The sequence below is a fragment of the Salmo salar genome, chromosome 06, assembly GCF_965601325.2.
Source record: "Salmo salar chromosome 06, fSalSal1, whole genome shotgun sequence".
In the NCBI taxonomy this organism is placed as follows: domain Eukaryota; kingdom Metazoa; phylum Chordata; class Actinopteri; order Salmoniformes; family Salmonidae; genus Salmo; species Salmo salar.
In genome coordinates, this window is record NC_138296.1 from 13,097,900 (window position 1) to 13,169,988 (window position 72,089).

Here is a 72,089-nt window from a genome sequence, read left to right on the forward strand (position 1 = left end):
GACAATGGTAGAACAGACTCCCATGAACCTCCCTACAACCTAGCAGAAGAGACAAGGGTAGAACAGACTCCCATGAACCTCCTTACAAACTAGCAGAAGAGACAAGGGTAGAACAGACTCCCAAGAACCTCCTTACAATCTAGCAGAAGAGACAAGGGTAGAACAGACTCCCATGAACCGCCTTACAACCTAGCAGAAGAGACAAGGGTAGAACAGACTCCCATGAACCTCCCTACAACCTAGCAGAAGAGACAAGGGTAGAACAGACTCCCATGAACCTCCTTACAAACTAGCAGAAGAGACAAGGGTAGAACAGACTCCCATGAACCTCCTTACAAACTAGCAGAAGAGACAAGGGTAGAACAGACTCCCATGAACCTCCCTACAACCTAGCAGAAGAGAAAAGAGTAGAACAGACTCCCATGAACCTCCTTACAACCTAGCATAAGAGACAAGAGTAGAACAGACTCCCATGAACCTCCTTACAATCTAGCAGAAGAGACAAGGGTAGAACAGACTCCCATGAACCTCCTTACAATCTAGCAGAAGAGACAAGGGTAGAACAGACTCCCATGAACCTCCTTACAAACTAGCAGAAGAGACAAGGGTAGAACAGACTCCCATGAACCTCCCTACAACCTAGCAGAAGAAACAAGAGTAGAACAGACTCCCATGAACCTCCTTACAATCTAGCAGAAGAGACAAGGTTAGAACAGACTCCCATGAACCTCCTTACAACCTAGCAGAAGAGACAAGAGTAGAACAGACTCCCATGAACCTCCTTACAACCTAGCAGAAGAGACAAGAGTAGAACAGACTCCCATGAACCTCCTTTCAATCTAGCAGAAGAGACAAGGGTAGAACAGACTCCCTTGAACCTCCTTACAACCTAGCAGAAGAGACAAGAGTAGAACAGACTCCCATGAAACTCCTTACAACCTAGCAGAAGAGACAAGGGTAGAACAGACTCCCATGAACCGCCTTACAACCTAGCAGAAGAGACAATGGTAGAACAGACTCCCATGAACCTCCCTACAACCTAGCAGAAGAGACAAGGGTAGAACAGACTCCCATGAACCTCCTTACAAACTAGCAGAAGAGACAAGGGTAGAACAGACTCCCATGAACCTCCTTACAATCTAGCAGAAGAGACAAGGGTAGAACAGACTCCCATGAACCGCCTTACAACCTAGCAGAAGAGACAAGGGTAGAACAGACTCCCATGAACCTCCCTACAACCTAGCAGAAGAGACAAGGGTAGAACAGACTCCCATGAACCTCCTTACAAACTAGCAGAAGAGACAAGGGTAGAACAGACTCCCATGAACCTCCTTACAAACTAGCAGAAGAGACAAGGGTAGAACAGACTCCCATGAACCTCCCTACAACCTAGCAGAAGAGAAAAGAGTAGAACAGACTCCCATGAACCTCCTTACAACCTAGCATAAGAGACAAGAGTAGAACAGACTCCCATGAACCTCCTTACAATCTAGCAGAAGAGACAAGGGTAGAACAGACTCCCATGAACCTCCTTACAATCTAGCAGAAGAGACAAGGGTAGAACAGACTCCCATGAACCTCCTTACAAACTAGCAGAAGAGACAAGGGTAGAACAGACTCCCATGAACCTCCCTACAACCTAGCAGAAGAAACAAGAGTAGAACAGACTCCCATGAACCTCCTTACAATCTAGCAGAAGAGACAAGGTTAGAACAGACTCCCATGAACCTCCTTACAACCTAGCAGAAGAGACAAGAGTAGAACAGACTCCCATGAACCTCCTTACAACCTAGCAGAAGAGACAAGAGTAGAACAGACTCCCATGAACCTCCTTTCAATCTAGCAGAAGAGACAAGGTTAGAACAGACTCCCATGAACCTCCTTACAACCTAGCAGAAGAGACAAGAGTAGAACAGACTCCCATGCACCTCCTTTCAATCTAGCAGAAGAGACAAGGGTAGAACAGACTCCCATGAACCTCCTTACAACCTAGCAGAAGAGACAAGGGTAGAACAGACTCCCATGAACCTCCTTACAAACTAGCAGAAGAGACAAGGGTAGAACAGAATCCCATGAACCTCCTTACAACCTAGCAGAAGAGACAAGGGTAGAACAGACTCCCATGAACCTCCTTTCAATCTAGCAGAAGAGACAAGGGTAGAACAGACTCCCATGAACCTCCTTACAAACTAGCAGAAGAGAAAAGGGTAGAACAGACTCCCATGAACCTCCTTACAAACTAGCAGAAGAGACAAGGGTAGAACAGACTCCCATGAAACTCCTTACAAACTAGCAGAAGAGACAAGGGTAGAACAGACTCCCATGAACCTCCCTACAACCTAGCAGAAGAGACAAGAGTAGAACAGACTCCCATGAACCTCCTTACAACCTAGCATAAGAGACAAGAGTAGAACAGACTCCCATGAACCTCCTTACAATCTAGCAGAAGAGACAAGGGTAGAACAGACTCCCATGAACCTCCTTACAAACTAGCAGAAGAGACAAGGGTAGAACAGACTCCCATGAACCGCCTTACAACCTAGCATAAGAGACAAGAGTACAACAGACTCCCATGAACCTCCTTACAATCTAGCAGAAGAGACAAGGTTAGAACAGACTCCCATGAACCTCCTTACAACCTAGCAGAAGAGACAAGAGTTTAACAGACTCCCATGAACCTCCTTACAACCTAGCAGAAGAGACAAGAGTAGAACAGACTCCCATGAACCTCCTTTCAATCTAGCAGAAGAGACAAGGGTAGAACAGACTCCCATGAACCTCCTTACAAACTAGCAGAAGAGACAAGAGTAGAACAGACTCCCATGAACCTCCTTACAACCTAGCAGAAGAGACAAGGGTAGAACAGACTCCCATGAACCGCCTTACAACCTAGCAGAAGAGACAAGGGTAGAACAGACTCCCATGAACCTCCCTACAACCTAGCAGAAGAGACAAGGGTAGAACAGACTCCCATGAACCTCCTTACAAACTAGCAGAAGAGACAAGGGTAGAACAGACTCCCATGAACCTCCTTACAAACTAGCAGAAGAGACAAGGGTAGAACAGACTCCCATGAACCTCCCTACAACCTAGCAGAAGAGAAAAGAGTAGAACAGACTCCCATGAACCTCCTTACAACCTAGCATAAGAGACAAGAGTAGAACAGACTCCCATGAACCTCCTTACAATCTAGCAGAAGAGACAAGGGTAGAACAGACTCCCATGAACCTCCTTACAATCTAGCAGAAGAGACAAGGGTAGAACAGACTCCCATGAACCTCCTTACAAACTAGCAGAAGAGACAAGGGTAGAACAGACTCCCATGAACCTCCCTACAACCTAGCAGAAGAAACAAGAGTAGAACAGACTCCCATGAACCTCCTTACAATCTAGCAGAAGAGACAAGGTTAGAACAGACTCCCATGAACCTCCTTACAACCTAGCAGAAGAGACAAGAGTAGAACAGACTCCCATGAACCTCCTTTCAATCTAGCAGAAGAGACAAGGGTAGAACAGACTCCCATGAACCTCCTTACAACCTAGCAGAAGAGACAAGAGTAGAACAGACTCCCATGAACCTCCTTACAACCTAGCAGAAGAGACAAGGGTAGAACAGACTCCCATGAACCGCCTTACAACCTAGCAGAAGAGACAATGGTAGAACAGACTCCCATGAACCTCCCTACAACCTAGCAGAAGAGACAAGGGTAGAACAGACTCCCATGAACCTCCTTACAAACTAGCAGAAGAGACAAGGGTAGAACAGACTCCCATGAACCTCCTTACAATCTAGCAGAAGAGACAAGGGTAGAACAGACTCCCATGAACCGCCTTACAACCTAGCAGAAGAGACAAGGGTAGAACAGACTCCCATGAACCTCCTTACAAACTAGCAGAAGAGACAAGGGTAGAACAGACTCCCATGAACCTCCTTACAAACTAGCAGAAGAGACAAGGGTAGAACAGACTCCCATGAACCTCCCTACAACCTAGCAGAAGAGAAAAGAGTAGAACAGACTCCCATGAACCTCCTTACAACCTAGCATAAGAGACAAGAGTAGAACAGACTCCCATGAACCTCCTTACAATCTAGCAGAAGAGACAAGGGTAGAACAGACTCCCATGAACCTCCTTACAATCTAGCAGAAGAGACAAGGGTAGAACAGACTCCCATGAACCTCCTTACAAACTAGCAGAAGAGACAAGGGTAGAACAGACTCCCATGAACCTCCCTACAACCTAGCAGAAGAAACAAGAGTAGAACAGACTCCCATGAACCTCCTTACAATCTAGCAGAAGAGACAAGGTTAGAACAGACTCCCATGAACCTCCTTACAACCTAGCAGAAGAGACAAGAGTAGAACAGACTCCCATGAACCTCCTTACAACCTAGCAGAAGAGACAAGAGTAGAATAGACTCCCATGAACCTCCTTTCAATCTAGCAGAAGAGACAAGGTTAGAACAGACTCCCATGAACCTCCTTACAACCTAGCAGAAGAGACAAGAGTAGACAGACTCCCATGAACCTCCTTACAACCTAGCAGAAGAGACAAGAGTAGAACAGACTCCCATGCACCTCCTTTCAATCTAGCAGAAGAGACAAGGGTAGAACAGACTCCCATGAACCTCCTTACAACCTAGCAGAAGAGACAAGGGTATAACAGACTCCCATGAACCTCCCTACAACCTAGCAGAAGAGACAAGGGTAGAACAGACTCCCATGAACCTCCTTACAAACTAGCAGAAGAGACAAGGGTAGAACAGACTCCCATGAACCTCCTTACAAACTAGCAGAAGAGACAAGGGTAGAACAGACTCCCATGAACCTCCCTACAACCTAGCAGAAGAGACAAGAGTAGAACAGACTCCCATGAACCTCCTTACAAACTAGCATAAGAGACAAGAGTAGAACAGACTCCCATAAACCTCCCTACAACCTAGCAGAAGAGACAAGGGTAGAACAGACTCCCATGAACCTCCTTTCAATCTAGCAGAAGAGACAAGGTTAGAACAGACTCCCATGAACCTCCTTACAACCTAGCAGAAGAGACAAGAGTAGAACAGACTCCCATGAACCTCCTTACAACCTAGCAGAAGAGACAAGAGTAGAACACTCCCATGCACCTCCTTTCAATCTAGCAGAAGAGACAAGGGTAGAACAGACTCCCATGAACCTCCTTACAACCTAGCAGAAGAGACAAGGGTAGAACAGACTCCCATGAACCTCCTTACAAACTAGCAGAAGAGACAAGGGTAGAACAGACTCCCATGAACCTCCTTACAACCTAGCAGAAGAGACAAGGGTAGAACAGACTCCCATGAACCTCCTTTCAATCTAGCAGAAGAGACAAGGGTAGAACAGACTCCCATGAACCTCCTTACAAACTAGCAGAAGAGAAAAGGGTAGAACAGACTCCCATGAACCTCCTTACAAACTAGCAGAAGAGACAAGGGTAGAACAGACTCCCATGAACCTCCTTACAAACTAGCAGAAGAGACAAGGGTAGAACAGACTCCCATGAACCTCCCTAACCTAGCAGAAGAGACAAGAGTAGAACAGACTCCCATGAACCTCCTTACAACCTAGCATAAGAGACAAGAGTAGAACAGACTCCCATGAACCTCCTTACAATCTAGCAGAAGAGACAAGGGTAGAACAGACTCCCATGAACCTCCTTACAAACTAGCAGAAGAGACAAGGGTAGAACAGACTCCCATGAACCGCCTTACAACCTAGCATAAGAGACAAGAGTAGAACAGACTCCCATGAACCTCCTTACAATCTAGCAGAAGAGACAAGGTTAGAACAGACTCCCATGAACCTCCTTACAACCTAGCAGAAGAGACAAGAGTTTAACAGACTCCCATGAACCTCCTTACAACCTAGCAGAAGAGACAAGAGTAGAACAGACTCCCATGAACCTCCTTTCAATCTAGCAGAATAGACAAGGGTAGAACAGACTCCCATGAACCTCCTTACAATCTAGCAGAAGAGACAAGGGTAGAACAGACTCCCATGAACCTCCTTACAATCTAGCAGAAGAGACAAGGGTAGAACAGACTCCCATGAACCTCCTTACAATCTAGCAGAAGAGACAAGGGTAGAACAGACTCCCATGAACCTCCTTACAAACTAGCAGAAGAGACAAGGGTAGAACAGACTCCCATGAACCTCCCTACAACCTAGCAGAAGAAACAAGAGTAGAACAGACTCCCATGAACCTCCTTACAATCTAGCAGAAGAGACAAGGTTAGAACAGACTCCCATGAACCTCCTTACAACCTAGCAGAAGAGACAAGAGTAGAACAGACTCCCATGAACCTCCTTACAACCTAGCAGAAGAGACAAGAGTAGAACAGACTCCCATGAACCTCCTTTCAATCTAGCAGAAGAGACAAGGTTAGAACAGACTCCCATGAACCTCCTTACAACCTAGCAGAAGAGACAAGAGTAGAACAGACTCCCATGAACCTCCTTACAACCTAGCAGAAGAGACAAGAGTAGAACAGACTCCCATGCACCTCCTTTCAATCTAGCAGAAGAGACAAGGGTAGAACAGACTCCCATTAACCTCCTTACAACCTAGCAGAAGAGACAAGGGTAGAACAGACTCCCATGAACCTCCCTACAACCTAGCAGAAGAGACAAGGGTAGAACAGACTCCCATGAACCTCCTTACAAACTAGCAGAAGAGACAAGGGTAGAACAGACTCCCATGAACCTCCTTACAAACTAGCAGAAGAGACAAGGGTAGAACAGACTCCCATGAACCTCCCTACAACCTAGCAGAAGAGACAAGAGTAGAACAGACTCCCATGAACCTCCTTACAAACTAGCAGAAGAGACAAGGGTAGAACAGACTCCCATGAACCTCCTTACAACCTAGCAGAAGAGACAAGGGTAGAACAGACTCCCATGAACCTCCTTTCAATCTAGCAGAAGAGACAAGGGTAGAACAGACTCCCATGAACCTCCTTACAAACTAGCAGAAGAGAAAAGGGTAGAACAGACTCCCATGAACCTCCTTACAAACTAGCAGAAGAGACAAGGGTAGAACAGACTCCCATGAACCTCCTTACAAACTAGCAGAAGAGACAAGGGTAGAACAGACTCCCATGAACCTCCCTACAACCTAGCAGAAGAGACAAGAGTAGAACAGACTCCCATGAACCTCCTTACAACCTAGCATAAGAGACAAGAGTATAACAGACTCCCATGAACCTCCTTACAATCTAGCAGAAGAGACAAGGGTAGAACAGACTCCCATGAACCTCCTTACAAACTAGCAGAAGAGACAAGAGTAGAACAGACTCCCATGAACCGCCTTACAACCTAGCAGAAGAGACAAGGGTAGAACAGACTCCCATGAACCGCCTTACAACCTAGCAGAAGAGACAAGGGTAGAACAGACTCCCATGAACCTCCTTACAACCTAGCAGAAGAGACAAGGGTAGAACAGACTCCCATGAACCTCCTTACAAACTAGCAGAAGAGACAAGGGTAGAACAGACTCCCATGAACCTCCTTACAAACTAGCAGAAGAGACAAGGGTAGAACAGACTCCCATGAACCTCCCTACAACCTAGCAGAAGAGAAAAGAGTAGAACAGACTCCCATGAACCTCCTTACAACCTAGCATAAGAGACAAGAGTAGAACAGACTCCCATGAACCTCCTTACAATCTAGCAGAAGAGACAAGGGTAGAACAGACTCCCATGAACCTACTTACAATCTAGCAGAAGAGACAAGGGTAGAACAGACTCCCATGAACCTCCCTACAACCTAGCAGAAGAGAAAAGAGTAGAACAGACTCCCATGAACCTCCTTACAACCTAGCATAAGAGACAAGAGTAGAACAGACTCCCATGAACCTCCTTACAATCTAGCAGAAGAGACAAGGGTAGAACAGACTCCCATGAACCTACTTACAATCTAGCAGAAGAGACAAGGGTAGAACAGACTCCCATGAACCTCCTTACAAACTAGCAGAAGAGACAAGGGTAGAACAGACTCCCATGAACCTCCCTACAACCTAGCAGAAGAAACAAGAGTAGAACAGACTCCCATGAACCTCCTTACAATCTAGCAGAAGAGACAAGGTTAGAACAGACTCCCATGAACCTCCTTACAACCTAGCAGAAGAGACAAGAGTAGAACAGACTCCCATGAACCTCCTTACAACCTAGCAGAAGAGACAAGAGTAGAACAGACTCCCATGAACCTCCTTTCAATCTAGCAGAAGAGACAAGGGTAGAACAGACTCCCATGAACCTCCTTACAACCTAGCAGAAGAGACAAGAGTAGAACAGACTCCCATGAACCTCCTTACAACCTAGCAGAAGAGACAAGGGTAGAACAGACTCCCATGAACCGCCTTACAACCTAGCAGAAGAGACAATGGTAGAACAGACTCCCATGAACCTCCCTACAACCTAGCAGAAGAGACAAGGGTAGAACAGACTCCCATGAACCTCCTTACAAACTAGCAGAAGAGACAAGGGTAGAACAGACTCCCATGAACCTCCTTACAATCTAGCAGAAGAGACAAGGGTAGAACAGACTCCCATGAACCTCCTTACAAACTAGCAGAAGAGACAAGGGTAGAACAGACTCCCATGAACCTCCTTACAAACTAGCAGAAGAGACAAGGGTAGAACAGACTCCCATGAACCTCCCTACAACCTAGCAGAAGAGAAAAGAGTAGAACAGACTCCCATGAACCTCCTTACAACCTAGCATAAGAGACAAGAGTAGAACAGACTCCCATGAACCTCCTTACAATCTAGCAGAAGAGACAAGGGTAGAACAGACTCCCATGAACCTACTTACAATCTAGCAGAAGAGACAAGGGTAGAACAGACTCCCATGAACCTCCCTACAACCTAGCAGAAGAGAAAAGAGTAGAACAGACTCCCATGAACCTCCTTACAACCTAGCATAAGAGACAAGAGTAGAACAGACTCCCATGAACCTCCTTACAATCTAGCAGAAGAGACAAGGGTAGAACAGACTCCCATGAACCTACTTACAATCTAGCAGAAGAGACAAGGGTAGAACAGACTCCCATGAACCTCCTTACAAACTAGCAGAAGAGACAAGGGTAGAACAGACTCCCATGAACCTCCCTACAACCTAGCAGAAGAAACAAGAGTAGAACAGACTCCCATGAACCTCCTTACAATCTAGCAGAAGAGACAAGGTTAGAACAGACTCCCATGAACCTCCTTACAACCTAGCAGAAGAGACAAGAGTAGAACAGACTCCCATGAACCTCCTTACAACCTAGCAGAAGAGACAAGAGTAGAACAGACTCCCATGAACCTCCTTTCAATCTAGCAGAAGAGACAAGGGTAGAACAGACTCCCATGAACCTCCTTACAACCTAGCAGAAGAGACAAGAGTAGAACAGACTCCCATGAACCTCCTTACAACCTAGCAGAAGAGACAAGGGTAGAACAGACTCCCATGAACCGCCTTACAACCTAGCAGAAGAGACAATGGTAGAACAGACTCCCATGAACCTCCCTACAACCTAGCAGAAGAGACAAGGGTAGAACAGACTCCCATGAACCTCCTTACAAACTAGCAGAAGAGACAAGGGTAGAACAGACTCCCATGAACCTCCTTACAATCTAGCAGAAGAGACAAGGGTAGAACAGACTCCCATGAACCGCCTTACAACCTAGCAGAAGAGACAAGGGTAGAACAGACTCCCATGAACCTCCTTACAAACTAGCAGAAGAGACAAGGGTAGAACAGACTCCCATGAACCTCCTTACAAACTAGCAGAAGAGACAAGGGTAGAACAGACTCCCATGAACCTCCCTACAACCTAGCAGAAGAGAAAAGAGTAGAACAGACTCCCATGAACCTCCTTACAACCTAGCATAAGAGACAAGAGTAGAACAGACTCCCATGAACCTCCTTACAATCTAGCAGAAGAGACAAGGGTAGAACAGACTCCCATGAACCTCCTTACAATCTTGCAGAAGAGACAAGGGTAGAACAGACTCCCATGAACCTCCTTACAAACTAGCAGAAGAGACAAGGGTAGAACAGACTCCCATGAACCTCCCTACAACCTAGCAGAAGAAACAAGAGTAGAACAGACTCCCATGAACCGCCTTACAACCTAGCAGAAGAGACAAGGGTAGAACAGACTCCCATGAACCTCCTTACAAACTAGCAGAAGAGACAAGGGTAGAACAGACTCCCATGAACCTCCTTACAAACTAGCAGAAGAGACAAGGGTAGAACAGACTCCCATGAACCTCCCTACAACCTAGCAGAAGAGAAAAGAGTAGAACAGACTCCCATGAACCTCCTTACAACCTAGCATAAGAGACAAGAGTAGAACAGACTCCCATGAACCTCCTTACAATCTAGCAGAAGAGACAAGGGTAGAACAGACTCCCATGAACCTCCTTACAATCTTGCAGAAGAGACAAGGGTAGAACAGACTCCCATGAACCTCCTTACAAACTAGCAGAAGAGACAAGGGTAGAACAGACTCCCATGAACCTCCCTACAACCTAGCAGAAGAAACAAGAGTAGAACAGACTCCCATGAACCTCCTTACAATCTAGCAGAAGAGACAAGGTTAGAACAGACTCCCATGAACCTCCTTACAACCTAGCAGAAGAGACAAGAGTAGAACAGACTCCCATGAACCTCCTTACAACCTAGCAGAAGAGACAAGAGTAGAACAGACTCCCATGAACCTCCTTTCAATCTAGCAGAAGAGACAAGGTTAGAACAGACTCCCATGAACCTCCTTACAACCTAGCAGAAGAGACAAGAGTAGAACAGACTCCCATGAACCTCCTTACAACCTAGCAGAAGAGACAAGAGTAGAACAGACTCCCATGCACCTCCTTTCAATCTAGCAGAAGAGACAAGGGTAGAACAGACTCCCATGAACCTCCTTACAACCTAGCAGAAGAGACAAGGGTAGAACAGACTCCCATGAACCTCCCTACAACCTAGCAGAAGAGACAAGGGTAGAACAGACTCCCATGAACCTCCTTACAAACTAGCAGAAGAGACAAGGGTAGAACAGACTCCCATGAACCTCCTTACAAACTAGCAGAAGAGACAAGGGTAGAACAGACTCCCATGAACCTCCCTACAACCTAGCAGAAGAGACAAGAGTAGAACAGACTCCCATGAACCTCCTTACAAACTAGCATAAGAGACAAGAGTAGAACAGACTCCCATAAACCTCCCTACAACCTAGCAGAAGAGACAAGGGTAGAACAGACTCCCATGAACCTCCTTACAACCTAGCAGAAGAGAGAAGAGTAGAACAGACTCCCATAAACCTCCCTACAACGTAGCAGAAGAGACAAGAGTAGAACAGACTCCCATGAACCTCCTTACAAACTAGCAGAAGAGACAAGGGTAGAACAGACTCCCATGAACCTCCCTACAACCTAGCAGAAGAAACAAGAGTAGAACAGACTCCCATGAACCTCCTTACAATCTAGCAGAAGAGACAAGGTTAGAACAGACTCCCATGAACCTCCTTACAACCTAGCAGAAGAGACAAGAGTAGAACAGACTCCCATGAACCTCCTTACAACCTAGCAGAAGAGACAAGAGTAGAACAGACTCCCATGAACCTCCTTACAACCTAGCAGAAGAGACAAGAGTAGAACAGACTCCCATGAACCTCCTTACAACCTAGCAGAAGAGACAAGAGTAGAACAGACTCCCATGCACCTCCTTTCAATCTAGCAGAAGAGACAAGGGTAGAACAGACTCCCATGAACCTCCTTACAACCTAGCAGAAGAGACAAGGGTAGAACAGACTCCCATGAACCTCCCTACAACCTAGCAGAAGAGACAAGGGTAGAACAGACTCCCATGAACCTCCTTACAAACTAGCAGAAGAGACAAGGGTAGAACAGACTCCCATGAACCTCCTTACAAACTAGCAGAAGAGACAAGGGTAGAACAGACTCCCATGAACCTCCCTACAACCTAGCAGAAGAGACAAGAGTAGAACAGACTCCCATGAACCTCCTTACAAACTAGCATAAGAGACAAGAGTAGAACAGACTCCCATAAACCTCCCTACAACCTAGCAGAAGAGACAAGGGTAGAACAGACTCCCATGAACCTCCTTACAACCTAGCAGAAGAGAGAAGAGTAGAACAGACTCCCATAAACCTCCCTACAACGTAGCAGAAGAGACAAGAGTAGAACAGACTCCCATGAACCTCCTTACAACCTAGCAGAAGAGACAAGAGTAGAACAGACTCCCATGAACCTCCTTACAACCTAGCAGAAGAGACATGGGTAGAACAGACTCCCATGAACCTCCTTACAATCTAGCAGAAGAGACAAGAGTAGAACAGACTCCCATGAACCTCCCTACAACGTAGCAGAAGAGACAAGAGTAGAACAGAGTCCCATGAACCTCCTTACAACCTAGCAGAAGAGACAAGAGTAGAACAGACTCCCATGAACCTCCTTACAACCTAGCAGAAGAGACAAGGGTAGAACAGAATCCCATGAACCTCCTTTCAATCGAGCAGAAGAGACAAGGGTAGAACAGACTCCCATGAACCTCCTTACAAACTAGCAGAAGAGACAAGGGTAGAACAGACTCCCATGAACCTCCTTACAAACTAGCAGAAGAGACAAGGGCAGAACAGACTCTGATGAAACTCCCTACAACCTAGCAGACGAGACATGGGTAGAACAGACTCGCATGAACCTCCTTACAATCTAGCAGAAGAGACAAGAGTAGAACAGACTCCCATGAACCTCCTTACAACCTAGCAGAAGAGACAAGAGTAGAACAGACTCCCATGAACCTCCTTTCAATCTAGCAGAAGAGACAAGGTTAGAACAGACTCCCATGAACCTCCTTACAACCTAGCAGAAGAGACAAGAGTAGAACAGACTCCCATGAACCTCCTTACAACCTAGCAGAAGAGACAAGAGTAGAACAGACTCCCATGCACCTCCTTTCAATCTAGCAGAAGAGACAAGGGTAGAACAGACTCCCATGAACCTCCTTACAACCTAGCAGAAGAGACAAGGGTAGAACAGACTCCCATGAACCTCCCTACAACCTAGCAGAAGAGACAAGGGTAGAACAGACTCCCATGAACCTCCTTACAAACTAGCAGAAGAGACAAGGGTAGAACAGACTCCCATGAACCTCCTTACAAACTAGCAGAAGAGACAAGGGTAGAACAGACTCCCATGAACCTCCCTACAACCTAGCAGAAGAGACAAGAGTAGAACAGACTCCCATGAACCTCCTTACAAACTAGCATAAGAGACAAGAGTAGAACAGACTCCCATAAACCTCCGTACAACCTAGCAGAAGAGACAAGGGTAGAACAGACTCCCATGAACCTCCTTACAACCTAGCAGAAGAGAGAAGAGTAGAACAGACTCCCATAAACCTCCCTACAACGTAGCAGAAGAGACAAGAGTAGAACAGACTCCCATGAACCTCCCTACAACGTAGCAGAAGAGACAAGAGTAGAACAGAGTCCCATGAACCTCCTTACAACCTAGCAGAAGAGACAAGAGTAGAACAGACTCCCATGAACCTCCTTACAACCTAGCAGAAGAGACAAGGGTAGAACAGAATCCCATGAACCTCCTTTCAATCGAGCAGAAGAGACAAGGGTAGAACAGACTCCCATGTACCTCCTTACAAACTAGCAGAAGAGACAAGGGTAGAACAGACTCCCATGAACCTGCTTACAAACTAGCAGAAGAGACAAGGGCAGAACAGACTCTGATGAAACTCCCTACAACCTAGCAGACGAGACATGGGTAGAACAGACTCGCATGAACCTCCTTACAATCTAGCAGAAGAGACAAGAGTAGAACAGACTCCCATGAACCTCCTTACAACCTAGCAGAAGAGACAAGAGTAGAACAGACTCCCATGAACCTCCTTTCAATCTAGCAGAAGAGACAAGGGTAGAACAGACTCCCATGAACCTCCTTACAAAGTAGCAGAAGAGACAAGAGTAGAACTGACTCCCACGAACCTCCTTACAAACTAGCAGAAGAGACAAGGGTAGAACAGACTCCCATGAAACTCCCTACAACCTAGCAGAAGAGACAAGAGTAGAACAGACTCCCATGAACCTCCTTACAACCTAGCATAAGAGACAAGAGTAGAACAGACTCCCATGAACCTCCTTACAATCTAGCAGAAGAGACAAGGGTAGAACAGACTCCCATGAACCTCCTTACAACCTAGCAGAAGAGACAAGAGTAGAACAGACTCCCATGAACCTCCTTACAACCTAGCAGAAGAGACAAGAGTAGAACAGACTCCCATGAACCTCCTTTCAATCTAGCAGAAGAGACAAGGGTAGAACAGACTCCCATGAACCTCCTTACAACCTAGCAGAAGAGACAAGGGTAGAACAGACTCCCATGAACCTCCTTACAACCTAGCAGAAGAGACAGGGGTAGAACAGACTCCCATGAACCTCCTTACAACCTAGCAGAAGAGACAAGGGTAGAACAGACTCCCATGAACCTCCTTACAAACTAGCAGAAGAGACAAGGGTAGAAAAGACTCCCATGAACCTCCTTACAACCTAGCAGAAGAGACAAGGGTAGAACAGACTCCCATGAACCTCCTTTCAATCTAGCAGAAGAGACAAGGGCAGAACAGACTCCCATGAACCTCCTTACAAACTAGCATAAGAGACAAGAGTAGAACAGACTCCCATGAACCTCCTTACAATCTAGCAGAAGAGACAAGGGTAGAACAGACTCCCATGAACCTCCTTACAATCTAGCAGAAGAGACAAGAGTAGAACAGACTCCCATAAACCTCCCTACAACCTAGCAGAAGAGACAAGGGTAGAACAGACTCCCATGAACCTCCTTACAACCTAGCAGAAGAGACAAGAGTAGAACAGACTCCCATAAACCTCCCTACAACGTAGCAGAAGAGACAAGAGTAGAACAGAGTCCCATGAACCTCCTTACAACCTAGCAAAAGAGACAAGAGTAGAACAGACTCCCATGAACCTCCTTACAACCTAGCAGAAGAGACAAGGGTAGAACAGACTCCCATGAACCTCCTTACAATCTAGCAGAAGAGACAAGAGTAGAACAGACTCCCATGAACCTCCCTACAACGTAGCAGAAGAGACAAGAGTAGAACAGAGTCCCATGAACCTCCTTACAACCTATCAGAAGAGACAAGAGTAGAACAGACTCCCATGAACCTCCTTACAACCTAGCAGAAGAGACAAGAGTAGAACAGACTCCCATGAACCTCCTTTCAATCTAGCAGAAGAGACAAGGGTAGAACAGACTCCCATGAACCTCCTTACAACCTAGCAGAAGAGACAAGGGCAGAACAGACTCCGATGAACCTCCCTACAACCTAGCAGACGAGAAATGGGTAGAACAGACTCCCATGAACCTCCTTACAATCTAGCAGAAGAGACAAGAGTAGAACAGACTCCCATGAACCTCCTTACAACCTAGCAGAAGAGACAAGAGTAGAACAGACTCCCATGAACCTCCTTTCAATCTAGCAGAAGAGACAAGGGTAGAACAGACTCCCATGAACCTCCTTACAAACTAGCAGAAGAGACAAGGGTAGAACAGACTCCCATGAAACTCCCTACAACCTAGCAGAAGAGACAAGAGTAGAACAGACTCCCATGAACCTCCTTACAACCTAGCATAAGAGACAAGAGTAGAACAGACTCCCATGAACCTCAATACAATCTAGCAGAAGAGACAAGGGTAGAACAGACTCCCATGAACCTCCTTACAACCTAGCAGAAGAGACAAGAGTAGAACAGACTCCCATGAACCTCCTTACAACATAGCAGAAGAGACAAGAGTAGAACAGACTCCCATGAACCTCCTTTCAATCTAGCAGAAGAGACAAGGGTAGAACAGACTCCCATGGACCTCCTTACAAACTAGCAGAAGAGACAAGGGTAGAACAGACTCCCATGAACCTCCTTACAAACTAGCAGAAGAGACAAGGGCAGAACAGACTCCGATGAACCTCCCTACAACCTAGCAGACGAGACATGGGTAGAACAGACTCCCATGAACCTCCTTACAACCTAGCAGAAGAGACAAGAGTAGAACAGACTCCCATGAACCTCCTTTCAATCTAGCAGAAGAGACAAGGGTAGAACAGACTCCCATGAACCTCCTTACAAACTAGCAGAAGAGACAAGGGTAGAACAGACTCCCATGAAACTCCCTACAACCTAGCAGAAGAGACAAGAGTAGAACAGACTCCCATGAACCTCCTTACAACCTAGCATATGAGACAAGAGTAGAACAGACTCCCATGAACCTCAATACAATCTAGCAGAAGAGACAAGGGTAGAACAGACTCCCATGAACCTCCTTACAACCTAGCAGAAGAGACAAGAGTAGAACAGACTCCCATGAACCTCCTTACAACATAGCAGAAGAGACAAGAGTAGAACAGACTCCCATGAACCTCCTTTCAATCTAGCAGAAGAGACAAGGGTAGAACAGACTCCCATGGACCTCCTTACAAACTAGCAGAAGAGACAAGGGTAGAACAGACTCCCATGAACCTCCTTACAAACTAGCAGAAGAGACAAGGGCAGAACAGACTCCGATGAACCTCCCTACAACCTAGCAGACGAGACATGGGTAGAACAGACTCCCATGAACCTCCTTACAATCTAGCAGAAGAGACAAGAGTAGAACAGACTCCCATGAACCTCCTTACAACCTAGCAGAAGAGACAAGAGTAGAACAGACTCCCATGAACCTCCTTTCAATCTAGCAGAAGAGACAAGGGTAGACCAGACTCCCATGAACCTCCTTACAAACTAGCAGAAGAGACAAGGGTAGAACTGACTCCCATGAACCTCCTTACAAACTAGCAGAAGAGACAAGGGTAGAACAGACTCCCATGAAACTCCCTACAACCTAGCAGAAGAGACAAGAGTAGAACAGACTCCCATGAACCTCCTTACAACCTAGCATAAGAGACAAGAGTAGAACAGACTCCCATGAACCTCAATACAATCTAGCAGAAGAGACAAGGGTAGAACAGACTCCCATGAACCTCCTTACAACCTAGCAGAAGAGACAAGAGTAGAACAGACTCCCATGAACCTAATTACAACCTAGCAGAAGAGACAAGAGTAGAACAGACTCCCATGAACCTCCTTTCAATCTAGCAGAAGAGACAAGGGTAGAACAGACTCCCATGAACCTCCTTACAACCTAGCAGAAGAGACAAGAGTAGAACAGACTCCCATGAACCTCCTTACAAACTAGCAGAAGAGACAGGGGTAGAACAGACTCCCATGAACCTCCTTACAACCTAGCAGAAGAGACAAGGGTAGAACAGACTCCCATGAACCTTCTTACAAACTAGCAGAAGAGACAAGGGTAGAAAAGACTCCCATGAACCTCCTTACAACCTAGCAGAAGAGACAAGGGTAGAACAGACTCCCATGAACCTCCTTTCAATCTAGCAGAAGAGACAAGGGTAGAACAAACTCCCATGAACCTCCTTACAAACTAGCAGAAGAGACAAGGGTAGAACAGACTCCCATGAACCTCCTTACAAACTAGCAGAAGAGACAAGGGTAGAACAGACTCCCATGAACCTCCCTACAACCTAGCAGAAGAGACAAGAGTAGAACAGACTCCCATGAAACTCCCTACAACCTAGCAGAAGAGACAAGAGTAGAACAGACTCCCATGAACCTCCTTACAACCTAGCATAAGAGACAAGAGTAGAACAGACTCCCATGAACCTCCTTAGAATCTAGCAGAAGAGACAAGGGTAGAACAGACTCCCATGAACCTCCTTACAACCTAGCAGAAGAGACAAGAGTAGAACAGACTCCCATGAACCTCCTTACAACCTAGCAGAAGAGACAAGAGTAGAACAGACTCCCATGAACCTCCTTTCAATCTAGCAGAAGAGACAAGGGTAGAACAGACTCCCATGAACCTCCTTTCAATCTAGCAGAAGAGACAAGGGTAGAACAGACTCCCATGAACCTCCTTACAAACTAGCAGAAGAGACAAGGGTAGAACAGACTCCCATGAACCTCCTTACAAACTAGCAGAAGAGACAAGGGTAGAACAGACTCCGATGAACCTCCCTACAACCTAGCAGAAGAGACAAGGGTAGAACAGACTCCCATGAACCTCCTTACAATCTAGCAGAAGAGACAAGAGTAGAACAGACTCACATGAACCTCCTTACAACCTAGCAGAAGAGACAAGAGTAGAACAGACTCCCATGAAACTCCCTACAACCTAGCAGAGGAGACAAGAGTAGAACAGACTCCCATGAACCTCCTTACAACCTAGCATAAGAGACAAGAGTAGAACAGACTCCCATGAACCTCCTTAGAATCTAGCAGAAGAGACAAGGGTAGAACAGACTCCCATGAACCTCCTTACAACCTATCAGAAGAGACATGAGTAGAACAGACTCCCATGAACCTCCTTACAACCTAGCAGAAGAGACAAGAGTAGAACAGACTCCCATGAACCTCCTTTCAATCTAGCAGAAGAGACAAGGGTAGAACAGACTCCCATGAACCTCCTTACAACCTAGCAGAAGAGACAAGGGTAGAACAGACTCCCATGAACCTCCTTACAACCTAGCAGAAGAGACAAGGGCAGAACAGACTCCGATGAACCTCCCTACAACCTAGCAGACGAGAAATGGGTAGAACAGACTCCCATGAACCTCCTTACAATCTAGCAGAAGAGACAAGAGTAGAACAGACTCCCATGAACCTCCTTACAACCTAGCAGAAGAGACAAGAGTAGAACAGACTCCCATGAACCTCCTTTCAATCTAGCAGAAGAGACAAGGGTAGAACAGACTCCCATGAACCTCCTTACAAACTAGCAGAAGAGACAAGGGTAGAACTGACTACCATGAACCTCCTTACAAACTAGCAGAAGAGACAAGGGTAGAACAGACTCCCATGAAACTCCCTACAACCTAGCAGAAGAGACAAGAGTAGAACAGACTCCCATGAACCTCCTTACAACCTAGCATAAGAGACAAGAGTAGAACAGACTCCCATGAACCTCAATACAATCTAGCAGAAGAGACAAGGGTAGAACAGACTCCCATGAACCTCCTTACAACCTAGCAGAAGAGACAAGAGTAGAACAGACTCCCATGAACCTCCTTACAACATAGCAGAAGAGACAAGAGTAGAACAGACTCCCATGAACCTCCTTTCAATCTAGCAGAAGAGACAACGGTAGAACAGACTCCCATGAACCTCCTTACAACCTAGAAGAAGAGACAAGAGTAGAACAGACTCCCATGAACCTCCTTACAACCTAGCAGAAGAGACAGGGGTAGAACAGACTCCCATGAACCTCCTTACAACCTAGCAGAAGAGACAAGGGTAGAACAGACTCCCATGAACCTCCTTACAAACTAGCAGAAGAGACAAGGGTAGAAAAGACTCCCATGAACCTCCTTACAACCTAGCAGAAGAGACAAGGGTAGAACAGACTCCCATGAACCTCCTTTCAATCTAGCAGAAGAGACAAGGGTAGAACAGACTCCCATGAACCTCCTTACAAACTAGCAGAAGAGACAAGGGTAGAACAGACTCCCATGAACCTCCTTACAAACTAGCAGAAGAGACAAGGGTAGAACAGACTCCGATGAACCTCCCTACAACCTAGCAGAAGAGACAAGGGTAGAACAGACTCCCATGAACCTCCTTACAAACTAGCAGAAGAGACAAGGGTAGAACTGACTACCATGAACCTCCTTACAAACTAGCAGAAGAGACAAGGGTAGAACAGACTCCCATGAAACTCCCTACAACCTAGCAGAAGAGACAAGAGTAGAACAGACTCCCATGAACCTCCTTACAACCTAGCATAAGAGACAAGAGTAGAACAGACTCCCATGAACCTCAATACAATCTAGCAGAAGAGACAAGGGTAGAACAGACTCCCATGAACCTCCTTACAACCTAGCAGAAGAGACAAGAGTAGAACAGACTCCCATGAACCTCCTTACAACATAGCAGAAGAGACAAGAGTAGAACAGACTCCCATGAACCTCCTTTCAATCTAGCAGAAGAGACAAGGGTAGAACAGACTCCCATGAACCTCCTTACAACCTAGAAGAAGAGACAAGAGTAGAACAGACTCCCATGAACCTCCTTACAACCTAGCAGAAGAGACAGGGGTAGAACAGACTCCCATGAACCTCCTTACAACCTAGCAGAAGAGACAAGGGTAGAACAGACTCCCATGAACCTCCTTACAAACTAGCAGAAGAGACAAGGGTAGAAAAGACTCCCATGAACCTCCTTTCAATCTAGCAGAAGAGACAAGGGTAGAACAGACTCCCATGAACCTCCTTACAAACTAGCAGAAGAGACAAGGGTAGAACAGACTCCCATGAACCTCCTTACAAACTAGCAGAAGAGACAAGGGTAGAACAGACTCCGATGAACCTCCCTACAACCTAGCAGAAGAGACAAGGGTAGAACAGACTCCCATGAACCTCCTTACAATCTAGCAGAAGAGACAAGGGTAGAACAGACTCCCATGAACCTCCTTTCAATCTAGCAGAAGAGACAAGGGTAGAACAGACTCCCATGAACCTCCTTACAAACTAGCAGAAGAGACAAGGGTAGAACAGACTCCCATGAACCTCCTTACAAACTAGCAGAAGAGACAAGGGTAGAACAGACTCCGATGAACCTCCCTACAACCTAGCAGAAGAGACATGGGTAGAACAGACTCCCATGAACCTCCTTACAATCTAGCAGAAGAGACAAGAGTAGAACAGACTCACATGAACCTCCTTACAACCTAGCAGAAGAGACAAGAGTAGAACAGACTCACATGAACCTCCTTACAACCTAGCAGAAGAGACAAGAGTAGAACAGACTCCCATGAAACTCCCTACAACCTAGCATAAGAGACAAGAGTAGAACAGACTCCCATGAACCTCCTTAGAATCTAGCAGAAGAGACAAGGGTAGAACAGACTCCCATAAACCTCCCTACAACGTAGCAGAAGAGACAAGAGTAGAACAGAGTCCCATGAACCTCCTTACAACCTAGCAGAAGAGACAAGAGTAGAACAGACTCCCATGAAACTCCCTACAACCTAGCATAAGAGACAAGAGTAGAACAGACTCCCATGAACCTCCTTACAATCTAGCAGAAGAGACAAGAGTAGAACAGACTCCCATAAACCTCCCTACAACCTAGCAGAAGAGACAAGGGTAGAACAGACTCCCATGAACCTCCTTACAACCTAGCAGAAGAGACAAGAGTAGAACAGACTCCCATAAACCTCCCTACAACGTCGCAGAAGAGACAAGAGTAGAACAGAGTCCCATGAACCTCCTTACAACCTAGCAGAAGAGACAAGAGTAGAACAGACTCCCATGAACCTCCTTACAACCTAGCAGAAGAGACAAGGGTAGAACAGACTCCCATGAACCTCCTTACAATCTAGCAGAAGAGACAAGAGTAGAACAGACTCCCATGAACCTCCCTACATCGTAGCAGAAGAGACAAGAGTAGAACAGAGTCCCATGAACCTCCTTACAACCTAGCAGAAGAGACAAGAGTAGAACAGACTCCCATGAACCTCCTTACAACCTAGCAGAAGAGACAAGGGTAGAACAGAATCCCATGAACCTCCTTTCAATCTAGCAGAAGAGACAAGGGTAGAACAGACTCCCATGAACCTCCTTACAAACTAGCAGAAGAGACAAGGGTAGAACAGACTCCCATGAACCTCCTTACAAACTAGCAGAAGAGACAAGGGTAGAACAGACTCCCATGAACCTCCTTACAATCTAGCAGAAGAGACAAGAGTAGAACAGACTCCCATGAACCTCCTTACAACGTAGCAGAAGAGACAAGAGTAGAACAGACTCCCATAAACCTCCCTACAACGTAGCAGAAGAGACAACAGTAGAACAGAGTCCCATGAACCTCCTTACAACATAGCAGAAGAGACAAGAGTAGAACAGACTCCCATGAACCTCCTTACAACCTAGCAGAAGAGACAAGGGTAGAACAGACTCCCATGAACCTCCTTACAATCTAGCAGAAGAGACAAGAGTAGAACAGACTCCCATGAACCTCCTTACAACGTAGCAGAAGAGACAAGAGTAGAACAGAGTCCCATGAACCTCCTTACAACCTAGCAGAAGAGACAAGAGTAGAACAGACTCCCATGAACCTCCCTACAACCTAGCAGAAGAGACAAGAGTAGAACAGACTCCCATGAACCTCCTTACAAACTAGCATAAGAGACAAGAGTAGAACAGACTCCCATAAACCTCCGTACAACCTAGCAGAAGAGACAAGGGTAGAACAGACTCCCATGAACCTCCTTACAACCTAGCAGAAGAGAGAAGAGTAGAACAGACTCCCATAAACCTCCCTACAACGTAGCAGAAGAGACAAGAGTAGAACAGACTCCCATGAACCTCCTTACAACCTAGCAGAAGAGACAAGAGTAGAACAGACTCCCATGAACCTCCTTACAACCTAGCAGAAGAGACAAGGGTAGAACAGACTCCCATGAACCTCCTTACAATCTAGCAGAAGAGACAAGAGTAGAACAGACTCCCATGAACCTCCCTACAACGTAGCAGAAGAGACAAGAGTAGAACAGAGTCCCATGAACCTCCTTACAACCTAGCAGAAGAGACAAGAGTAGAACAGACTCCCATGAACCTCCTTACAACCTAGCAGAAGAGACAAGGGTAGAACAGAATCCCATGAACCTCCTTTCAATCGAGCAGAAGAGACAAGGGTAGAACAGACTCCCATGAACCTCCTTACAAACTAGCAGAAGAGACAAGGGTAGAACAGACTCCCATGAACCTGCTTACAAACTAGCAGAAGAGACAAGGGCAGAACAGACTCTGATGAAACTCCCTACAACCTAGCATAAGAGACAAGAGTAGAACAGACTCCCATGAACCTCCTTAGAATCTAGCAGAAGAGACAAGGGTAGAACAGACTCCCATAAACCTCCCTACAACGTAGCAGAAGAGACAAGAGTAGAACAGAGTCCCATGAACCTCCTTACAACCTAGCAGAAGAGACAAGAGTAGAACAGACTCCCATGAAACTCCCTACAACCTAGCATAAGAGACAAGAGTAGAACAGACTCCCATGAACCTCCTTAGAATCTAGCAGAAGAGACAAGGGTAGAACAGACTCCCATAAACCTCCCTACAACGTAGCAGAAGAGACAAGAGTAGAACAGAGTCCCATGAACCTCCTTACAACCTAGCAGAAGAGACAAGAGTAGAACAGACTCCCATGAAACTCCCTACAACCTAGCATAAGAGACAAGAGTAGAACAGACTCCCATGAACCTCCTTACAATCTAGCAGAAGAGACAAGAGTAGAACAGACTCCCATAAACCTCCCTACAACCTAGCAGAAGAGACAAGGGTAGAACAGACTCCCATGAACCTCCTTACAACCTAGCAGAAGAGACAAGAGTAGAACAGACTCCCATAAACCTCCCTACAACGTCGCAGAAGAGACAAGAGTAGAACAGAGTCCCATGAACCTCCTTACAACCTAGCAGAAGAGACAAGAGTAGAACAGACTCCCATGAACCTCCTTACAACCTAGCAGAAGAGACAAGGGTAGAACAGACTCCCATGAACCTCCTTACAATCTAGCAGAAGAGACAAGAGTAGAACAGACTCCCATGAACCTCCCTACATCGTAGCAGAAGAGACAAGAGTAGAACAGAGTCCCATGAACCTCCTTACAACCTAGCAGAAGAGACAAGAGTAGAACAGACTCCCATGAACCTCCTTACAACCTAGCAGAAGAGACAAGGGTAGAACAGAATCCCATGAACCTCCTTTCAATCTAGCAGAAGAGACAAGGGTAGAACAGACTCCCATGAACCTCCTTACAAACTAGCAGAAGAGACAAGGGTAGAACAGACTCCCATGAACCTCCTTACAAACTAGCAGAAGAGACAAGGGTAGAACAGACTCCCATGAACCTCCTTACAATCTAGCAGAAGAGACAAGAGTAGAACAGACTCCCATGAACCTCCTTACAACGTAGCAGAAGAGACAAGAGTAGAACAGACTCCCATAAACCTCCCTACAACGTAGCAGAAGAGACAACAGTAGAACAGAGTCCCATGAACCTCCTTACAACATAGCAGAAGAGACAAGAGTAGAACAGACTCCCATGAACCTCCTTACAACCTAGCAGAAGAGACAAGGGTAGAACAGACTCCCATGAACCTCCTTACAATCTAGCAGAAGAGACAAGAGTAGAACAGACTCCCATGAACCTCCTTACAACGTAGCAGAAGAGACAAGAGTAGAACAGAGTCCCATGAACCTCCTTACAACCTAGCAGAAGAGACAAGAGTAGAACAGACTCCCATGAACCTCCCTACAACCTAGCAGAAGAGACAAGAGTAGAACAGACTCCCATGAACCTCCTTACAAACTAGCATAAGAGACAAGAGTAGAACAGACTCCCATAAACCTCCGTACAACCTAGCAGAAGAGACAAGGGTAGAACAGACTCCCATGAACCTCCTTACAACCTAGCAGAAGAGAGAAGAGTAGAACAGACTCCCATAAACCTCCCTACAACGTAGCAGAAGAGACAAGAGTAGAACAGACTCCCATGAACCTCCTTACAACCTAGCAGAAGAGACAAGAGTAGAACAGACTCCCATGAACCTCCTTACAACCTAGCAGAAGAGACAAGGGTAGAACAGACTCCCATGAACCTCCTTACAATCTAGCAGAAGAGACAAGAGTAGAACAGACTCCCATGAACCTCCCTACAACGTAGCAGAAGAGACAAGAGTAGAACAGAGTCCCATGAACCTCCTTACAACCTAGCAGAAGAGACAAGAGTAGAACAGACTCCCATGAACCTCCTTACAACCTAGCAGAAGAGACAAGGGTAGAACAGAATCCCATGAACCTCCTTTCAATCGAGCAGAAGAGACAAGGGTAGAACAGACTCCCATGAACCTCCTTACAAACTAGCAGAAGAGACAAGGGTAGAACAGACTCCCATGAACCTGCTTACAAACTAGCAGAAGAGACAAGGGCAGAACAGACTCTGATGAAACTCCCTACAACCTAGCAGACGAGACATGGGTAGAACAGACTCGCATGAACCTCCTTACAATCTAGCAGAAGAGACAAGGGTAGAACAGACTCCCATGAACCTCCTTACAACCTAGCAGAAGAGACAAGAGTAGAACAGACTCCCATGAACCTCCTTACAACCTAGCAGAAGAGACAAGAGTAGAACAGACTCCCATGAACCTCCTTTCAATCTAGCAGAAGAGACAAGGGTAGGTCAGACTCCCATGAACCTCCTTACAACCTAGCAGAAGAGACAAGGGTAGAACAGACTCCCATGAACCTCCTTACAACCTAGCAGAAGAGACAGGGGTAGAACAGACTCCCATGAACCTCCTTACAACCTAGCAGAAGAGACAAGGGTAGAACAGACTCCCATGAACCTCCTTACAAACTAGCAGAAGAGACAAGGGTAGAAAAGACTCCCATGAACCTCCTTACAACCTAGCAGAAGAGACAAGGGTAGAACAGACTCCCATGAACCTCCTTTCAATCTAGCAGAAGAGACAAGGGCAGAACAGACTCCCATGAACCTCCTTACAAACTAGCATTAGAGACAAGAGTAGAACAGACTCCCATGAACCTACTTACAATCTAGCAGAAGAGACAAGGGTAGAACAGACTCCCATGAACCTCCTTACAATCTAGCAGAAGAGACAAGAGTAGAACAGACTCCCATAAACCTCCCTACAACCTAGCAGAAGAGACAAGGGTAGAACAGACTCCCATGAACCTCCTTACAACCTAGCAGAAGAGACAAGAGTAGAACAGACTCCCATAAACCTCCCTACAACGTAGCAGAAGAGACAAGAGTAGAACAGAGTCCCATGAACCTCCTTACAACCTAGCAAAAGAGACAAGAGTAGAACAGACTCCCATGAACCTCCTTACAACCTAGCAGAAGAGACAAGGGTAGAACAGACTCCCATGAACCTCCTTACAATCTAGCAGAAGAGACAAGAGTAGAACAGACTCCCATGAACCTCCCTACAACGTAGCAGAAGAGACAAGAGTAGAACAGAGTCCCATGAACCTCCTTACAACCTATCAGAAGAGACAAGAGTAGAACAGACTCCCATGAACCTCCTTACAAACTAGCAGAAGAGACAAGGGTAGAACAGACTCCCATGAAACTCCCTACAACCTAGCAGAAGAGACAAGAGTAGAACAGACTCCCATGAACCTCCTTACAACCTAGCATAAGAGACAAGAGTAGAACAGACTCCCATGAACCTCCTTACAATCTAGCAGAAGAGACAAGGGTAGAACAGACTCCCATGAACCTCCTTACAACCTAGCAGAAGAGACAAGAGTAGAACAGACTCCCATGAACCTCCTTACAACCTAGCAGAAGAGACAAGAGTAGAACAGACTCCCATGAACCTCCTTTCAATCTAGCAGAAGAGACAAGGGTAGGTCAGACTCCCATGAACCTCCTTACAACCTAGCAGAAGAGACAAGGGTAGAACAGACTCCCATGAACCTCCTTACAACCTAGCAGAAGAGACAGGGGTAGAACAGACTCCCATGAACCTCCTTACAACCTAGCAGAAGAGACAAGGGTAGAACAGACTCCCATGAACCTCCTTACAAACTAGCAGAAGAGACAAGGGTAGAAAAGACTCCCATGAACCTCCTTACAACCTAGCAGAAGAGACAAGGGTAGAACAGACTCCCATGAACCTCCTTTCAATCTAGCAGAAGAGACAAGGGCAGAACAGACTCCCATGAACCTCCTTACAAACTAGCATTAGAGACAAGAGTAGAACAGACTCCCATGAACCTACTTACAATCTAGCAGAAGAGACAAGGGTAGAACAGACTCCCATGAACCTCCTTACAATCTAGCAGAAGAGACAAGAGTAGAACAGACTCCCATAAACCTCCCTACAACCTAGCAGAAGAGACAAGGGTAGAACAGACTCCCATGAACCTCCTTACAACCTAGCAGAAGAGACAAGAGTAGAACAGACTCCCATAAACCTCCCTACAACGTAGCAGAAGAGACAAGAGTAGAACAGAGTCCCATGAACCTCCTTACAACCTAGCAAAAGAGACAAGAGTAGAACAGACTCCCATGAACCTCCTTACAACCTAGCAGAAGAGACAAGGGTAGAACAGACTCCCATGAACCTCCTTACAATCTAGCAGAAGAGACAAGAGTAGAACAGACTCCCATGAACCTCCCTACAACGTAGCAGAAGAGACAAGAGTAGAACGGAGTCCCATGAACCTCCTTACAACCTATCAGAAGAGACAAGAGTAGAACAGACTCCCATGAACCTCCTTACAACCTAGCAGAAGAGACAAGAGTAGAACAGACTCCCATGAACCTCCTTTCAATCTAGCAGAAGAGACAAGGGTAGAACAGACTCCCATGAACCTCCTTACAACCTAGCAGAAGAGACAAGGGCAGAACAGACTCCGATGAACCTCCCTACAACCTAGCAGACGAGAAATGGGTAGAACAGACTCCCATGAACCTCCTTACAATCTAGCAGAAGAGACAAGAGTAGAACAGACTCCCATGAACCTCCTTACAACCTAGCAGAAGAGACAAGAGTAGAACAGACTCCCATGAACCTCCTTTCAATCTAGCAGAAGAGACAAGGGTAGAACAGACTCCCATGAACCTCCTTACAAACTAGCAGAAGAGACAAGGGTAGAACAGACTCCCATGAAACTCCCTACAACCTAGCAGAAGAGACAAGAGTAGAACAGACTCCCATGAACCTCAATACAATCTAGCAGAAGAGACAAGGGTAGAACAGACTCCCATGAACCTCCTTACAACCTAGCAGAAGAGACAAGAGTAGAACAGACTCCCATGAACCTCCTTACAACATAGCAGAAGAGACAAGAGTAGAACAGACTCCCATGAACCTCCTTTCAATCTAGCAGAAGAGACAAGGGTAGAACAGACTCCCATGAACCTCCTTACAAACTAGCAGAAGAGACAAGGGTAGAACAGACTCCCATGAACCTCCTTACAAACTAGCAGAAGAGACAAGGGCAGAACAGACTCCGATGAACCTCCCTACAACCTAGCAGACGAGACATGGGTAGAACAGACTCCCATGAACCTCCTTACAATCTAGCAGAAGAGACAAGAGTAGAACAGACTCCCATGAACCTCCTTACAACCTAGCAGAAGAGACAAGAGTAGAACAGACTCCCATGAACCTCCTTTCAATCTAGCAGAAGAGACAAGGGTAGACCAGACTCCCATGAACCTCCTTACAAACTAGCAGAAGAGACAAGGGTAGAACTGACTCCCATGAACCTCCTTACAAACTAGCAGAAGAGACAAGGGTAGAACAGACTCCCATGACACTCCCTACAACCTAGCAGAAGAGACAAGAGTAGAACAGACTCCCATGAACCTCAATACAATCTAGCAGAAGAGACAAGGGTAGAACAGACTCCCATGAACCTCCTTACAACCTAGCAGAAGAGACAAGAGTAGAACAGACTCCCATGAACCTCCTTACAACCTAGCAGAAGAGACAAGAGTAGAACAGACTCCCATGAACCTCCTTTCAATCTAGCAGAAGAGACAAGGGTAGAACAGACTCCCATGAACCTCCTTACAACCTAGCAGAAGAGACAAGGGTAGAACAGACTCCCATGAACCTCCTTACAAACTAGCAGAAGAGACAGGGGTAGAACAGACTCCCATGAACCTCCTTACAACCTAGCAGAAGAGACAAGGGTAGAACAGACTCCCATGAACCTTCTTACAAACTAGCAGAAGAGACAAGGGTAGAAAAGACTCCCATGAACCTCCTTACAACCTAGCAGAAGAGACAAGGGTAGAACAGACTCCCATGAACCTCCTTTCAATCTAGCAGAAGAGACAAGGGTAGAACAAACTCCCATGAACCTCCTTACAAACTAGCAGAAGAGACAAGGGTAGAACAGACTCCCATGAACCTCCTTACAAACTAGCAGAAGAGACAAGGGTAGAACAGACTCCCATGAACCTCCCTACAACCTAGCAGAAGAGACAAGAGTAGAACAGACTCCCATGAAACTCCCTACAACCTAGCAGAAGAGACAAGAGTAGAACAGACTCCCATGAACCTCCTTACAACCTAGCATAAGAGACAAGAGTAGAACAGACTCCCATGAACATCCTTAGAATCTAGCAGAAGAGACAAGGGTAAAACAGACTCCCATGAACCTCCTTACAACCTAGCAGAAGAGACAAGAGTAGAACAGACTCCCATGAACCTCCTTACAACCTAGCAGAAGAGACAAGAGTAGAACAGACTCCCATGAACCTCCTTTCAATCTAGCAGAAGAGACAAGGGTAGAACAGACTCCCATGAACCTCATTTCAATCTAGCAGAAGAGACAAGGGTAGAACAGACTCCCATGAACCTCCTTACAAACTAGCAGAAGAGACAAGGGTAGAACAGACTCCCATGAACCTCCTTACAAACTAGCAGAAGAGACAAGGGTAGAACAGACTCCGATGAACCTCCCTACAACCTAGCAGAAGAGACATGGGTAGAACAGACTCCCATGAACCTCCTTACAATCTAGCAGAAGAGACAAGAGTAGAACAGACTCACATGAACCTCCTTACAACCTAGCAGAAGAGACAAGAGTAGAACAGACTCCCATGAAACTCCCTACAACCTAGCAGAGGAGACAAGAGTAGAACAGACTCCCATGAACCTCCTTACAACCTAGCATAAGAGACAAGAGTAGAACAGACTCCCATGAACCTCCTTAGAATCTAGCAGAAGAGACAAGGGTAGAACAGACTCCCATGAACCTCCTTACAACCTATCAGAAGAGACAAGAGTAGAACAGACTCCCATGAACCTCCTTACAACCTAGCAGAAGAGACAAGAGTAGAACAGACTCCCATGAACCTCCTTTCAATCTAGCAGAAGAGACAAGGGTAGAACAGACTCCCATGAACCTCCTTACAACCTAGCAGAAGAGACAAGGGTAGAACAGACTCCCATGAACCTCCTTACAACCTAGCAGAAGAGACAAGGGCAGAACAGACTCCGATGAACCTCCCTACAACCTAGCAGACGAGAAATGGGTAGAACAGACTCCCATGAACCTCCTTACAATCTAGCAGAAGAGACAAGAGTAGAACAGACTCCCATGAACCTCCTTACAACCTAGCAGAAGAGACAAGAGTAGAACAGACTCCCATGAACCTCCTTTCAATCTAGCAGAAGAGACAAGGGTAGAACAGACTCCCATGAACCTCCTTACAAACTAGCAGAAGAGACAAGGGTAGAACTGACTACCATGAACCTCCTTACAAACTAGCAGAAGAGACAAGGGTAGAACAGACTCCCATGAAACTCCCTACAACCTAGCAGAAGAGACAAGAGTAGAACAGACTCCCATGAACCTCCTTACAACCTAGCATAAGAGACAAGAGTAGAACAGACTCCCATGAACCTCAATACAATCTAGCAGAAGAGACAAGGGTAGAACAGACTCCCATGAACCTCCTTACAACCTAGCAGAAGAGACAAGAGTAGAACAGACTCCCATGAACCTCCTTACAACATAGCAGAAGAGACAAGAGTAGAACAGACTCCCATGAACCTCCTTTCAATCTAGCAGAAGAGACAAGGGTAGAACAGACTCCCATGAACCTCCTTACAACCTAGAAGAAGAGACAAGAGTAGAACAGACTCCCATGAACCTCCTTACAACCTAGCAGAAGAGACAGGGGTAGAACAGACTCCCATGAACCTCCTTACAACCTAGCAGAAGAGACAAGGGTAGAACAGACTCCCATGAACCTCCTTACAAACTAGCAGAAGAGACAAGGGTAGAAAAGACTCCCATGAACCTCCTTAGAACCTAGCATAAGAGACAAGGGTAGAACAGACTCCCATGAACCTCCTTTCAATCTAGCAGAAGAGACAAGGGTAGAACAGACTCCCATGAACCTCCTTACAAACTAGCAGAAGAGACAAGGGTAGAACAGACTCCCATGAACCTCCTTACAAACTAGCAGAAGAGACAAGGGTAGAACAGACTCCCATGAACCTCCTTACAACCTATCAGAAGAGACAAGGGTAGAACTGACTCCCATGAACCTCCTTACAAACTAGCAGAAGAGACAAGGGTAGAACAGACTCCCATGACACTCCCTACAACCTAGCAGAAGAGACAAGAGTAGAACAGACTCCCATGAACCTCCTTACAACCTAGCATAAGAGACAAGAGTAGAACAGACTCCCATGAACCTCAATACAATCTAGCAGAAGAGACAAGGGTAGAACAGACTCCCATGAACCTCCTTACAACCTAGCAGAAGAGACAAGAGTAGAACAGACTCCCATGAACCTCCTTACAACCTAGCAGAAGAGACAAGAGTAGAACAGACTCCCATGAACCTCCTTTCAATCTAGCAGAAGAGACAAGGGTAGAACAGACTCCCATGAACCTCCTTACAACCTAGCAGAAGAGACAAGAGTAGAACAGACTCCCATGAACCTCCTTACAAACTAGCAGAAGAGACAGGGGTAGAACAGACTCCCATGAACCTCCTTAGAACCTAGCAGAAGAGACAAGGGTAGAACAGACTCCCATGAACCTTCTTACAAACTAGCAGAAGAGACAAGGGTAGAAAAGACTCCCATGAACCTCCTTACAACCTAGCAGAAGAGACAAGGGTAGAACAGACTCCCATGAACCTCCTTTCAATCTAGCATAAGAGACAAGGGTAGAACAAACTCCCATGAACCTCCTTACAAACTAGCAGAAGAGACAAGGGTAGAACAGACTCCCATGAACACCCTTACAACCTAGCAGAAGAGACAAGAGTAGAACAGACTCCCATGAACCTCCTTTCAATCTAGCAGAAGAGACAAGGGTAGAACAGACTCCCATGAACCTCATTTCAATCTAGCAGAAGAGACAAGGGTAGAACAGACTCCCATGAACCTCCTTACAAACTAGCAGAAGAGACAAGGGTAGAACAGACTCCCATGAACCTCCTTACAAACTAGCAGAAGAGACAAGGGTAGAACAGACTCCGATGAACCTCCCTACAACCTAGCAGAAGAGACATGGGTAGAACAGACTCCCATGAACCTCCTTACAATCTAGCAGAAGAGACAAGAGTAGAACAGACTCACATGAACCTCCTTACAACCTAGCAGAAGAGACAAGAGTAGAACAGACTCCCATGAAACTCCCTACAACCTAGCAGAGGAGACAAGAGTAGAACAGACTCCCATGAACCTCCTTACAACCTAGCATAAGAGACAAGAGTAGAACAGACTCCCATGAACCTCCTTAGAATCTAGCAGAAGAGACAAGGGTAGAACAGACTCCCATGAACCTCCTTACAACCTATCAGAAGAGACAAGAGTAGAACAGACTCCCATGAACCTCCTTACAACCTAGCAGAAGAGACAAGAGTAGAACAGACTCCCATGAACCTCCTTTCAATCTAGCAGAAGAGACAAGGGTAGAACAGACTCCCATGAACCTCCTTACAACCTAGCAGAAGAGACAAGGGTAGAACAGACTCCCATGAACCTCCTTACAACCTAGCAGAAGAGACAAGGGCAGAACAGACTCCGATGAACCTCCCTACAACCTAGCAGACGAGAAATGGGTAGAACAGACTCCCATGAACCTCCTTACAATCTAGCAGAAGAGACAAGAGTAGAACAGACTCCCATGAACCTCCTTACAACCTAGCAGAAGAGACAAGAGTAGAACAGACTCCCATGAACCTCCTTTCAATCTAGCAGAAGAGACAAGGGTAGAACAGACTCCCATGAACCTCCTTACAAACTAGCAGAAGAGACAAGGGTAGAACTGACTACCATGAACCTCCTTACAAACTAGCAGAAGAGACAAGGGTAGAACAGACTCCCATGAAACTCCCTACAACCTAGCAGAAGAGACAAGAGTAGAACAGACTCCCATGAACCTCCTTACAACCTAGCATAAGAGACAAGAGTAGAACAGACTCCCATGAACCTCAATACAATCTAGCAGAAGAGACAAGGGTAGAACAGACTCCCATGAACCTCCTTACAACCTAGCAGAAGAGACAAGAGTAGAACAGACTCCCATGAACCTCCTTACAACATAGCAGAAGAGACAAGAGTAGAACAGACTCCCATGAACCTCCTTTCAATCTAGCAGAAGAGACAAGGGTAGAACAGACTCCCATGAACGTCCTTACAACCTAGAAGAAGAGACAAGAGTAGAACAGACTCCCATGAACCTCCTTACAACCTAGCAGAAGAGACAGGGGTAGAACAGACTCCCATGAACCTCCTTACAACCTAGCAGAAGAGACAAGGGTAGAACAGACTCCCATGAACCTCCTTACAAACTAGCAGAAGAGACAAGGGTAGAAAAGACTCCCATGAACCTCCTTAGAACCTAGCATAAGAGACAAGGGTAGAACAGACTCCCATGAACCTCCTTTCAATCTAGCAGAAGAGACAAGGGTAGAACAGACTCCCATGAACCTCCTTACAAACTAGCAGAAGAGACAAGGGTAGAACAGACTCCCATGAACCTCCTTACAAACTAGCAGAAGAGACAAGGGTAGAACAGACTCCCATGAACCTCCTTACAACCTATCAGAAGAGACAAGGGTAGAACTGACTCCCATGAACCTCCTTACAAACTAGCAGAAGAGACAAGGGTAGAACAGACTCCCATGACACTCCCTACAACCTAGCAGAAGAGACAAGAGTAGAACAGACTCCCATGAACCTCCTTACAACCTAGCATAAGAGACAAGAGTAGAACAGACTCCCATGAACCTCAATACAATCTAGCAGAAGAGACAAGGGTAGAACAGACTCCCATGAACCTCCTTACAACCTAGCAGAAGAGACAAGAGTAGAACAGACTCCCATGAACCTCCTTACAACCTAGCAGAAGAGACAAGAGTAGAACAGACTCCCATGAACCTCCTTTCAATCTAGCAGAAGAGACAAGGGTAGAACAGACTCCCATGAACCTCCTTACAACCTAGCAGAAGAGACAAGAGTAGAACAGACTCCCATGAACCTCCTTACAAACTAGCAGAAGAGACAGGGGTAGAACAGACTCCCATGAACCTCCTTACAACCTAGCAGAAGAGACAAGGGTAGAACAGACTCCCATGAACCTTCTTACAAACTAGCAGAAGAGACAAGGGTAGAAAAGACTCCCATGAACCTCCTTACAACCTAGCAGAAGAGACAAGGGTAGAACAGACTCCCATGAACCTCCTTTCAATCTAGCATAAGAGACAAGGGTAGAACAAACTCCCATGAACCTCCTTACAAACTAGCAGAAGAGACAAGGGTAGAACAGACTCCCATGAACACCCTTACAAACTAGCAGAAGAGACAAGGGTAGAACAGACTCCCATGAACCTCCCTACAACCTAGCAGAAGAGACAAGAGTAGAACAGACTCCCATGAAACTCCCTACAACCTAGCAGAAGAGACAAGAGTAGAACAGACTCCCATGAACCTCCTTACAACCTAGCATAAGAGACAAGAGTAGAACAGACTCCCATGAACCTCCTTAGAATCTAGCAGAAGAGACAAGGGTAGAACAGACTCCCATGAACCTCCTTACAACCTAGCAGAAGAGACAAGAGTAGAACAGACTCCCATGAACCTCCTTACAACCTAGCAGAAGAGACAAGAGTAGAACAGACTCCCATGAACCTCCTTTCAATCTAGCAGAAGAGACAAGGGTAGAACAGACTCCCATGAACCTCCTTTCAATCTAGCAGAAGAGACAAGGGTAGAACAGACTCCCATGAACCTCCTTACAAACTAGCAGAAGAGACAAGGGTAGAACAGACTCCCATGAACCTCCTTACAAACTAGCAGAAGAGACAAGGGTAGAACAGACTCCGATGAACCTCCCTACAACCTAGCAGAAGAGACATGGGTAGAACAGACTCCCATGAACCTCCTTACAATCTAGCAGAAGAGACAAGAGTAGAACAGACTCACATGAACCTCCTTACAACCTAGCAGAAGAGACAAGAGTAGAACAGACTCCCATGAAACTCCCTACAACCTAGCAGAGGAGACAAGAGTAGAACAGACTCCCATGAACCTCCTTACAACCTAGCATAAGAGACAAGAGTAGAACAGACTCCCATGAACCTCCTTAGAATCTAGCAGAAGAGACAAGGGTAGAACAGACTCCCATGAACCTCCTTACAACCTATCAGAAGAGACAAGAGTAGAACAGACTCCCATGAACCTCCTTACAACCTAGCAGAAGAGACAAGAGTAGAACAGACTCCCATGAACCTCCTTTCAATCTAGCAGAAGAGACAAGGGTAGAACAGACTCCCATGAACCTCCTTACAACCTAGCAGAAGAGACAAGGGTAGAACAGACTCCCATGAACCTCCTTACAACCTAGCAGAAGAGACAAGGGCAGAACAGACTCCGATGAACCTCCCTACAACCTAGCAGACGAGAAATGGGTAGAACAGACTCCCATGAACCTCCTTACAATCTAGCAGAAGAGACAAGAGTAGAACAGACTCCCATGAACCTCCTTACAACCTAGCAGAAGAGACAAGAGTAGAACAGACTCCCATGAACCTCCTTTCAATCTAGCAGAAGAGACAAGGGTAGAACAGACTCCCATGAACCTCCTTACAAACTAGCAGAAGAGACAAGGGTAGAACTGACTACCATGAACCTCCTTACAAACTAGCAGAAGAGACAAGGGTAGAACAGACTCCCATGAAACTCCCTACAACCTAGCAGAAGAGACAAGAGTAGAACAGACTCCCATGAACCTCCTTACAACCTAGCATAAGAGACAAGAGTAGAACAGACTCCCATGAACCTCAATACAATCTAGCAGAAGAGACAAGGGTAGAACAGACTCCCATGAACCTCCTTACAACGTAGCAGAAGAGACAAGAGTAGAACAGACTCCCATGAACCTCCTTACAACATAGCAGAAGAGACAAGAGTAGAACAGACTCCCATGAACCTCCTTTCAATCTAGCAGAAGAGACAAGGGTAGAACAGACTCCCATGATCCTCCTTACAACCTAGAAGAAGAGACAAGAGTAGAACAGACTCCCATGAACCTCCTTACAACCTAGCAGAAGAGACAGGGGTAGAACAGACTCCCATGAACCTCCTTACAACCTAGCAGAAGAGACAAGGGTAGAACAGACTCCCATGAACCTCCTTACAAACTAGCAGAAGAGACAAGGGTAGAAAAGACTCCCATGAACCTCCTTACAACCTAGCATAAGAGACAAGGGTAGAACAGACTCCCATGAACCTCCTTTCAATCTAGCAGAAGAGACAAGGGTAGAACAGACTCCCATGAACCTCCTTACAAACTAGCAGAAGAGACAAGGGTAGAACAGACTCCCATGAACCTCCTTACAAACTAGCAGAAGAGACAAGGGTAGAACAGACTCCGATGAACCTCCCTACAACCTAGCAGAAGAGACAAGGGTAGAACAGACTCCCATGAACCTCCTTACAATCTAGCAGAAGAGACAAGGGTAGAACAGACTCCCATGAACCTCCTTTCAATCTAGCAGAAGAGACAAGGGTAGAACAGACTCCCATGAACCTCCTTACAAACTAGCAGAAGAGACAAGGGTAGAACAGACTCCCATGAACCTCCTTACAAACTAGCAGAAGAGACAAGGGTAGAACAGACTCCGATGAACCTCCCTACAACCTAGCAGAAGAGACATGGGTAGAACAGACTCCCATGAACCTCCTTACAATCTAGCAGAAGAGACAGGAGTAGAACAGACTCACATGAACCTCCTTACAACCTAGCAGAAGAGACAAGAGTAGAACAGACTCACATGAACCTCCTTACAACCTAGCAGAAGAGACAAGAGTAGAACAGACTCCCATGAAACTCCCTACAACCTAGCATAAGAGACAAGAGTAGAACAGACTCCCATGAACCTCCTTAGAATCTAGCAGAAGAGACAAGGGTAGAACAGACTCCCATAAACCTCCCTACAACGTAGCAGAAGAGACAAGAGTAGAACAGAGTCCCATGAACCTCCTTACAACATAGCAGAAGAGACAAGAGTAGAACAGACTCCCATGAACCTCCTTACAACCTAGCAGAAGAGACAAGGGTAGAACAGACTCCGATGAACCTCCTTACAATCTAGCAGAAGAGACAAGAGTAGAACAGACTCCCATAAACCTCCCTACAACCTAGCAGAAGAGACAAGGGTAGAACAGACTCCCATGAACCTCCTTACAACCTAGCAGAAGAGACAAGAGTAGAACAGACTCCCATAAACCTCCCTACAACGTCGCAGAAGAGACAAGAGTAGAACAGAGTCCCATGAACCTCCTTACAACCTAGCAGAAGAGACAAGAGTAGAACAGACTCCCATGAACCTCCTTACAACCTAGCAGAAGAGACAAGGGTAGAACAGACTCCCATGAACCTCCTTACAATCTAGCAGAAGAGACAAGAGTAGAACAGACTCCCATGAACCTCCCTACATCGTAGCAGAAGAGACAAGAGTAGAACAGAGTCCCATGAACCTCCTTACAACCTAGCAGAAGAGACAAGAGTAGAACAGACTCCCATGAACCTCCTTACAACCTAGCAGAAGAGACAAGGGTAGAACAGAATCCCATGAACCTCCTTTCAATCTAGCAGAAGAGACAAGGGTAGAACAGACTCCCATGAACCTCCTTACAAACTAGCAGAAGAGACAAGGGTAGAACAGACTCCCATGAACCTCCTTACAAACTAGCAGAAGAGACAAGGGCAGAACAGACTCCGATGAACCTCCCTACAACCTAGCAGACGAGACATGGGTAGAACAGACTCCCATGAACCTCCTTACAATCTAGCAGAAGAGACAAGAGTAGAACAGACTCCCATGAACCTCCTTACAACCTAGCAGAAGAGACAAGAGTAGAACAGACTCCCATGAACCTCCTTTCAATCTAGCAGAAGAGACAAGGGTAGAACAGACTCCCATGAACCTCCTTTCAATCTAGCAGAAGAGACAAGGGTAGAACAGACTCCCATGAACCTCCTTACAAACTAGCAGAAGAGACAAGGGTAGAACAGACTCCCATGAACCTCCTTACAAACTAGCATAAGAGACAAGAGTAGAACAGACTCCCATGAACCTCCTTACAATCTAGCAGAAGAGACAAGGGTAGAACAGACTCCCATGAACCTCCTTACAACCTAGCAGAAGAGACAAGAGTAGAACAGACTCCCATGAACCTCCTTACAACCTAGCAGAAGAGACAAGAGTAGAACAGACTCCCATGAACCTCCTTTCAATCTAGCAGAAGAGACAAGGGTAGAACAGACTCCCATGAACCTCCTTACAACCTAGCAGAAGAGACAAGGGTAAAACAGACTCCCATGAACCTCCTTACAAACTAGCAGAAGAGACAAGGGTAGAACAGACTCCCATAAACCTCCCTACAACCTAGCAGAAGAGACAAGGGTAGAACAGACTCCCATGAACCTCCTTACAACCTAGCAGAAGAGACAAGAGTAGAACAGACTCCCATAAACCTCCCTACAACGTAGCAGAAGAGACAAGAGTAGAACAGAGTCCCATGAACCTCCTTACAACATAGCAGAAGAGACAAGAGTAGAACAGACTCCCATGAACCTCCTTACAACCTAGCAGAAGAGACAAGGGTAGAACAGACTCCCATGAACCTCCTTACAATCTAGCAGAAGAGACAAGAGTAGAACAGACTCCCATGAACCTCCTTACAACGTAGCAGAAGAGACAAGAGTAGAACAGAGTCCCATGAACCTCCTTACAACCTAGCAGAAGAGACAAGAGTAGAACAGACTCCCATGAACCTCCTTACAACCTAGCAGAAGAGACAAGGGTAGAACAGAATCCCATGAACCTCCTTTCAATCTAGCAGAAGAGACAAGGGTAGAACAGACTCCCATGAACCTCCTTACAAAATAGCAGAAGAGACAAGGGTAGAACAGACTCCCATGAACCTACTTACAAACTAGCAGAAGAGACAAGGGTAGAACAGACTCCCATGAACCTCCTTACAAACTAGCAGAAGAGACAAGGGTAGAACAGACTCCCATGAACCTCCCTACAACCTAGCAGAAGAAACAAGAGTAGAACAGACTCCCATGAACCTCCTTACAACCTAGCATAAGAGACAAGGGTAGAACAGACTCCCATAAACCTCCCTACAACGTAGCAGAAGAGACAAGAGTAGAACAGAGTCCCATGAACCTCCTTACAACATAGCAGAAGAGACAAGAGTAGAACAGACTCCCATGAACCTCCTTACAACCTAGCAGAAGAGACAAGGGTAGAACAGACTCCCATGAACCTCCTTACAATCTAGCAGAAGAGACAAGAGTAGAACAGACTCCCATGAACCTCCTTACAACGTAGCAGAAGAGACAAGAGTAGAACAGACTCCCATAAACCTCCCTACAACGTAGCAGAAGAGACAACAGTAGAACAGAGTCCCATGAACCTCCTTACAACATAGCAGAAGAGACAAGAGTAGAACAGACTCCCATGAACCTCCTTACAACCTAGCAGAAGAGACAAGGGTAGAACAGACTCCCATGAACCTCCTTACAATCTAGCAGAAGAGACAAGAGTAGAACAGACTCCCATGAACCTCCTTACAACGTAGCAGAAGAGACAAGAGTAGAACAGAGTCCCATGAACCTCCTTACAACCTAGCAGAAGAGACAAGAGTAGAACAGACTCCCATGAACCTCCTTACAACCTAGCAGAAGAGACAAGGGTAAAACAGACTCCCATGAACCTCCTTACAAACTAGCAGAAGAGACAAGGGTAGAACAGACTCCCATAAACCTCCCTACAACCTAGCAGAAGAGACAAGGGTAGAACAGACTCCCATAAACCTCCCTACAACGTAGCAGAAGAGACAAGAGTAGAACAGAGTCCCATGAACCTCCTTACAACATAGCAGAAGAGACAAGAGTAGAACAGACTCCCATGAACCTCCTTACAACCTAGCAGAAGAGACAAGGGTAGAACAGACTCCCATGAACCTCCTTACAATCTAGCAGAAGAGACAAGAGTAGAACAGACTCCCATGAACCTCCTTACAACGTAGCAGAAGAGACAAGAGTAGAACAGACTCCCATAAACCTCCCTACAACGTAGCAGAAGAGACAACAGTAGAACAGAGACCCATGAACCTCCTTACAACATAGCAGAAGAGACAAGAGTAGAACAGACTCCCATGAACCTCCTTACAACCTAGCAGAAGAGACAAGGGTAGAACAGACTCCCATGAACCTCCCTACAACGTAGCAGAAGAGACAAGCGTAGAACAGAGTCCCATGAACCTCCTTACAACATAGCAGAAGAGACAAGAGTAGAACAGACTCCCATGAACCTCCTTACAACCTAGCAGAAGAGACAAGGGTAGAACAGACTCCCATGAACCTCCTTACAATCTAGCAGAAGAGACAAGAGTAGAACAGACTCCCATGAACCTCCTTACAACGTAGCAGAAGAGACAAGAGTAGAACAGACTCCCATAAACCTCCCTACAACGTAGCAGAAGAGACAACAGTAGAACAGAGTCCCATGAACCTTCTTACAACATAGCAGAAGAGACAAGAGTAGAACAGACTCCCATGAACCTCCTTACAACCTAGCAGAAGAGACAAGGGTAGAACAGACTCCCATGAACCTCCTTACAATCTAGCAGAAGAGACAAGAGTAGAACAGACTCCCATGAACCTCCTTACAACGTAGCAGAAGAGACAAGAGTAGAAGAGAGTCCCATGAACCTCCTTACAACCTAGCAGAAGAGACAAGAGTAGAACAGACTCCCATGAACCTCCTTACAACCTAGCAGAAGAGACAAGGGTAAAACAGACTCCCATGAACCTCCTTACAAACTAGCAGAAGAGACAAGGGTAGAACAGACTCCCATAAACCTCCCTACAACCTAGCAGAAGAGACAAGGGTAGAACAGACTCCCATAAACCTCCCTACAACGTAGCAGAAGAGACAAGAGTAGAACAGAGTCCCATGAACCTCCTTACAACATAGCAGAAGAGACAAGAGTAGAACAGACTCCCATGAACCTCCTTACAACCTAGCAGAAGAGACAAGGGTAGAACAGACTCCCATGAACCTCCTTACAATCTAGCAGAAGAGACAAGAGTAGAACAGACTCCCATGAACCTCCTTACAACGTAGCAGAAGAGACAAGAGTAGAACAGACTCCCATAAACCTCCCTACAACGTAGCAGAAGAGACAACAGTAGAACAGAGTCCCATGAACCTCCTTACAACATAGCAGAAGAGACAAGAGTAGAACAGACTCCCATGAACCTCCTTACAACCTAGCAGAAGAGACAAGGGTAGAACAGACTCCCATGAACCTCCTTACAATCTAGCAGAAGAGACAAGGGTAGAACAGACTCCCATGAACCTCCTTACAACGTAGCAGAAGAGACAAGAGTAGAACAGAGTCCCATGAACCTCCTTACAACCTAGCAGAAGAGACAAGAGTAGAACACACTCCCATGAACCTCCTTACAACCTAGCAGAAGAGACAAGGGTAGAACAGAATCCCATGAACCTCCTTACAAACTAGCAGAAGAGACAAGGGTACAACAGACTCCCATGAACCTCCTTACAAACTAGCAGAAGAGACAAGGGTAGAACAGACTCCCATGAACCTCCCTACAACCTAGCAGAAGAGACAAGGGTAGAACAGACTCCCATGAACCTCCTTACAATCTAGCAGAAGAGACAAGGGTAGAACAGACTCCCATGAACCTCCTTTCAATCTAGCAGAAGAGACAAGGGTAGAACAGACTCCCATGAACCTCCTTACAAACTAGCAGAAGAGACAAGGGTAGAACAGACTCCCATGAACCTCCTTACAAACTAGCAGAAGAGACAAGGGTAGAACAGACTCCGATGAACCTCCCTACAACCTAGCAGAAGAGACAAGGGTAGAACAGACTCCCATGAACCTCCTTACAATCTAGCAGAAGAGACAAGGGTAGAACAGACTCCCATGAACCTCCTTACAATCTAGCAGAAGAGACAAGAGTAGAACAGACTCCCATGAACCTCCTTACAACGTAGCAGAAGAGACAAGAGTAGAACAGAGTCCCATGAACCTCCTTACAACCTAGCAGAAGAGACAAGAGTAGAACAGACTCCCATGAACCTCCTTACAACCTAGCAGAAGAGACAAGGGTAAAACAGACTCCCATGAACCTCCTTACAAACTAGCAGAAGAGACAAGGGTAGAACAGACTCCCATAAACCTCCCTACAACCTAGCAGAAGAGACAAGGGTAGAACAGACTCCCATAAACCTCCCTACAACGTAGCAGAAGAGACAAGAGTAGAACAGAGTCCCATGAACCTCCTTACAACATAGCAGAAGAGACAAGAGTAGAACAGACTCCCATGAACCTCCTTACAACCTAGCAGAAGAGACAAGGGTAGAACAGACTCCCATGAACCTCCTTACAATCTAGCAGAAGAGACAAGAGTAGAACAGACTCCCATGAACCTCCTTACAACGTAGCAGAAGAGACAAGAGTAGAACAGACTCCCATAAACCTCCCTACAACGTAGCAGAAGAGACAACAGTAGAACAGAGACCCATGAACCTCCTTACAACATAGCAGAAGAGACAAGAGTAGAACAGACTCCCATGAACCTCCTTACAACCTAGCAGAAGAGACAAGGGTAGAACAGACTCCCATGAACCTCCCTACAACGTAGCAGAAGAGACAAGCGTAGAACAGAGTCCCATGAACCTCCTTACAACATAGCAGAAGAGACAAGAGTAGAACAGACTCCCATGAACCTCCTTACAACCTAGCAGAAGAGACAAGGGTAGAACAGACTCCCATGAACCTCCTTACAATCTAGCAGAAGAGACAAGAGTAGAACAGACTCCCATGAACCTCCTTACAACGTAGCAGAAGAGACAAGAGTAGAACAGACTCCCATAAACCTCCCTACAACGTAGCAGAAGAGACAACAGTAGAACAGAGTCCCATGAACCTTCTTACAACATAGCAGAAGAGACAAGAGTAGAACAGACTCCCATGAACCTCCTTACAACCTAGCAGAAGAGACAAGGGTAGAACAGACTCCCATGAACCTCCTTACAATCTAGCAGAAGAGACAAGAGTAGAACAGACTCCCATGAACCTCCTTACAACGTAGCAGAAGAGACAAGAGTAGAAGAGAGTCCCATGAACCTCCTTACAACCTAGCAGAAGAGACAAGAGTAGAACAGACTCCCATGAACCTCCTTACAACCTAGCAGAAGAGACAAGGGTAAAACAGACTCCCATGAACCTCCTTACAAACTAGCAGAAGAGACAAGGGTAGAACAGACTCCCATAAACCTCCCTACAACCTAGCAGAAGAGACAAGGGTAGAACAGACTCCCATAAACCTCCCTACAACGTAGCAGAAGAGACAAGAGTAGAACAGAGTCCCATGAACCTCCTTACAACATAGCAGAAGAGACAAGAGTAGAACAGACTCCCATGAACCTCCTTACAACCTAGCAGAAGAGACAAGGGTAGAACAGACTCCCATGAACCTCCTTACAACCTAGCAGAAGAGACAAGGGTAAAACAGACTCCCATGAACCTCCTTACAAACTAGCAGAAGAGACAAGGGTAGAACAGACTCCCATAAACCTCCCTACAACCTAGCAGAAGAGACAAGGGTAGAACAGACTCCCATAAACCTCCCTACAACGTAGCAGAAGAGACAAGAGTAGAACAGAGTCCCATGAACCTCCTTACAACATAGCAGAAGAGACAAGAGTAGAACAGACTCCCATGAACCTCCTTACAACCTAGCAGAAGAGACAAGGGTAGAACAGACTCCCATGAACCTCCTTACAATCTAGCAGAAGAGACAAGAGTAGAACAGACTCCCATGAACCTCCTTACAACGTAGCAGAAGAGACAAGAGTAGAACAGACTCCCATAAACCTCCCTACAACGTAGCAGAAGAGACAACAGTAGAACAGAGTCCCATGAACCTCCTTACAACATAGCAGAAGAGACAAGAGTAGAACAGACTCCCATGAACCTCCTTACAACCTAGCAGAAGAGACAAGGGTAGAACAGACTCCCATGAACCTCCTTACAATCTAGCAGAAGAGACAAGAGTAGAACAGACTCCCATGAACCTCCTTACAACGTAGCAGAAGAGACAAGAGTAGAAGAGAGTCCCATGAACCTCCTTACAACCTAGCAGAAGAGACAAGAGTAGAACAGACTCCCATGAACCTCCTTACAACCTAGCAGAAGAGACAAGGGTAAAACAGACTCCCATGAACCTCCTTACAAACTAGCAGAAGAGACAAGGGTAGAACAGACTCCCATAAACCTCCCTACAACCTAGCAGAAGAGACAAGGGTAGAACAGACTCCCATAAACCTCCCTACAACGTAGCAGAAGAGACAAGAGTAGAACAGAGTCCCATGAACCTCCTTACAACATAGCAGAAGAGACAAGAGTAGAACAGACTCCCATGAACCTCCTTACAACCTAGCAGAAGAGACAAGGGTAGAACAGACTCCCATGAACCTCCTTACAATCTAGCAGAAGAGACAAGAGTAGAACAGACTCCCATGAACCTCCTTACAACGTAGCAGAAGAGACAAGAGTAGAACAGACTCCCATAAACCTCCCTACAACGTAGCAGAAGAGACAACAGTAGAACAGAGTCCCATGAACCTCCTTACAACATAGCAGAAGAGACAAGAGTAGAACAGACTCCCATGAACCTCCTTACAACCTAGCAGAAGAGACAAGGGTAGAACAGACTCCCATGAACCTCCTTACAATCTAGCAGAAGAGACAAGAGTAGAACAGACTCCCATGAACCTCCTTACAACGTAGCAGAAGAGACAAGAGTAGAACAGAGTCCCATGAACCTCCTTACAACCTAGCAGAAGAGACAAGAGTAGAACACACTCCCATGAACCTCCTTACAACCTAGCAGAAGAGACAAGGGTAGAACAGAATCCCATGAACCTCCTTACAAACTAGCAGAAGAGACAAGGGTACAACAGACTCCCATGAACCTCCTTACAAACTAGCAGAAGAGACAAGGGTAGAACAGACTCCCATGAACCTCCCTACAACCTAGCAGAAGAGACAAGGGTAGAACAGACTCCCATGAACCTCCTTACAATCTAGCAGAAGAGACAAGGGTAGAACAGACTCCCATGAACCTCCTTTCAATCTAGCAGAAGAGACAAGGGTAGAACAGACTCCCATGAACCTCCTTACAAACTAGCAGAAGAGACAAGGGTAGAACAGACTCCCATGAACCTCCTTACAAACTAGCAGAAGAGACAAGGGTAGAACAGACTCCGATGAACCTCCCTACAACCTAGCAGAAGAGACAAGGGTAGAACAGACTCCCATGAACCTCCTTACAATCTAGCAGAAGAGACAAGGGTAGAACAGACTCCCATGAACCTCCTTTCAATCTAGCAGAAGAAACAAGGGTAGAACAGACTCCCATGAACCTCCTTACAAACTAGCAGAAGAGACAAGGGTAGAACAGACTCCCATGAACCTCCTTACAAACTAGCAGAAGAGACAAGGGTAGAACAGACTCCGATGAACCTCCCTACAACCTAGCAGAAGAGACATGGGTAGAACAGACTCCCATGAACCTCCTTACAATCTAGCAGAAGAGACAAGAGTAGAACAGACTCACATGAACCTCCTTACAACCTAGCAGAAGAGACAAGAGTAGAACAGACTCACATGAACCTCCTTACAACCTAGCAGAAGAGACAAGAGTAGAACAGACTCCCATGAAACTCCCTACAACCTAGCATAAGAGACAAGAGTAGAACAGACTCCCATGAACCTCCTTAGAATCTAGCAGAAGAGACAAGGGTAGAACAGACTCCCATAAACCTCCCTACAACGTAGCAGAAGAGACAAGAGTAGAACAGAGTCCCATGAACCTCCTTACAACATAGCAGAAGAGACAAGAGTAGAACAGACTCCCATGAACCTCCTTACAACCTAGCAGAAGAGACAAGGGTAGAACAGACTCCGATGAACCTCCTTACAATCTAGCAGAAGAGACAAGAGTAGAACAGACTCCCATAAACCTCCCTACAACCTAGCAGAAGAGACAAGGGTAGAACAGACTCCCATGAACCTCCTTACAACCTAGCAGAAGAGACAAGAGTAGAACAGACTCCCATAAACCTCCCTACAACGTCGCAGAAGAGAGAAGAGTAGAACAGAGTCCCATGAACCTCCTTACAACCTAGCAGAAGAGACAAGAGTAGAACAGACTCCCATGAACCTCCTTACAACCTAGCAGAAGAGACAAGGGTAGAACAGACTCCCATGAACCTCCTTACAATCTAGCAGAAGAGACAAGAGTAGAACAGACTCCCATGAACCTCCCTACATCGTAGCAGAAGAGACAAGAGTAGAACAGAGTCCCATGAACCTCCTTACAACCTAGCAGAAGAGACAAGAGTAGAACAGACTCCCATGAACCTCCTTACAACCTAGCAGAAGAGACAAGGGTAGAACAGAATCCCATGAACCTCCTTTCAATCTAGCAGAAGAGACAAGGGTAGAACAGACTCCCATGAACCTCCTTACAAACTAGCAGAAGAGACAAGGGTAGAACAGACTCCCATGAACCTCCTTACAAACTAGCAGAAGAGACAAGGGCAGAACAGACTCCGAGGAACCTCCCTACAACCTAGCAGACGAGACATGGGTAGAACAGACTCCCATGAACCTCCTTACAATCTAGCAGAAGAGACAAGAGTAGAACAGACTCCCATGAACCTCCTTACAACCTAGCAGAAGAGACAAGAGTAGAACAGACTCCCATGAACCTCCTTTCAATCTAGCAGAAGAGACAAGGGTAGAACAGACTCCCATGAACCTCCTTTCAATCTAGCAGAAGAGACAAGGGTAGAACAGACTCCCATGAACCTCCTTACAAACTAGCAGAAGAGACAAGGGTAGAACAGACTCCCATGAACCTCCTTACAAACTAGCATAAGAGACAAGAGTAGAACAGACTCCCATGAACCTCCTTACAATCTAGCAGAAGAGACAAGGGTAGAACAGACTCCCATGAACCTCCTTACAACCTAGCAGAAGAGACAAGAGTAGAACAGACTCCCATGAACCTCCTTACAACCTAGCAGAAGAGACAAGAGTAGAACAGACTCCCATGAACCTCCTTTCAATCTAGCAGAAGAGACAAGGGTAGAACAGACTCCCATGAACCTCCTTACAACCTAGCAGAAGAGACAAGGGTAAAACAGACTCCCATGAACCTCCTTACAAACTAGCAGAAGAGACAAGGGTAGAACAGACTCCCATGAACCTCCTTACAACCTAGCAGAAGAGACAAGAGTAGAACAGACTCCCATAAACCTCCCTACAACGTAGCAGAAGAGACAAGAGTAGAACAGAGTCCCATGAACCTCCTTACAACATAGCAGAAGAGACAAGAGTAGAACAGACTCCCATGAACCTCCTTACAACCTAGCAGAAGAGACAAGGGTAGAACAGACTCCCATGAACCTCCTTACAATCTAGCAGAAGAGACAAGAGTAGAACAGACTCACATGAACCTCCTTACAACCTAGCAGAAGAGACAAGAGTAGAACAGACTCACATGAACCTCCTTACAACCTAGCAGAAGAGACAAGAGTAGAACAGACTCCCATGAAACTCCCTACAACCTAGCATAAGAGACAAGAGTAGAACAGACTCCCATGAACCTCCTTAGAATCTAGCAGAAGAGACAAGGGTAGAACAGACTCCCATAAACCTCCCTACAACGTAGCAGAAGAGACAAGAGTAGAACAGAGTCCCATGAACCTCCTTACAACATAGCAGAAGAGACAAGAGTAGAACAGACTCCCATGAACCTCCTTACAACCTAGCAGAAGAGACAAGGGTAGAACAGACTCCGATGAACCTCCTTACAATCTAGCAGAAGAGACAAGAGTAGAACAGACTCCCATAAACCTCCCTACAACCTAGCAGAAGAGACAAGGGTAGAACAGACTCCCATGAACCTCCTTACAACCTAGCAGAAGAGACAAGAGTAGAACAGACTCCCATAAACCTCCCTACAACGTCGCAGAAGAGACAAGAGTAGAACAGAGTCCCATGAACCTCCTTACAACATAGCAGAAGAGACAAGAGTAGAACAGACTCCCATGAACCTCCTTACAACCTAGCAGAAGAGACAAGGGTAGAACAGACTCCCATGAACCTCCTTACAATCTAGCAGAAGAGACAAGAGTAGAACAGACTCCCATGAACCTCCTTACAACGTAGCAGAAGAGACAAGAGTAGAACAGACTCCCATAAACCTCCCTACAACGTAGCAGAAGAGACAACAGTAGAACAGAGTCCCATGAACCTCCTTACAACATAGCAGAAGAGACAAGAGTAGAACAGACTCCCATGAACCTCCTTACAACCTAGCAGAAGAGACAAGGGTAGAACAGACTCCCATGAACCTCCTTACAATCTAGCAGAAGAGACAAGAGTAGAACAGACTCCCATGAACCTCCTTACAACGTAGCAGAAGAGACAAGAGTAGAACAGAGTCCCATGAACCTCCTTACAACCTAGCAGAAGAGACAAGAGTAGAACACACTCCCATGAACCTCCTTACAACCTAGCAGAAGAGACAAGGGTAGAACAGAATCCCATGAACCTCCTTACAAACTAGCAGAAGAGACAAGGGTACAACAGACTCCCATGAACCTCCTTACAAACTAGCAGAAGAGACAAGGGTAGAACAGACTCCCATGAACCTCCCTACAACCTAGCAGAAGAGACAAGGGTAGAACAGACTCCCATGAACCTCCTTACAATCTAGCAGAAGAGACAAGGGTAGAACAGACTCCCATGAACCTCCTTTCAATCTAGCAGAAGAGACAAGGGTAGAACAGACTCCCATGAACCTCCTTACAAACTAGCAGAAGAGACAAGGGTAGAACAGACTCCCATGAACCTCCTTACAAACTAGCAGAAGAGACAAGGGTAGAACAGACTCCGATGAACCTCCCTACAACCTAGCAGAAGAGACAAGGGTAGAACAGACTCCCATGAACCTCCTTACAATCTAGCAGAAGAGACAAGGGTAGAACAGACTCCCATGAACCTCCTTTCAATCTAGCAGAAGAGACAAGGGTAGAACAGACTCCCATGAACCTCCTTACAAACTAGCAGAAGAGACAAGGGTAGAACAGACTCCCATGAACCTCCTTACAAACTAGCAGAAGAGACAAGGGTAGAACAGACTCCGATGAACCTCCCTACAACCTAGCAGAAGAGACATGGGTAGAACAGACTCCCATGAACCTCCTTACAATCTAGCAGAAGAGACAAGAGTAGAACAGACTCACATGAACCTCCTTACAACCTAGCAGAAGAGACAAGAGTAGAACAGACTCACATGAACCTCCTTACAACCTAGCAGAAGAGACAAGAGTAGAACAGACTCCCATGAAACTCCCTACAACCTAGCATAAGAGACAAGAGTAGAACAGACTCCCATGAACCTCCTTAGAATCTAGCAGAAGAGACAAGGGTAGAACAGACTCCCATAAACCTCCCTACAACGTAGCAGAAGAGACAAGAGTAGAACAGAGTCCCATGAACCTCCTTACAACATAGCAGAAGAGACAAGAGTAGAACAGACTCCCATGAACCTCCTTACAACCTAGCAGAAGAGACAAGGGTAGAACAGACTCCGATGAACCTCCTTACAATCTAGCAGAAGAGACAAGAGTAGAACAGACTCCCATAAACCTCCCTACAACCTAGCAGGAGAGACAAGGGTAGAACAGACTCCCATGAACCTCCTTACAACCTAGCAGAAGAGACAAGAGTAGAACAGACTCCCATAAACCTCCCTACAACGTCGCAGAAGAGACAAGAGTAGAACAGAGTCCCATGAACCTCCTTACAACCTAGCAGAAGAGACAAGAGTAGAACAGACTCCCATGAACCTCCTTACAACCTAGCAGAAGAGACAAGGGTAGAACAGACTCCCATGAACCTCCTTACAATCTAGCAGAAGAGACAAGAGTAGAACAGACTCCCATGAACCTCCCTACATCGTAGCAGAAGAGACAAGAGTAGAACAGAGTCCCATGAACCTCCTTACAACCTAGCAGAAGAGACAAGAGTAGAACAGACTCCCATGAACCTCCTTACAACCTAGCAGAAGAGACAAGGGTAGAACAGAATCCCATGAACCTCCTTTCAATCTAGCAGAAGAGACAAGGGTAGAACAGACTCCCATGAACCTCCTTACAAACTAGCAGAAGAGACAAGGGTAGAACAGACTCCCATGAACCTCCTTACAAACTAGCAGAAGAGACAAGGGCAGAACAGACTCCGAGGAACCTCCCTACAACCTAGCAGACGAGACATGGGTAGAACAAACTCCCATGAACCTCCTTACAATCTAGCAGAAGAGACAAGAGTAGAACAGACTCCCATGAACCTCCTTACAACCTAGCAGAAGAGACAAGAGTAGAACAGACTCCCATGAACCTCCTTTCAATCTAGCAGAAGAGACAAGGGTAGAACAGACTCCCATGAACCTCCTTTCAATCTAGCAGAAGAGACAAGGGTAGAACAGACTCCCATGAACCTCCTTACAAACTAGCAGAAGAGACAAGGGTAGAACAGACTCCCATGAACCTCCTTACAAACTAGCATAAGAGACAAGAGTAGAACAGACTCCCATGAACCTCCTTACAATCTAGCAGAAGAGACAAGGGTAGAACAGACTCCCATGAACCTCCTTACAACCTAGCAGAAGAGACAAGAGTAGAACAGACTCCCATGAACCTCCTTACAACCTAGCAGAAGAGACAAGAGTAGAACAGACTCCCATGAACCTCCTTTCAATCTAGCAGAAGAGACAAGGGTAGAACAGACTCCCATGAACCTCCTTACAACCTAGCAGAAGAGACAAGGGTAAAACAGACTCCCATGAACCTCCTTACAAACTAGCAGAAGAGACAAGGGTAGAACAGACTCCCATGAACCTCCTTACAACCTAGCAGAAGAGACAAGAGTAGAACAGACTCCCATAAACCTCCCTACAACGTAGCAGAAGAGACAAGAGTAGAACAGAGTCCCATGAACCTCCTTACAACATAGCAGAAGAGACAAGAGTAGAACAGACTCCCATGAACCTCCTTACAACCTAGCAGAAGAGACAAGGGTAGAACAGACTCCCATGAACCTCCTTACAATCTAGCAGAAGAGACAAGAGTAGAACAGACTCACATGAACCTCCTTACAACCTAGCAGAAGAGACAAGAGTAGAACAGACTCACATGAACCTCCTTACAACCTAGCAGAAGAGACAAGAGTAGAACAGACTCCCATGAAACTCCCTACAACCTAGCATAAGAGACAAGAGTAGAACAGACTCCCATGAACCTCCTTAGAATCTAGCAGAAGAGACAAGGGTAGAACAGACTCCCATAAACCTCCCTACAACGTAGCAGAAGAGACAAGAGTAGAACAGAGTCCCATGAACCTCCTTACAACATAGCAGAAGAGACAAGAGTAGAACAGACTCCCATGAACCTCCTTACAACCTAGCAGAAGAGACAAGGGTAGAACAGACTCCGATGAACCTCCTTACAATCTAGCAGAAGAGACAAGAGTAGAACAGACTCCCATAAACCTCCCTACAACCTAGCAGAAGAGACAAGGGTAGAACAGACTCCCATGAACCTCCTTACAACCTAGCAGAAGAGACAAGAGTAGAACAGACTCCCATAAACCTCCCTACAACGTCGCAGAAGAGACAAGAGTAGAACAGAGTCCCATGAACCTCCTTACAACCTAGCAGAAGAGACAAGAGTAGAACAGACTCCCATGAACCTCCTTACAACCTAGCAGAAGAGACAAGGGTAGAACAGACTCCCATGAACCTCCTTACAATCTAGCAGAAGAGACAAGAGTAGAACAGACTCCCATGAACCTCCCTACATCGTAGCAGAAGAGACAAGAGTAGAACAGAGTCCCATGAACCTCCTTACAACCTAGCAGAAGAGACAAGAGTAGAACAGACTCCCATGAACCTCCTTACAACCTAGCAGAAGAGACAAGGGTAGAACAGAATCCCATGAACCTCCTTTCAATCTAGCAGAAGAGACAAGGGTAGAACAGACTCCCATGAACCTCCTTACAAACTAGCAGAAGAGACAAGGGTAGAACAGACTCCCATGAACCTCCTTACAAACTAGCAGAAGAGACAAGGGCAGAACAGACTCCGATGAACCTCCCTACAACCTAGCAGACGAGACATGGGTAGAACAGACTCCCATGAACCTCCTTACAATCTAGCAGAAGAGACAAGAGTAGAACAGACTCCCATGAACCTCCTTACAACCTAGCAGAAGAGACAAGAGTAGAACAGACTCCCATGAACCTCCTTTCAATCTAGCAGAAGAGACAAGGGTAGAACAGACTCCCATGAACCTCCTTTCAATCTAGCAGAAGAGACAAGGGTAGAACAGACTCCCATGAACCTCCTTACAAACTAGCAGAAGAGACAAGGGTAGAACAGACTCCCATGAACCTCCTTACAAACTAGCATAAGAGACAAGAGTAGAACAGACTCCCATGAACCTCCTTACAATCTAGCAGAAGAGACAAGGGTAGAACAGACTCCCATGAACCTCCTTACAACCTAGCAGAAGAGACAAGAGTAGAACAGACTCCCATGAACCTCCTTACAACCTAGCAGAAGAGACAAGAGTAGAACAGACTCCCATGAACCTCCTTTCAATCTAGCAGAAGAGACAAGGGTAGAACAGACTCCCATGAACCTCCTTACAACCTAGCAGAAGAGACAAGGGTAAAACAGACTCCCATGAACCTCCTTACAAACTAGCAGAAGAGACAAGGGTAGAACAGACTCCCATAAACCTCCCTACAACCTAGCAGAAGAGACAAGGGTAGAACAGACTCCCATGAACCTCCTTACAACCTAGCAGAAGAGACAAGAGTAGAACAGACTCCCATAAACCTCCCTACAACGTAGCAGAAGAGACAAGAGTAGAACAGAGTCCCATGAACCTCCTTACAACATAGCAGAAGAGACAAGAGTAGAACAGACTCCCATGAACCTCCTTACAACCTAGCAGAAGAGACAAGGGTAGAACAGACTCCCATGAACCTCCTTACAATCTAGCAGAAGAGACAAGAGTAGAACAGACTCCCATGAACCTCCTTACAACGTAGCAGAAGAGACAAGAGTAGAACAGAGTCCCATGAACCTCCTTACAACCTAGCAGAAGAGACAAGAGTAGAACAGACTCCCATGAACCTCCTTACAACCTAGCAGAAGAGACAAGGGTAGAACAGAATCCCATGAACCTCCTTTCAATCTAGCAGAAGAGACAAGGGTAGAACAGACTCCCATGAACCTCCTTACAAAATAGCAGAAGAGACAAGGGTAGAACAGACTCCCATGAACCTACTTACAAACTAGCAGAAGAGACAAGGGTAGAACAGACTCCCATGAACCTCCTTACAAACTAGCAGAAGAGACAAGGGTAGAACAGACTCCCATGAACCTCCCTACAACCTAGCAGAAGAAACAAGAGTAGAACAGACTCCCATGAACCTCCTTACAACCTAGCATAAGAGACAAGGGTAGAACAGACTCCCATAAACCTCCCTACAACGTAGCAGAAGAGACAAGAGTAGAACAGAGTCCCATGAACCTCCTTACAACATAGCAGAAGAGACAAGAGTAGAACAGACTCCCATGAACCTCCTTACAACCTAGCAGAAGAGACAAGGGTAGAACAGACTCCCATGAACCTCCTTACAATCTAGCAGAAGAGACAAGAGTAGAACAGACTCCCATGAACCTCCTTACAACGTAGCAGAAGAGACAAGAGTAGAACAGACTCCCATAAACCTCCCTACAACGTAGCAGAAGAGACAACAGTAGAACAGAGTCCCATGAACCTCCTTACAACATAGCAGAAGAGACAAGAGTAGAACAGACTCCCATGAACCTCCTTACAACCTAGCAGAAGAGACAAGGGTAGAACAGACTCCCATGAACCTCCTTACAATCTAGCAGAAGAGACAAGAGTAGAACAGACTCCCATGAACCTCCTTACAACGTAGCAGAAGAGACAAGAGTAGAACAGAGTCCCATGAACCTCCTTACAACCTAGCAGAAGAGACAAGAGTAGAACAGACTCCCATGAACCTCCTTACAACCTAGCAGAAGAGACAAGGGTAGAACAGACTCCCATGAACCTCCTTACAATCTAGCAGAAGAGACAAGAGTAGAACAGACTCCCATGAACCTCCTTACAACCTAGCAGAAGAGACAAGGGTAGAACAGAATCCCATGAACCTCCTTTCAATCTAGCAGAAGAGACAAGGGTAGAACAGACTCCCATGAACCTCCTTACAAACTAGCAGAAGAGACAAGGGTAGAACAGACTCCCATGAACCTCCTTACAAACTAGCAGAAGAGACAAGGGCAGAACAGACTCCGATGAACCTCCCTACAACCTAGCAGACGAGACATGGGTAGAACAGACTCCCATGAACCTCCTTACAATCTAGCAGAAGAGACAAGAGTAGAACAGACTCCCATGAACCTCCTTACAACCTAGCAGAAGAGACAAGAGTAGAACAGACTCCCATGAACCTCCTTTCAATCTAGCAGAAGAGACAAGGGTAGAACAGACTCCCATGAACCTCCTTTCAATCTAGCAGAAGAGACAAGGGTAGAACAGACTCCCATGAACCTCCTTACAAACTAGCAGAAGAGACAAGGGTAGAACAGACTCCCATGAACCTCCTTACAAACTAGCATAAGAGACAAGAGTAGAACAGACTCCCATGAACCTCCTTACAATCTAGCAGAAGAGACAAGGGTAGAACAGACTCCCATGAACCTCCTTACAACCTAGCAGAAGAGACAAGAGTAGAACAGACTCCCATGAACCTCCTTACAACCTAGCAGAAGAGACAAGAGTAGAACAGACTCCCATGAACCTCCTTTAAATCTAGCAGAAGAGACAAGGGTAGAACAGACTCCCATGAACCTCCTTACAACCTAGCAGAAGAGACAAGGGTAAAACAGACTCCCATGAACCTCCTTACAAACTAGCAGAAGAGACAAGGGTAGAACAGACTCCCATAAACCTCCCTACAACCTAGCAGAAGAGACAAGGGTAGAACAGACTCCCATGAACCTCCTTACAACCTAGCAGAAGAGACAAGAGTAGAACAGACTCCCATAAACCTCCCTACAACGTAGCAGAAGAGACAAGAGTAGAACAGAGTCCCATGAACCTCCTTACAACATAGCAGAAGAGACAAGAGTAGAACAGACTCCCATGAACCTCCTTACAACCTAGCAGAAGAGACAAGGGTAGAACAGACTCCCATGAACCTCCTTACAATCTAGCAGAAGAGACAAGAGTAGAACAGACTCCCATGAACCTCCTTACAACGTAGCAGAAGAGACAAGAGTAGAACAGAGTCCCATGAACCTCCTTACAACCTAGCAGAAGAGACAAGAGTAGAACAGACTCCCATGAACCTCCTTACAACCTAGCAGAAGAGACAAGGGTAGAACAGAATCCCATGAACCTCCTTTCAATCTAGCAGAAGAGACAAGGGTAGAACAGACTCCCATGAACCTCCTTACAAAATAGCAGAAGAGACAAGGGTAGAACAGACTCCCATGAACCTACTTACAAACTAGCAGAAGAGACAAGGGTAGAACAGACTCCCATGAACCTCCTTACAAACTAGCAGAAGAGACAAGGGTAGAACAGACTCCCATGAACCTCCCTACAACCTAGCAGAAGAAACAAGAGTAGAACAGACTCCCATGAACCTCCTTACAACCTAGCATAAGAGACAAGGGTAGAACAGACTCCCATAAACCTCCCTACAACGTAGCAGAAGAGACAAGAGTAGAACAGAGTCCCATGAACCTCCTTACAACATAGCAGAAGAGACAAGAGTAGAACAGACTCCCATGAACCTCCTTACAACCTAGCAGAAGAGACAAGGGTAGAACAGACTCCCATGAACCTCCTTACAATCTAGCAGAAGAGACAAGAGTAGAACAGACTCCCATGAACCTCCTTACAACGTAGCAGAAGAGACAAGAGTAGAACAGACTCCCATAAACCTCCCTACAACGTAGCAGAAGAGACAACAGTAGAACAGAGTCCCATGAACCTCCTTACAACATAGCAGAAGAGACAAGAGTAGAACAGACTCCCATGAACCTCCTTACAACCTAGCAGAAGAGACAAGGGTAGAACAGACTCCCATGAACCTCCTTACAATCTAGCAGAAGAGACAAGAGTAGAACAGACTCCCATGAACCTCCTTACAACGTAGCAGAAGAGACAAGAGTAGAACAGAGTCCCATGAACCTCCTTACAACCTAGCAGAAGAGACAAGAGTAGAACAGACTCCCATGAACCTCCTTACAACCTAGCAGAAGAGACAAGGGTAAAACAGACTCCCATGAACCTCCTTACAAACTAGCAGAAGAGACAAGGGTAGAACAGACTCCCATAAACCTCCCTACAACCTAGCAGAAGAGACAAGGGTAGAACAGACTCCCATAAACCTCCCTACAACGTAGCAGAAGAGACAAGAGTAGAACAGAGTCCCATGAACCTCCTTACAACATAGCAGAAGAGACAAGAGTAGAACAGACTCCCATGAACCTCCTTACAACCTAGCAGAAGAGACAAGGGTAGAACAGACTCCCATGAACCTCCTTACAATCTAGCAGAAGAGACAAGAGTAGAACAGACTCCCATGAACCTCCTTACAACGTAGCAGAAGAGACAAGAGTAGAACAGACTCCCATAAACCTCCCTACAACGTAGCAGAAGAGACAACAGTAGAACAGAGACCCATGAACCTCCTTACAACATAGCAGAAGAGACAAGAGTAGAACAGACTCCCATGAACCTCCTTACAACCTAGCAGAAGAGACAAGGGTAGAACAGACTCCCATGAACCTCCCTACAACGTAGCAGAAGAGACAAGCGTAGAACAGAGTCCCATGAACCTCCTTACAACATAGCAGAAGAGACAAGAGTAGAACAGACTCCCATGAACCTCCTTACAACCTAGCAGAAGAGACAAGGGTAGAACAGACTCCCATGAACCTCCTTACAATCTAGCAGAAGAGACAAGAGTAGAACAGACTCCCATGAACCTCCTTACAACGTAGCAGAAGAGACAAGAGTAGAACAGACTCCCATAAACCTCCCTACAACGTAGCAGAAGAGACAACAGTAGAACAGAGTCCCATGAACCTTCTTACAACATAGCAGAAGAGACAAGAGTAGAACAGACTCCCATGAACCTCCTTACAACCTAGCAGAAGAGACAAGGGTAGAACAGACTCCCATGAACCTCCTTACAATCTAGCAGAAGAGACAAGAGTAGAACAGACTCCCATGAACCTCCTTACAACGTAGCAGAAGAGACAAGAGTAGAAGAGAGTCCCATGAACCTCCTTACAACCTAGCAGAAGAGACAAGAGTAGAACAGACTCCCATGAACCTCCTTACAACCTAGCAGAAGAGACAAGGGTAAAACAGACTCCCATGAACCTCCTTACAATCTAGCAGAAGAGACAAGAGTAGAACAGACTCCCATGAACCTCCCTACATCGTAGCAGAAGAGACAAGAGTAGAACAGAGTCCCATGAACCTCCTTACAACCTAGCAGAAGAGACAAGAGTAGAACAGACTCCCATGAACCTCCTTACAACCTAGCAGAAGAGACAAGGGTAGAACAGAATCCCATGAACCTCCTTTCAATCTAGCAGAAGAGACAAGGGTAGAACAGACTCCCATGAACCTCCTTACAAACTAGCAGAAGAGACAAGGGTAGAACAGACTCCCATGAACCTCCTTACAAACTAGCAGAAGAGACAAGGGCAGAACAGACTCCGATGAACCTCCCTACAACCTAGCAGACGAGACATGGGTAGAACAGACTCCCATGAACCTCCTTACAATCTAGCAGAAGAGACAAGAGTAGAACAGACTCCCATGAACCTCCTTACAACCTAGCAGAAGAGACAAGAGTAGAACAGACTCCCATGAACCTCCTTTCAATCTAGCAGAAGAGACAAGGGTAGAACAGACTCCCATGAACCTCCTTTCAATCTAGCAGAAGAGACAAGGGTAGAACAGACTCCCATGAACCTCCTTACAAACTAGCAGAAGAGACAAGGGTAGAACAGACTCCCATGAACCTCCTTACAAACTAGCATAAGAGACAAGAGTAGAACAGACTCCCATGTACCTCCTTACAATCTAGCAGAAGAGACAAGGGTAGAACAGACTCCCATGAACCTCCTTACAACCTAGCAGAAGAGACAAGAGTAGAACAGACTCCCATGAACCTCCTTACAACCTAGCAGAAGAGACAAGAGTAGAACAGACTCCCATGAACCTCCTTTCAATCTAGCAGAAGAGACAAGGGTAGAACAGACTCCCATGAACCTCCTTACAACCTAGCAGAAGAGACAAGGGTAAAACAGACTCCCATGAACCTCCTTACAAACTAGCAGAAGAGACAAGGGTAGAACAGACTCCCATAAACCTCCCTACAACCTAGCAGAAGAGACAAGGGTAGAACAGACTCCCATGAACCTCCTTACAACCTAGCAGAAGAGACAAGAGTAGAACAGACTCCCATAAACCTCCCTACAACGTAGCAGAAGAGACAAGAGTAGAACAGAGTCCCATGAACCTCCTTACAACATAGCAGAAGAGACAAGAGTAGAACAGACTCCCATGAACCTCCTTACAACCTAGCAGAAGAGACAAGGGTAGAACAGACTCCCATGAACCTCCTTACAATCTAGCAGAAGAGACAAGAGTAGAACAGACTCCCATGAACCTCCTTACAACGTAGCAGAAGAGACAAGAGTAGAACAGAGTCCCATGAACCTCCTTACAACCTAGCAGAAGAGACAAGAGTAGAACAGACTCCCATGAACCTCCTTACAACCTAGCAGAAGAGACAAGGGTAGAACAGAATCCCATGAACCTCCTTTCAATCTAGCAGAAGAGACAAGGGTAGAACAGACTCCCATGAACCTCCTTACAAACTAGCAGAAGAGACAAGGGTAGAACAGACTCCCATGAACCTCCTTACAAACTAGCAGAAGAGACAAGGGCAGAACAGACTCCGATGAACCTCCCTACAACCTAGCAGACGAGACATGGGTAGAACAGACTCCCATGAACCTCCTTACAATCTAGCAGAAGAGACAAGAGTAGAACAGACTCCCATGAACCTCCTTACAACCTAGCAGAAGAGACAAGAGTAGAACAGACTCCCATGAACCTCCTTTCAATCTAGCAGAAGAGACAAGGGTAGAACAGACTCCCATGAACCTCCTTTCAATCTAGCAGAAGAGACAAGGGTAGAACAGACTCCCATGAACCTCCTTACAAACTAGCAGAAGAGACAAGGGTAGAACAGACTCCCATGAACCTCCTTACAAACTAGCATAAGAGACAAGAGTAGAACAGACTCCCATGTACCTCCTTACAATCTAGCAGAAGAGACAAGGGTAGAACAGACTCCCATGAACCTCCTTACAACCTAGCAGAAGAGACAAGAGTAGAACAGACTCCCATGAACCTCCTTACAACCTAGCAGAAGAGACAAGAGTAGAACAGACTCCCATGAACCTCCTTTCAATCTAGCAGAAGAGACAAGGGTAGAACAGACTCCCATGAACCTCCTTACAACCTAGCAGAAGAGACAAGGGTAAAACAGACTCCCATGAACCTCCTTACAAACTAGCAGAAGAGACAAGGGTAGAACAGACTCCCATAAACCTCCCTACAACCTAGCAGAAGAGACAAGGGTAGAACAGACTCCCATGAACCTCCTTACAACCTAGCAGAAGAGACAAGAGTAGAACAGACTCCCATAAACCTCCCTACAACGTAGCAGAAGAGACAAGAGTAGAACAGAGTCCCATGAACCTCCTTACAACATAGCAGAAGAGACAAGAGTAGAACAGACTCCCATGAACCTCCTTACAACCTAGCAGAAGAGACAAGGGTAGAACAGACTCCCATGAACCTCCTTACAATCTAGCAGAAGAGACAAGAGTAGAACAGACTCCCATGAACCTCCTTACAACGTAGCAGAAGAGACAAGAGTAGAACAGAGTCCCATGAACCTCCTTACAACCTAGCAGAAGAGACAAGAGTAGAACAGACTCCCATGAACCTCCTTACAACCTAGCAGAAGAGACAAGGGTAGAACAGAATCCCATGAACCTCCTTTCAATCTAGCAGAAGAGACAAGGGTAGAACAGACTCCCATGAACCTCCTTACAAAATAGCAGAAGAGACAAGGGTAGAACAGACTCCCATGAACCTACTTACAAACTAGCAGAAGAGACAAGGGTAGAACAGACTCCCATGAACCTCCTTACAAACTAGCAGAAGAGACAAGGGTAGAACAGACTCCCATGAACCTCCCTACAACCTAGCAGAAGAAACAAGAGTAGAACAGACTCCCATGAACCTCCTTACAACCTAGCATAAGAGACAAGGGTAGAACAGACTCCCATAAACCTCCCTACAACGTAGCAGAAGAGACAAGAGTAGAACAGAGTCCCATGAACCTCCTTACAACATAGCAGAAGAGACAAGAGTAGAACAGACTCCCATGAACCTCCTTACAACCTAGCAGAAGAGACAAGGGTAGAACAGACTCCCATGAACCTCCTTACAATCTAGCAGAAGAGACAAGAGTAGAACAGACTCCCATGAACCTCCTTACAACGTAGCAGAAGAGACAAGAGTAGAACAGACTCCCATAAACCTCCCTACAACGTAGCAGAAGAGACAACAGTAGAACAGAGTCCCATGAACCTCCTTACAACATAGCAGAAGAGACAAGAGTAGAACAGACTCCCATGAACCTCCTTACAACCTAGCAGAAGAGACAAGGGTAGAACAGACTCCCATGAACCTCCTTACAATCTAGCAGAAGAGACAAGAGTAGAACAGACTCCCATGAACCTCCTTACAACGTAGCAGAAGAGACAAGAGTAGAACAGAGTCCCATGAACCTCCTTACAACCTAGCAGAAGAGACAAGAGTAGAACAGACTCCCATGAACCTCCTTACAACCTAGCAGAAGAGACAAGGGTAGAACAGAATCCCATGAACCTCCTTTCAATCTAGCAGAAGAGACAAGGGTAGAACAGACTCCCATGAACCTCCTTACAAAATAGCAGAAGAGACAAGGGTAGAACAGACTCCCATGAACCTACTTACAAACTAGCAGAAGAGACAAGGGTAGAACAGACTCCCATGAACCTCCTTACAAACTAGCAGAAGAGACAAGGGTAGAACAGACTCCCATGAACCTCCCTACAACCTAGCAGAAGAAACAAGAGTAGAACAGACTCCCATGAACCTCCTTACAACCTAGCATAAGAGACAAGGGTAGAACAGACTCCCATAAACCTCCCTACAACGTAGCAGAAGAGACAAGAGTAGAACAGAGTCCCATGAACCTCCTTACAACATAGCAGAAGAGACAAGAGTAGAACAGACTCCCATGAACCTCCTTACAACCTAGCAGAAGAGACAAGGGTAGAACAGACTCCCATGAACCTCCTTACAATCTAGCAGAAGAGACAAGAGTAGAACAGACTCCCATGAACCTCCTTACAACGTAGCAGAAGAGACAAGAGTAGAACAGACTCCCATAAACCTCCCTACAACGTAGCAGAAGAGACAACAGTAGAACAGAGTCCCATGAACCTCCTTACAACATAGCAGAAGAGACAAGAGTAGAACAGACTCCCATGAACCTCCTTACAACCTAGCAGAAGAGACAAGGGTAGAACAGACTCCCATGAACCTCCTTACAATCTAGCAGAAGAGACAAGAGTAGAACAGACTCCCATGAACCTCCTTACAACGTAGCAGAAGAGACAAGAGTAGAACAGAGTCCCATGAACCTCCTTACAACCTAGCAGAAGAGACAAGAGTAGAACAGACTCCCATGAACCTCCTTACAACCTAGCAGAAGAGACAAGGGTAAAACAGACTCCCATGAACCTCCTTACAAACTAGCAGAAGAGACAAGGGTAGAACAGACTCCCATAAACCTCCCTACAACCTAGCAGAAGAGACAAGGGTAGAACAGACTCCCATAAACCTCCCTACAACGTAGCAGAAGAGACAAGAGTAGAACAGAGTCCCATGAACCTCCTTACAACATAGCAGAAGAGACAAGAGTAGAACAGACTCCCATGAACCTCCTTACAACCTAGCAGAAGAGACAAGGGTAGAACAGACTCCCATGAACCTCCTTACAATCTAGCAGAAGAGACAAGAGTAGAACAGACTCCCATGAACCTCCTTACAACGTAGCAGAAGAGACAAGAGTAGAACAGACTCCCATAAACCTCCCTACAACGTAGCAGAAGAGACAACAGTAGAACAGAGACCCATGAACCTCCTTACAACATAGCAGAAGAGACAAGAGTAGAACAGACTCCCATGAACCTCCTTACAACCTAGCAGAAGAGACAAGGGTAGAACAGACTCCCATGAACCTCCCTACAACGTAGCAGAAGAGACAAGCGTAGAACAGAGTCCCATGAACCTCCTTACAACATAGCAGAAGAGACAAGAGTAGAACAGACTCCCATGAACCTCCTTACAACCTAGCAGAAGAGACAAGGGTAGAACAGACTCCCATGAACCTCCTTACAATCTAGCAGAAGAGACAAGAGTAGAACAGACTCCCATGAACCTCCTTACAACGTAGCAGAAGAGACAAGAGTAGAACAGACTCCCATAAACCTCCCTACAACGTAGCAGAAGAGACAACAGTAGAACAGAGTCCCATGAACCTTCTTACAACATAGCAGAAGAGACAAGAGTAGAACAGACTCCCATGAACCTCCTTACAACCTAGCAGAAGAGACAAGGGTAGAACAGACTCCCATGAACCTCCTTACAATCTAGCAGAAGAGACAAGAGTAGAACAGACTCCCATGAACCTCCTTACAACGTAGCAGAAGAGACAAGAGTAGAAGAGAGTCCCATGAACCTCCTTACAACCTAGCAGAAGAGACAAGCGTAGAACAGACTCCCATGAACCTCCTTACAACCTAGCAGAAGAGACAAGGGTAAAACAGACTCCCATGAACCTCCTTACAAACTAGCAGAAGAGACAAGGGTAGAACAGACTCCCATAAACCTCCCTACAACCTAGCAGAAGAGACAAGGGTAGAACAGACTCCCATAAACCTCCCTACAACGTAGCAGAAGAGACAAGAGTAGAACAGAGTCCCATGAACCTCCTTACAACATAGCAGAAGAGACAAGAGTAGAACAGATTCCCATGAACCTCCTTACAACCTAGCAGAAGAGACAAGGGTAGAACAGACTCCCATGAACCTCCTTACAATCTAGCAGAAGAGACAAGAGTAGAACAGACTCCCATGAACCTCCTTACAACGTAGCAGAAGAGACAAGAGTAGAACAGAGTCCCATGAACCTCCTTACAACCTAGCAGAAGAGACAAGAGTAGAACAGACTCCCATGAACCTCCTTACAACCTAGCAGAAGAGACAAGGGTAAAACAGACTCCCATGAACCTCCTTACAAACTAGCAGAAGAGACAAGGGTAGAACAGACTCCCATAAACCTCCCTACAACCTAGCAGAAGAGACAAGGGTAGAACAGACTCCCATAAACCTCCCTACAACGTAGCAGAAGAGACAAGAGTAGAACAGAGTCCCATGAACCTCCTTACAACATAGCAGAAGAGACAAGAGTAGAACAGACTCCCATGAACCTCCTTACAACCTAGCAGAAGAGACAAGGGTAGAACAGACTCCCATGAACCTCCTTACAATCTAGCAGAAGAGACAAGAGTAGAACAGACTCCCATGAACCTCCTTACAACGTAGCAGAAGAGACAAGAGTAGAACAGACTCCCATAAACCTCCCTACAACGTAGCAGAAGAGACAACAGTAGAACAGAGACCCATGAACCTCCTTACAACATAGCAGAAGAGACAAGAGTAGAACAGACTCCCATGAACCTCCTTACAACCTAGCAGAAGAGACAAGGGTAGAACAGACTCCCATGAACCTCCCTACAACGTAGCAGAAGAGACAAGCGTAGAACAGAGTCCCATGAACCTCCTTACAACATAGCAGAAGAGACAAGAGTAGAACAGACTCCCATGAACCTCCTTACAACCTAGCAGAAGAGACAAGGGTAGAACAGACTCCCATGAACCTCCTTACAATCTAGCAGAAGAGACAAGAGTAGAACAGACTCCCATGAACCTCCTTACAACGTAGCAGAAGAGACAAGAGTAGAACAGACTCCCATAAACCTCCCTACAACGTAGCAGAAGAGACAACAGTAGAACAGAGTCCCATGAACCTTCTTACAACATAGCAGAAGAGACAAGAGTAGAACAGACTCCCATGAACCTCCTTACAACCTAGCAGAAGAGACAAGGGTAGAACAGACTCCCATGAACCTCCTTACAATCTAGCAGAAGAGACAAGAGTAGAACAGACTCCCATGAACCTCCTTACAACGTAGCAGAAGAGACAAGAGTAGAAGAGAGTCCCATGAACCTCCTTACAACCTAGCAGAAGAGACAAGAGTAGAACAGACTCCCATGAACCTCCTTACAACCTAGCAGAAGAGACAAGGGTAAAACAGACTCCCATGAACCTCCTTACAAACTAGCAGAAGAGACAAGGGTAGAACAGACTCCCATAAACCTCCCTACAACCTAGCAGAAGAGACAAGGGTAGAACAGACTCCCATAAACCTCCCTACAACGTAGCAGAAGAGACAACAGTAGAACAGAGTCCCATGAACCTTCTTACAACATAGCAGAAGAGACAAGAGTAGAACAGACTCCCATGAACCTCCTTACAACCTAGCAGAAGAGACAAGGGTAGAACAGACTCCCATGAACCTCCTTACAATCTAGCAGAAGAGACAAGAGTAGAACAGACTCCCATGAACCTCCTTACAACGTAGCAGAAGAGACAAGAGTAGAAGAGAGTCCCATGAACCTCCTTACAACCTAGCAGAAGAGACAAGAGTAGAACAGACTCCCATGAACCTCCTTACAACCTAGCAGAAGAGACAAGGGTAAAACAGACTCCCATGAACCTCCTTACAAACTAGCAGAAGAGACAAGGGTAGAACAGACTCCCATAAACCTCCCTACAACCTAGCAGAAGAGACAAGGGTAGAACAGACTCCCATAAACCTCCCTACAACGTAGCAGAAGAGACAAGAGTAGAACAGAGTCCCATGAACCTCCTTACAACATAGCAGAAGAGACAAGAGTAGAACAGACTCCCATGAACCTCCTTACAACCTAGCAGAAGAGACAAGGGTAGAACAGACTCCCATGAACCTCCTTACAATCTAGCAGAAGAGACAAGAGTAGAACAGACTCCCATGAACCTCCTTACAACGTAGCAGAAGAGACAAGAGTAGAACAGACTCCCATAAACCTCCCTACAACGTAGCAGAAGAGACAACAGTAGAACAGAGTCCCATGAACCTCCTTACAACATAGCAGAAGAGACAAGAGTAGAACAGACTCCCATGAACCTCCTTACAACCTAGCAGAAGAGACAAGGGTAGAACAGACTCCCATGAACCTCCTTACAATCTAGCAGAAGAGACAAGAGTAGAACAGACTCCCATGAACCTCCTTACAACGTAGCAGAAGAGACAAGAGTAGAACAGAGTCCCATGAACCTCCTTACAACCTAGCAGAAGAGACAAGAGTAGAACACACTCCCATGAACCTCCTTACAACCTAGCAGAAGAGACAAGGGTAGAACAGAATCCCATGAACCTCCTTACAAACTAGCAGAAGAGACAAGGGTACAACAGACTCCCATGAACCTCCTTACAAACTAGCAGAAGAGACAAGGGTAGAACAGACTCCCATGAACCTCCCTACAACCTAGCAGAAGAAACAAGAGTAGAACAGACTCCCATGAACCTCCTTACAACCTAGCATAAGAGACAAGGGTAGAACAGACTCCCATGAACCTCCTTACAATCTAGCAGAAAAGACAAGGGTAGAACAGACTCCCATGAACCTCCCTACAACCTTGCAGAAGAGACAAGGGTAGAACAGACTCCCATGAACCTCCTTACAACCTAGCAGAAGAGACAAGGGTAGAACAGACTCCCATGAACCTCCTTTCAATCTAGCAGAAGAGACAAGGGTAGAACAGACTCCCATGAACCTCCTTACAAACTAGCAGAAGAGACAAGGGTAGAACAGACTCCCATGAACCTCCTTACAAACTAGCAGAAGAGACAAGGGTAGAACAGAGTCCGATGAACCTCCCTACAACCTAGAAGAAGAGACATGGGTAGAACAGACTCCCATGAACCTCCTTACAACCTAGCAGAAGAGACAAGGGTACAACAGACTCCCATGAACCTCCTTTCAAACTTGCAGAAGAGACAAGGGTAGAACAGACTCCCATGAACCTCCTTACAACCTAGCATAAGAGACAAGGGTAGAACAGACTCCCATGAACCTCCATACAATCTAGCAGAAGAGACAAGAGTAGAACAGACTCCCATGAACCTCCCTACATCGTAGCAGAAGAGACAAGAGTAGAACAGAGTCCCATGAACCTCCTTACAACCTAGCAGAAGAGACAAGAGTAGAACAGACTCCCATGAACCTCCTTAAAACCTAGCAGAAGAGACAAGGGTAGAACAGAATCCCATGAACCTCCTTTCAATCTAGCAGAAGAGACAAGGGTAGAACAGACTCCCATGAACCTCCTTACAAACTAGCAGAAGAGACAAGGGTAGAACAGACTCCCATGAACCTCCTTACAAACTAGCAGAAGAGACAAGGGCAGAACAGACTCCGATGAACCTCCCTACAACCTAGCAGACGAGACATGGGTAGAACAGACTCCCATGAACCTCCTTACAATCTAGCAGAAGAGACAAGAGTAGAACAGACTCCCATGAACCTCCTTACAACCTAGCAGAAGAGACAAGAGTAGAACAGACTCCCATGAACCTCCTTTCAATCTAGCAGAAGAGACAAGGGTAGAACAGACTCCCATGAACCTCCTTTCAATCTAGCAGAAGAGACAAGGGTAGAACAGACTCCCATGAACCTCCTTACAAACTAGCAGAAGAGACAAGGGTAGAACAGACTCCCATGAACCTCCTTACAAACTAGCATAAGAGACAAGAGTAGAACAGACTCCCATGAACCTCCTTACAATCTAGCAGAAGAGACAAGGGTAGAACAGACTCCCATGAACCTCCTTACAACCTAGCAGAAGAGACAAGAGTAGAACAGACTCCCATGAACCTCCTTACAACCTAGCAGAAGAGACAAGAGTAGAACAGACTCCCATGAACCTCCTTTCAATCTAGCAGAAGAGACAAGGGTAGAACAGACTCCCATGAACCTCCTTACAACCTAGCAGAAGAGACAAGGGTAAAACAGACTCCCATGAACCTCCTTACAAACTAGCAGAAGAGACAAGGGTAGAACAGACTCCCATAAACCTCCCTACAACCTAGCAGAAGAGACAAGGGTAGAACAGACTCCCATGAACCTCCTTACAACCTAGCAGAAGAGACAAGAGTAGAACAGACTCCCATAAACCTCCCTACAACGTAGCAGAAGAGACAAGAGTAGAACAGAGTCCCATGAACCTCCTTACAACATAGCAGAAGAGACAAGAGTAGAACAGACTCCCATGAACCTCCTTACAACCTAGCAGAAGAGACAAGGGTAGAACAGACTCCCATGAACCTCCTTACAATCTAGCAGAAGAGACAAGAGTAGAACAGACTCCCATGAACCTCCTTACAACGTAGCAGAAGAGACAAGGGTAGAACAGAGTCCCATGAACCTCCTTACAACCTAGCAGAAGAGACAAGAGTAGAACAGACTCCCATGAACCTCCTTACAACCTAGCAGAAGAGACAAGGGTAGAACAGAATCCCATGAACCTCCTTTCAATCTAGCAGAAGAGACAAGGGTAGAACAGACTCCCATGAACCTCCTTACAAAATAGCAGAAGAGACAAGGGTAGAACAGACTCCCATGAACCTACTTACAAACTAGCAGAAGAGACAAGGGTAGAACAGACTCCCATGAACCTCCTTACAAACTAGCAGAAGAGACAAGGGTAGAACAGACTCCCATGAACCTCCCTACAACCTAGCAGAAGAAACAAGAGTAGAACAGACTCCCATGAACCTCCTTACAACCTAGCATAAGAGACAAGGGTAGAACAGACTCCCATAAACCTCCCTACAACGTAGCAGAAGAGACAAGAGTAGAACAGAGTCCCATGAACCTCCTTACAACATAGCAGAAGAGACAAGAGTAGAACAGACTCCCATGAACCTCCTTACAACCTAGCAGAAGAGACAAGGGTAGAACAGACTCCCATGAACCTCCTTACAATCTAGCAGAAGAGACAAGAGTAGAACAGACTCCCATGAACCTCCTTACAACGTAGCAGAAGAGACAAGAGTAGAACAGACTCCCATAAACCTCCCTACAACGTAGCAGAAGAGACAACAGTAGAACAGAGACCCATGAACCTCCTTACAACATAGCAGAAGAGACAAGAGTAGAACAGACTCCCATGAACCTCCTTACAACCTAGCAGAAGAGACAAGGGTAGAACAGACTCCCATGAACCTCCCTACAACGTAGCAGAAGAGACAAGAGTAGAACAGAGTCCCATGAACCTCCTTACAACATAGCAGAAGAGACAAGAGTAGAACAGACTCCCATGAACCTCCTTACAACCTAGCAGAAGAGACAAGGGTAGAACAGAATCCCATGAACCTCCTTTCAATCTAGCAGAAGAGACAAGGGTAGAACAGACTCCCATGAACCTCCTTACAATCTAGCAGAAGAGACAAGAGTAGAACAGACTCCCATGAACCTCCTTACAACGTAGCAGAAGAGACAAGAGTAGAACAGAGTCCCATGAACCTCCTTACAACCTAGCAGAAGAGACAAGAGTAGAACAGACTCCCATGAACCTCCTTACAACCTAGCAGAAGAGACAAGGGGAGAACAGAATCCCATGAACCTCCTTTCAATCTATCAGAAGAGACAAGGGTAGAACAGACTCCCATGAACCTCCTTACAAACTAGCAGAAGAGACCAGGGTAGAACAGACTCCCATGAACCTCCTTACAAACTAGCAGAAGAGACAAGGGTAGAACAGACTCCCATGAACCTCCTTACAAACTAGCAGAAGAGACAAGGGTAGAACAGACTCCCATGAACCTCCCTACAACCTAGCAGAAGAAACAAGAGTAGAACAGACTCCCATGAACCTCCTTACAACCTAGCATAAGAGACAAGGGTAGAACAGACTCCCATAAACCTCCCTACAACGTAGCAGAAGAGACAAGAGTAGAACAGAGTCCCATGAACCTCCTTACAACATAGCAGAAGAGACAAGAGTAGAACAGACTCCCATGAACCTCCTTACAACCTAGCAGAAGAGACAAGGGTAGAACAGACTCCCATGAACCTCCTTACAATCTAGCAGAAGAGACAAGAGTAGAACAGACTCCCATGAACCTCCTTACAACGTAGCAGAAGAGACAAGAGTAGAACAGAGTCCCATGAACCTCCTTACAACCTAGCAGAAGAGACAAGAGTAGAACAGACTCCCATGAACCTCCTTACAACCTAGCAGAAGAGACAAGGGTAGAACAGAATCCCATGAACCTCCTTACAAACTAGCAGAAGAGACAAGGGTAGAACAGACTCCCATGAACCTCCTTACAAACTAGCAGAAGAGACAAGGGTAGAACAGACTCCCATGAACCTCCCTACAACCTAGCAGAAGAAACAAGAGTAGAACAGAATCACATGAACCTCCTTTCAATCTAGCAGAAGAGACAAGGGTAGAACAGACTCCCATGAACCTCCTTACAAACTAGCAGAAGAGACAAGGGTAGAACAGACTCCCATGAACCTCCTTACAAACTAGCAGAAGAGACAAGGGTAGAACAGACTCCCATGAACCTCCTTACAAACTAGCAGAAGAGACAAGGGTAGAACAGACTCCCATGAACCTCCCTACAACCTAGCAGAAGAAACAAGAGTAGAACAGACTCCCATGAACCTCCTTACAACCTAGCATAAGAGACAAGGGTAGAACAGACTCCCATAAACCTCCCTACAACGTAGCAGAAGAGACAAGAGTAGAACAGAGTCCCATGAACCTCCTTACAACATAGCAGAAGAGACAAGAGTAGAACAGACTCCCATGAACCTCCTTACAACCTAGCAGAAGAGACAAGGGTAGAACAGACTCCCATGAACCTCCTTACAATCTAGCAGAAGAGACAAGAGTAGAACAGACTCCCATGAACCTCCTTACAACGTAGCAGAAGAGACAAGAGTAGAAAAGAATCCCATAAACCTCCCTACAACGTAGCAGAAGAGACAAGAGTAGAACAGAGTCCCATGAACCTCCTTACAACATAGCAGAAGAGACAAGAGTAGAACAGACTCCCATGAACCTCCTTACAACCTAGCAGAAGAGACAAGGGTAGAACAGACTCCCATGAACCTCCTTACAATCTAGCAGAAGAGACAAGAGTAGAACAGACTCCCATGAACCTCCTTACAACGTAGCAGAAGAGACAAGAGTAGAACAGAGTCCCATGAACCTCCTTACAACCTAGCAGAAGAGACAAGAGTAGAACAGACTCCCATGAACCTCCTTTCAATCTAGCAGAAGAGACAAGGGTAGAACAGACTCCCATGAACCTCCTTACAACCTAGCAGAAGAGACAAGGGTAAAACAGACTCCCATGAACCTCCTTACAAACTAGCAGACGAGACAAGGGTAGAACAGACTCCCATAAACCTCCCTACAACCTAGCAGAAGAGACAAGGGTAGAACAGACTCCCATGAACCTCCTTCCAACCTAGCAGAAGAGACAAGAGTAGAACAGACTCCCATAAACCTCCCTACAACGTAGCAGAAGAGACAAGAGTAGAACAGAGTCCCATGAACCTCCTTACAACATAGCAGAAGAGACAAGAGTAGAACAGACTCCCATGAACCTCCTTACAACCTAGCAGAAGAGACAAGGGTAGAACAGACTCCCATGAACCTCCTTACAATCTAGCAGAAGAGACAAGAGTAGAACAGACTCCCATGAACCTCCTTACAACGTAGCAGAAGAGACAAGAGTAGAACAGAGTCCCATGAACCTCCTTACAACCTAGCAGAAGAGACAAGAGTAGAACAGACTCCCATGAACCTCCTTACAACCTAGCAGAAGAGACAAGGGTAGAACAGAATCCCATGAACCTCCTTTCAATCTAGCAGAAGAGACAAGGGTAGAACAGACTCCCATGAACCTCCTTACAAAATAGCAGAAGAGACAAGGGTAGAACAGACTCCCATGAACCTACTTACAAACTAGCAGAAGAGACAAGGGTAGAACAGACTCCCATGAACCTCCTTACAAACTAGCAGAAGAGACAAGGGTAGAACAGACTCCCATGAACCTCCCTACAACCTAGCAGAAGAAACAAGAGTAGAACAGACTCCCATGAACCTCCTTACAACCTAGCATAAGAGACAAGGGTAGAACAGACTCCCATAAACCTCCCTACAACGTAGCAGAAGAGACAAGAGTAGAACAGAGTCCCATGAACCTCCTTACAACATAGCAGAAGAGACAAGAGTAGAACAGACTCCCATGAACCTCCTTACAACCTAGCAGAAGAGACAAGGGTAGAACAGACTCCCATGAACCTCCTTACAATCTAGC